This window comes from Vulpes lagopus, chromosome X, assembly GCF_018345385.1.
Source record: "Vulpes lagopus strain Blue_001 chromosome X, ASM1834538v1, whole genome shotgun sequence".
In the NCBI taxonomy this organism is placed as follows: Eukaryota; Metazoa; Chordata; class Mammalia; order Carnivora; family Canidae; genus Vulpes; species Vulpes lagopus.
Window position 1 is genome coordinate 92,716,866 of NC_054848.1, and position 72,089 is coordinate 92,788,954.

Here is a 72,089-nt window from a genome sequence, read left to right on the forward strand (position 1 = left end):
TATGGAATCTAAAAGACAAAACAAATGAACAAAGAAAAAGTAGACTTCAATACAGAGAACAAGCTGATGGCTGCCAGAGGGGAGGTGAGTGGGTCAATGGGCAAAATAAATGAAGGAGATTAAGAGGTACAGACTTCCAGTTATAAAATAAATAGGTCACAGGGATATAAGGTACAGCATAGGAAATATAGTCGTCAATAACATTGTAATAATGTATGGTGACAGGTAGGTGACCATACTTATCATGGTGAGCATTGAGTAAGGTATAAAATTGTCAAATCACTGTGTTGTACACATGAAACTGATATAACATTGTATGTACTTCAGTAATAAAAAAAATGATGGAATCATTACAAACTTCCCATTATAAAATAAATAGATCATGGGGATGTAATGTATAGCATAGTTACTATTGTTAATAATACCATATTGCATACTTGAAAGTTGCTAAGAGAGTAGATCTTAGGGGAAAGGAGAGAAAATGAGTGGAAAAAATCAGAGGGTGACAAAACCTGAGGGACTCCTAACTCTGGAAAACGAACAAGCAGTAGTGCTTGGTGGGCAGGGGGGATGGGGTGCCTGTGTGATGGGCACTGAGGGGGGCACTTGATGGGATGAGCACTGGGTGTTATACTATATGTTGGCAAATTGAACACCAATAAAAAATTATATATATATATGTATATATATATATATATATGTAGATCTTAAAAGTCTTTATCACAGGGCACCTGGGTGGCTCAGTCAGTTAAGTGTCCACCTCTTGATTTTGGCTCAGGTTATGATCTCAGGATCCTGGAATTTAGCTTTGTGTCAGGCTCCACACTCAGTGAGAGTCTGCTTGTCCTTCTCCCTCTGCTTTTCTCCCTGCTTGTGTGTTCTCTCTCTCTCTCTCTCTCTCTCTCTCTCTCCCTCTCTCTTATATAAATAAATAAATAAAATCTGTAAAAAAAAATCCTTATCACAAGAAAACATTTTTTTGTAACTGTATTGTAGTGACAGATGCTAACTAGACTTACTGTGGTGATCGTTTTGAATAAGCATAATATACAAATCATTATGTAGTACACCTGGAGCTAATATAATGCTATATATCAATTATAATATAATAAAAAAATGATAGAGTCATGAAGCTGATGGGACCTATAGATACCCTCTGACATAGTCCCTGCGTTCAGGCAGATAAATATTTGGACAAGTATTTACTCAAATAAGTAGTCCTCTTACATCTTCTTTCAAGACTGTTTTGATAATTTAGTCATGTTTTATCTCTACAGTCAAGGTGTTCTTCTTCATGTCCAACCATGAGTTTTCTCACAAGAAGAGTATTAATTGTGTCCTTTCATTTTCATAGACAAATGCATATATGTGTGTATTTTATGCCTCGACTTTAAAGTTTGAAGTTGCTGGGCTACCCATGCACCATGAGCTGCAGACACCTCAGCAATCTCTCAGGTTTCTATACTTTTGATTCCTGGTCATCATATTTTACCCCTATTTCCAGTCGTCTTCCTGCCCTTTGAACTTTTGAGGCATGTTTCAGACATGTATAAATCTTCAGACCAAAGATTGGGAGCCCTTATTAGGGCTTCTGGGCTTGTATGGTATGGGTGAGATCGTGAATATCATTGTCAACATTTACTGAGCACTGTTCCAGGACCTTTATGTTTATTTTCCCATTTACTCCTCACAGAAGCCGTATCTTATAGGTTCTGCTGTTACCCCATTTTATAGAAGGGGAAGTGGAGATTTGGAGAGGCCAAGGACCTTAATCAATTTCACACAGCCAGTAAGGGCTAGAACCAGAATTTGAACTTAGGTCTGATGCTTGAGTCTATGTTTTTAGCCATTATAGTTCTACTATCTCTCTAGAGAGCCTTGGATAGAAGGTATAGCTTATTTTATTTCAAAGGTAGAGACACATGGGAGACAGAATTAAATGTATCTTTCTGTTTACTTTACCAAAATGGGAAAAAGGTGATCCAGGAGTTTTTTGCGAGGTTACATACATTGTCAGATTTTCTTTTGATTTCTCTTTGGAATCAGTTTTCACTGGGCCTGGGTGGGGGGCAAGGACTTTTGACCAAAAGCTCCACAAGACCCTATGTAATTTGCAACCGTATATGAAAAACAGACTATATGGTGCTTAAGCATGGTAACATAGCTAAATAGAGTTCACATGGAGTGTCCCAGTTTCCTCCTAAAGGGATTTTTAAAGTGTGTCTGATAACCTTCCATAGATATGGCTCCAAAGACTTTACTTTTGTGTTAAGACGGGTCCTCTCATTGTTTGCATTTTGTCTAAATTCTTTTTTTTTTTTTCTCTTCTGACCCTCTATTAGTAAAGGTACTACTTTGCAGTCCCTGCCAGATTGTTTAATCCATAAACTGAAAAGCACTTTGAGATCAACATTCACAAAGATAAGCCATATGCTGGGCTATAAAAACACACCTTAACAAATTAAAATAATTAAATTACACAAAGTATACTATTTGACTACAATGAAATTAAACTACAAATCAATAACTGAAAGATTGATTGGCAGGAAAATCTCCAATCACTCAGAAAGTAAATAAGGTATTCCTAAATAATTCATAGGTCAAAGAGGAAATATCAGGAAGATTTAGAAAATATTTTGAACTGAATGAAATGAAAACACAAATAAAATTTGTAGCAGGTATCCAAAGCAGTGCTTAGATGGAAATTCAGAGCCCTAAATGCTTCAAATAGAAATAGAGAAAATATCTCAAATCAATAATCTAAGGTTTTGCCTTAACAAAGTTGAAAAAGAAGAGCAAATTAAACCCAAAGAAAGCAGAGAATAGAATAAGTGCACAAATTGATAAAATTGAAAACAGAAAATCAATAGAGAAAAATCAATACAACCATAAGCTGATTCTTTTAAGATTCATAAAATTCATTAACCTCTAGCATGACTGACAAAGAAGAGGAGAGCACAAATGACTAACATCAAGAACAAAAGAGGGGATATCACTACAGACTCCACAGACAATAAAAGGACAAAAAAAGCATACTATAAATAATTCTATATTCATAAATTCAACAATTTATTTTTTATAAGATTTTTTTTATAAGATTTTATTTTTAAGTAATCTCTACAACCAATGCTTGGCTCAAACTTAAAACCCTGAGATCAAGAGTTGCATGCTCTACTGGCTGAGCCACCCCATAAATTCAACAGTTTAGATGGTATGACCTAATTCCTCAAAAACCACAAACTACCAAAGTCACCCAAGAGAAAATACTTCTGTAATTATTAAATAAATTGAATCTGTAGTTAAAACTCTTTTGAAAAATAAAATCCAAGATTTGGATGGTTTCATCACTGGAGAATTCTACCAACCATTTAACAAAGAAATGACACCAATTCTATGTAATCTCTTCGAGAAAATAGAAGAGGGAACATTTTTCCAACACATTTTCTTTTCTTTTCTTTTTTTAGATTTTATTTATTTATTCTGAGAGACACAGAGAAAGAAGCAGAGGAGAAGCAGTCTCCCTGTGGAAAACCTGATATGGGACTTGATCCCCGGGGGATCATGCCCAAACTGAAGGCAGATACCCAACCCCTGAGCCACCCAGGGGCCCCTCCAACACATCTTTTGAGACCAACATTATCCTCATGTCCAAACCAGATATAGAGAGTGTGAGAAAAGAATACTGCAGACATTATAATATTCCCCATGAACATAGATGCAAAAATCCTCAACAAAATATTAGTAGATTTAATCTAGCAGTATAAAAATGATACAGCATGATCAAGTGGGGTTATTCCAGGAATGCAAGACTGATTCAATATTCAAAAATCAAATCAATTTAATCTACTATATCAATAGTCTAAAGGAGAGACTCTACATGAGGTTATCAAATGATTCTTTAAAAAAAAAAAAACCATCCAGTATCCATTCATGATAAAAATTCTCAGTGCACTAGGAATAGAGGGAACTTCCTCAATCTGATGAAAGGTATCTGAAAAAAAACCCCTTCAGCTAACATCACACTTAATGATAAAAGATCAACTGCATTCCTCCTAAGACTGGGAACAAAGCGTGGATTTCCACTCTCACCACTCCTATTCACCCCTGTGCTGTACTGGAAGTCCTAGCCAGCACAATAAGGAAAGAAAAAGATATAAAAGGCGTTCAGAGTAAAAAGGAGGCAATAGGGGCAGCCCGGGTGGCTCAGCAATTTGGTGCTGCCTTCAGCCCAGGGTGTGATCTTGGAGACCCAGGATCGAATCCCACGTCAGGCTCCCTGTGTGGAGCCTGCTTCTCCCTCTGCCTGTGTCTGTGCCTCTCTCTCTCAAATAAATAAATAAATAAATAAATAAATAAATAAATAAAATCTTTAAAAAAAAAAAAAAAAGGGAGGCAATAAAATTGTCCCTATTTGCAAACATGATTTTCTATGTAGAAAATCCCAGCAAATCTACAATAAAACTCCTAGGACTAGTAAGATACTTTAGCCAGGTCACAGGATACAAGTCACATAAAAATCAGTTTTATCTGTATATACTAGCATTGATAATTAGAAACCAAAAATTAAAAAATATACCATTTATAATAGCTCCAAAAATGAAATAATTATGTATAAATCTAATGAAACATGCATTGATCTATATTGTGAAATCTACAAACTGCCAATAAATTAAATCAAAGACCTAAGTAAATTAAGAAATATAACGTGATCATATATTAGAAAATTAACATGGTAAAGTTGTCAATTTTACCCAAACCAGTAATTTTGATTTCCAATCGAAATTCTAGAGGTAAGCTTGTATATGTACACAAGCTGGTTCTAAAATCATATAAAAAATTGGGATCCCTGGGTGGCGCAGCGGTTTGGCGCCTGCCTTTGGCCCAGGAGGCCCGGGTCCTGGAGACCCGGGATTAAATCCCACGTCGGGCTCCTGGTGCATGGAGCCTGCTTCTCCCTCTGCCTATCTCTCTCTGCCTCTCTCTCTGTGACTATCATAAAATTTAAAAAAAAAATTGGGATGCCTGGGTGGCTCAGCAGTTGAGCATCTTCCTTCAGCTCAGGGTGTGATCCTGGAGTTCTAGGATCAAGTCTCACATCGGGTTCCCTGCATGGAGTCTGCTTTTCCCTTTGTCTATGTTTCTGCCTCTCTCTCTCTGTGTTTCTTATGAATAAATAAAATCTTTAAAAAAACTATATAAAAGCAAAGAAAATAGAATAGCCAAATAATTTTGAAAATAAAGAATAAAGTTGGATAAATTACACTACCCAATTTTAAGACTTACTGCAGGTGTACCTTGGAGATGTGAATTTGCTTCCAGACCACTGCAATGAAGACATATCACAATAAAGTGAGTCAAATGAATTTTTTGGTTTCCCAGCACATATATAAAAGTTATGTTTACATTACACTCTAGTTAATTAAGTGTGCAATAGTATTATGTCTAAATAAACAATGCACATACTTTAATTAAAAAATACTTTATTGCTAAAAAGTTTTAACCATCATCTGAGCTGTCAGTGAGTTGTAATCACTGCTCACAGATCACAATAACAAATAGAATAATAACTAACAACTGTGAAGTATTGTGAGAATTACCAAAATGTGACACAGAGACATGAAGTGAGCAAATGCTGTTGGAAAAACAGCACTGATAGACTTGCTTGATGCAGGGTTGCTGCAAATCTTCAGTGTTTAAAAACAAACAAATGAAGAAAACCTGTGAAGCTCAATGAAGCAAAGCACAATAAAACAAGATATGCCTATATAAGGCAGTTCTTAGGAGTTTAATTATGATGTGTATGGGCATAGATTTCTTTGGATTCATATTGTTTGTGTTTTACTGAGCTTCTTGAATCTATAGGTTTATATATTTTGCCAGTTTTAGAAATTTTCATCCATTATTTCTTTAGATGTTTGTTCTGTACCATACTATACTATTGACTCTATAGTGAGCTCTAAAAACCTTTTTTCTTTTGTATTTTTTAGTTCCAAAATTTCTATTTTTTGAATATTTTCTATTTTTTCTTGAGTTTCTGCATAGTTCTATTCATTCCTTTTATTTATTTATTTATTTATTTTTGTTCTATTCATTTCAAAATTTTCCTTTTTTCATGCAAGTTGAGATTTTCTTAGTTCTTCATATGCTGAGTAATTTTGAATTCTATCATGCAAATTTTAAAAATTATGAGTGTCTGGGTCTTTTTGAAATCCGTGGTGAATGTTGCTTTTTTTGTTTTAGTAGGCAGTCTACACAGTTGGGTCTTGGGTTGCAAGTTTTGACCTGATTTCTGTGGATTTTGCTTTCAGTGTTAGTTCCATTTTAAAAGCCTTTGCAATGTTATTTATATCATTCCTGCCCAGTGGCCAGCATGAAATTGGGCAGTGGTCTACTCTGGAGTTCATCTTTGGGATACACATTTGGGTTTGATCCACATATGCACAGCTTAGTAGTGAGCACAGGAATTTATAATGAACAAATTTTGGGGCTAGGCCACTTTGCCAGGCTCTTCCTTCCTCCCATATTCCCTGTATTTTCTGTTTTTTGGAGACTTCCTTTTTGGTCCTTTGGCCAGTAAATTGGCCTTCATTGGTCCATTCAGCTGTGCATTTCCTGCAGCTGTGCTCACATGTGGGGCCAAGTGATAGGACAGAGCGAGGAATAAAAGTGCATTTTCTCCACTCTCTTGAGACCGCTGCTTCTCTGACCTTCCCTCAGTGTTTAGCTGCCCACTCTTGCCTTTCTTGTGGAATTGCCTGGAGTTTGGGGTATGAGAGAACAAAGGCAAGACAAAACAAGAGACTAGGAAAGATAAAAGAAAAAAGAGAAAGGTGATTTATTCCACTCTGGGTGTTAGGAGACTACTTTCCCTTGCCTTGAACCTGAACTAGAGTGCTTCTCCTAGCTGAGAGTCTCTAGCTGGGATCTTTGTTGAAAGCAGCTTTATACATTTGTGTTGAGATTGGAATTAAAGGGGTACCATATTCTCACCAGAGTGTGTATTCAATAGGGCTAGTAGCTGAGGTAGAAGAAAAGGAAAGTACTAGAGTAAGGCAGGTGTGCCTCCAGCACCCCCTCTAACTCTATTCACAAGCAGTTTCTCATTCTGAAAAGCAATGGCTCCAGCTGTGTGTCTACTAGTGGGTTCAAGGGCCACAGGCTAATGGATGTTGGTATATGTTTATTGAAAGGGGTGACTAGTATTCATCAGAGTTGATGGTAAATGAACATTTATTTTTACTTTCTTCCTTGCCTGTGAAATATCAGACATAATAAAATTCAGAAATAGTAGGCTCAAAATATGAGTAGGGGTGAATATCCCTTTTCTCTTAACTGAAAATTTTTATTTTGCAATTACCAACTTTCATTGCAGAAACAGTGTCATTATTGGCTATTCCTCCCTTCTATTTAAGGAAATACAGAGTATGGGGTAGAGAGAAGTCAATTATTTCAAGGTTAATTAATTGCTTCTGGACTTGGGTGCCTTTCACCTCCCTTCCCTCCAAGTAATTGCAGCAACCCCCTGTGTCGGTAATAGAGTGGACAAAGGCACCAGAAACCCCCATACTGAGGTAAACCTTGTAGCTGATTTGAAACCTTGGTACGGACACTTTCAGCCTATCAAGTGTTGGCTGCATATAGAATTCTAGACTCATTTGTCCAAGCTGAAAGGGCTCATAGGGATCCTCAGATCCATGGAGAACCTTAGATGGGGGCCTGATATCTTCCTTATACAATGGAGGAATTGGCCCATTGAAGATCATATGAAAGGCAGTGGCAGGTCTAAGCATAGAACACTTTCTTCTGACTTCCTGTCTGTTCTTTGCTCTTTCTGCTATACTTTCCAAAGACTTTTAGGAGAAGCCAAGTGCTATAAGAGTGTATGACCCCTGCCACCTACACCCAGTTTATAGCAGCAATGTCCACAATAGTCAAACTATGGAAAGAGCCAGATGTCCATTGACAGATGAATGGATAAAGAAGATGTGGGATGTATACACAATGGAATACTACTCAGGCATCAAAAACGAAATCTTACCATTTGTAATGATGTGGATAGAACTAGAGGGTATTATGCTACGCAAAATAAGTCAGTCAGAGAAAGACAATTATCATATGATCTCACTCATATGTGGAATTTAAGAAACAAAACAGGATCACAGGGGAAGAGAGGAAAAAATAAAACAAGATGAAATCAGAGAGGGAGACAAACCATGAAAGACTCTTAATCATAGGAAAGAAACTGAGGATCACTGGAGGGGGAGGTAGGGGCATGGGGTAACTGGGTGATGGGCATTAGGGAGGGAATGTGATGTAATGAGTACGGATGTTATATAAGACTGATGTGACACTTGGATGGCTCAGCAGCTGAGCGTCTGCCTTTGGCTGGAGTTGTGAAACTGGATCCAGGGATTGAGTCCCACATTGGGCTCCCTGTGAGGAGTCTGGTTCTCCCTCTGTCTATGTCTCTGCCTCTGTCTTTCATGAATAAATAAAATATTTTTTTAAAAATGGCAAATCACTGACCTCTACCTCTGAGACTAATAATATATGTTAATTGAATTTAAATTTTTTTAAAAAGGAAAAAAATTAAAAATAAATAAACATGTGAAATAAAGTTTTGAAAAAAGAAAAAAAAGAGTGTGTGACCCCTGAATTCTCCAAATTCACCCTCCATAGATAGTAGCTTAGGCTTCTCAGGATAGCAAACTTAGGACTTCACAACATTAAGAAGAGTCCCATCACTCTTCAGATGGGAAATATAAGAGAGAGTATCAAGCTGAAATGATTCTCATGACTCCTGGGTAAGATAGGAAATTGTTTTTCCCATTTGACCAAGGAGGAAACTGAGGCTCAGGTGTATTGAAGTTTAACTTACAGAGTAAAACTCAAAGTCTGAATTAGAACTTATGTTTCTTGACTCTTGTGTTTTATTCATAGATCTATTTTTGATTCTTGTGGTAAAGTTGGGTTTTATTGAAAGAACCAGATGCCACAGCTGGTCATAAGCAGGGTGTAAAAATAGTTTCATGGAACCTTCTACTGTATAGAATATTATTCCTAATTTGTTTAATAAAAAGTCAAGTGATCTTTATAAGCTTTTTTACTGACCTTTTAAATAATTTATTGGATCTGTGTACAGACAAAACTAAACAGTATGAACAGAGTGAGCCTGCCTAGTGTTGAAAGAGCATTGATGGGTTGTGATCCTAAGTGCATCAGTTAATCTCTGAGTCTTAGGCTTCCCTCTGCATGGTTTGGGAGCAGATGATCTTTAGGGTTTAGCTCAGCTCTGAAATTTGGTGCTTTTGTGATTTGTGCTGCCTTGGTATTTTCTTCTAAATTTATTTTTTAAGATTTTATTTATTTATTCATGAGAGACAGAGAGAGAGAGAGAGAGAGAGAGAGAAAGAAAGAAAGAAAGAAAGAAAGAAAGAAAGAAAGAGGCAGAGACACAGGCAGAGGAAGAAGCAGGCTCCATAAAGGGAGCCCAATTCAGGACTCGATCCCGGGTCTCCAGGATCAAGCCCTGGGCCAAAGGCAGGCGCTAAACTGCTGAGCCACCCTGGGATCCCCTCTTCTAAACTTTTAATTCTCCCTTGCTGCATCATCCTTCCCATACATCGTGTGTGTGTGTGTGTGTGTGTGTGTGTGTGTGTGTGTGTGTAATGAGGGATTAACTTAATGAAATTACTCTTCTGAGTTGCTTACCTATGTATATCACAATTTAACAGCAAAGTCTAAAAATTCTGAGGGACTCTTTTATTAAGAAGGCTATTTCCTGGAGGACAAATGTGGTGATAAGTGAACAAATATTAGACAGGCAGTAATTTGTGAACTATCTCCTCAAAACAAAGCAAAACAATATAGAACCCCCAGTGCTGCTCAGTATCCTAGCAATTCTGGATGGATAAGTAAGAATTGTCTTATATTCATTTATATTCATTTTTTCTTTCTATTTTTCTTCTCCTACCAATGGAGATAGGTCTCATAGTTTTTGCCTTGACATTCTCAGGATCTGAAAGTGTTGTATCTGAAAATATCAAGTATTTACAAAAACTAGCACCTTTAAGAAATCACCTGAAAGAGAGAATTCTGGCCTATTTACACATGGGGAGTAAAGTAATGGAGTGAGATCATGCATGGTAAGCGTGTGTGTGTGTGTGTGTGTGTGTGTGTGTGTGTGTGTGTAGCTTAAACATCTTTTTATTTTAGAATAGTTTTAGATTTACAGAAAAATTGCAGAAATAATACGAAGAGTTCCTATATACACAATGCTTAGTTTCCATTAACATCCTCCATTAGTGTGGAACATTGGTCACAATTTATTAACCAATACTGACATGCTACTATCACCAAAGTCCATACTTTATTCAGACATTCTTAGTTTTTACATGAGATCCTTTCTCTATTCCAGGATCCCATCCAGAATACCACATTACACTTAGTCATCATGTCTCCTTAGTCTCCTTATGGTTTGCAACTTTCTCAGACTTCCCTTATTTTTTTATTACTTTAGAGGGGAGGAAAAATAATTTTCTCTTAATCCTTCTAGGTTCTTGGCTGACACTCCCCACCCCACAATAAAAGACAGATTAATAGGAGAAAAATACACAGAGGTTTAATAACATGTATACCTCCTGTATACATGGAGATGCTCAGGAAAACTGAGTAACTTCCAGAAATGGCCCAAGCCACCACCTTAAATACCATATCCAGCTAAAGACAAAATATGTTGGTGGTCATGGAGGGGTGGACAAGGCCATTTATGGGAGGTTTTTAGGCAAAGCACAGTAAACAAGGGTATGGTTGTTATGCAGGTTTAAGTCCTTACCTTCTCCATTGACAAGAGTTTCTAGAGATTTAGTCCTCCTCCTCTTCTTGGTACAGAGAGGGAGACACCCTTACAGATGGAGATTTCCCTTCTATATGTGTTTGTACAAAAGGGTAATTCCTTCTGGTTTTCAGAGCATCTCCTATGTCTGCTGTTTCCTAAAAATAACCAGCTCAGGAGAATCCTTATGCCAAAGAGGCATATTTTGGGGGTGGCAACTTGACAGTTTTAAGGAGTAAAGTCCAATGTTTTGTAAAATACCCGTCGATTTGTAGTTTTTCTTTTTAATAGTTAATGTAGTTTTGGGAGATAGGGAATGTGGATGAAGTGGAATGTGGAATGAAGATGCCATCCTCACATGGCCTAGTTGATCTGCTTTTGTTCCAGGCACAAACTGTACTTTACTGCAAATGTGTGTGGTTAGCCATGATGGATGGTGTCTTAAGGAGGGGAATGCTGATCCTCTACCAGATAACAGTTATTTTATTTTATTTTTATTTTTTTTAAAGAATTTTTTTTTAATTTTATTTATTTATGATAGTCATACAGAGAGAAAGAGAGAGAGGCAGAGACACAGGCAGAGGGAGAAGCAGGCTCCATGCGCCGGGAGCCTGATGTGGGATTCGATCCCGGGTCTCCAGGATCACACCCTGGGCCAAAGGCAGGCGCCAAACCGCTGCGCCACTCAGGGATCCCAGATAACAGTTATTTTAGAGCAGTCTTCCCTACTAGAACAAAGCCAAGTCTAGTCTTTCTGATGGTGACTCTGTAGTAACCTCTGCAGGTATGATTCCATTATATGGAAATGCCATCTTAGAGCCCTTGATAAAGAATATTTGAAATAGTATGCTTGCCGGAAAGTTGTTGCAAAATACTGTACAAGTAGAATCTAGTATATAACTTGGGAGTTATCCATAACATTCTTCATCCTTTATCACCTGCTATATCTAATCCATAACCAAGTCCTATTAATTTTACCGACCCAAATATCTTTCTAAGTTATTCATTCCCACCACCTCCTCCATTACCATCCCAGTCTAAGCTGTTGTCAGCTCACATCTGGAATACTATAATTGTCTCCTAACTAAGTCTCCCTATATCCACTTTGTTCCTCTTCCAATATACTCTTCACATTATAGTCATTAATTTATTCATTCAATCAAAATATGTTTAGTAAGTATCCATTATATGCCAGGTACTATTCTACATGTTGGTGAACAAAGCCCCTGCCCTCATAGAGTTACATTCTATTGTGAGAGATGGGCAATAAGCAAATATTTAATACAATGTTAGGTAGGGATAATGCCATGAAGGAAAATTAAACAGGCAAGGGAATAGTGTCAGGGGGTGCTATTTTAGATGGAATTGGCAGAGAAGGCATTTCAGAGCAGATGTTGTTTGAGCACAGAGGCCTGAACAAGAGAGGGGGTGATACATGCAAGTGTCTGCAGAAAGAACATTCCAGGTAAAATGAATAGTAAGTTCAGTGGCTTTTGGGTGGGAACAAGGTTGTCATTTTTAGGAATAGCATGGAAGCCAATGTAGTTGGAGCAGAGGTGACAAAGGCAGAATAGCAGATGTATCAGGGAGCCAGAGCTTTGCTGATAATGGTGTAAGGACTTGAATTTCTCCCAAGTATAATTGAAAGCCTTTAGAAGATTTTAAGCAGGGGCACCTGGGTGGCTCAACGGTTGAGCAGCTAGCTGCCTTCAGCTCAGGGCATGGTCCCAGAGTACAGGGATTGAGTCCCACATTGGGGTCCCCTCGAGGAGTCTGCTTCTTCCTCTGCCTATGTCTCTGCCTCTCTCTGTGTGTCTCTCATGAACAAATAAATAAAATCTTTACAAAAAAAGATTTTAAGCAGAATTGTGGCATGACTGATTTTTCATAATTAATCATATGACATCCCCTCTCCTACTTAAAAGCTTTTAAAACCTTCCCATGTATTTTGGAATAAAGACCAAATTGCTTATTATGATCTACAAGGCCCAGTATAGTCTTACTCCATCTGAGTCTTCAGCCTCATATTGTATTATACCCTCAGGTCTTTGCACTTATCAACCTTTATCTTGCCACAGGGCCTTTGCACGTGCTATTTCGTTTGTCTGAAGTGCTCTTCCCATCTCTTTGTCTCCTTAGTGCCTATTCATCCCTCAGATCTCATTTTCACTGAGTAGGTAGAAATCCTCCTATTATATTTATAGAACTTTATCCATCTCTATCATAGCATTTTTTGTAAGTGCAATTTTGTATTTGCATAATTACTTAACCAACATAATTTTGCCATGCAAAATTGGAGGATTCATCATTATATACATGGCATCCAGAGTACTTGGTATCCTTACAGAAGTTACAAAATCAGGGCAGTCCCAGTGGCTCAGCGGTTTTGCGCTGCCTTCAGCCCAGGGCATGATCCTGGAGACCTGGGATCGAGTACTACGTTGGGCTCCCTGCATGGAGCCTGCTTCTCCCTCTGCCTGTGTGTATGTGTCTCATAAGTAAATAAAATCTTTTTTTTAAAGCTTAGATTTTTTTAAAAGATTTTATTTATTCATGAGAGACACACAGAGAGAGAGAGAGAGAGGCAGAGACAGAAGCAGGCTCCATGCAGGGAGCCTGACATGGGACTTGATCCCGGGACTCTAGGATCATGCCCTGGGCCGAAGGCAGCAGCGCTAAACCGCTGAGCCACCTGGGCTGCCCTAAAATCTTTAAAAGAAAAGAAGTTACAAAATCAGTATTTGTTGAATGAATGAATGTACTTCCCTGTGGTCTAACATGTGTATTTTATATGGTAGAGTGGGGGGCTTGAAAAAAAATCTATTATCTGTTATGCGTTTGAGACACCCAAGAGATGTGTGTATATCTTTTTTTTCTGTACCTGATGGCACTCTGTTGATTCACTAGATCAAGCAATTCTCTCTGGGCATCATAGTTTTCACAATTCTCTTGGCCCACTGGATACTGTTACTCTGTTGGTACAGTAGTATTAGTTCATATCATAGCTCTGTTTCATCAAGCACCATAGCATCTTCAGCACTGCTGGGCATAGGCATAGTGGGTCTCACTGCTGCTTTACTGAGTAGAGAAGTTCCCTGTTAATAGGTACCATTGCTCTGATAGTTCACCTTAAAGTACTGGAGTTGCCTATGATAAAGTTGAAGATGTGTGTATGTAGGAGGGGGGTTGTTATGAATCATGTTATTCTCTGTCAGAGGAGCCCCAAACAGTGTTGTGGGGACCACTGATGTTTTAATTTAGTGAAAAAACTCTTCCCTTTTCACTAGGACATACTTGTGCACATAAGAGACCATGCTACTCTCAAACATTATGTCACTCTGATGACCCAAGGTATGCTTACAAACCCAAATCTTCATTCCTGCATCTTTCTTCCCTTAGGATGAATTTTTCCCTCAGCATTTCTTAAAAGTAGGTTTCTGTTGAGCCATCCTATCCCATACTGCAGTGGACACACCAGACTTCTCATACCGGGGTCCCCCCCCCCAGGCACTACGCAGACACACTTTCTTCAGACCAGACTGCACTTACAAATTTGCAAAACATGCTCTCACATGCCTGAGCCTCAGACATAGAAAAGATGATGCAAGCTGAACTCCTTCCACATACAATTAGGAACAGAAAGTGAAGTAGAAAGAGCATGTGTGAACTCTGGAATTGGACAGATGGAGTTAGGTCCATCTCACAACTCCACACATTACTGGCTGAATGACCTGGTTTGTTGCTAACTTCTCTGAGCTTCAGTTGTTTGCTCATTCATGAAATGGTACAATGACGACTTCCTCGCTGGATCCTTATGATAAATAGATAAATGCAATATAAAGCTTTACCATGGGGTCTGACCTAATAAGGATAGCTAACCAAACAATTTCTGAGTTAGGAACTATCCTAAGTGCTATCCTAAGTATTACCTCATTTAAACATGTTCACAACAACCCTGTGAGGTAGACACTACTATCACCATTTTATGAATGAAGAAACAGGTACAGAGAGGTTAGGTGATTTGTGCAAAGTCCTTTACACAGCTAGAAGTGGCAGAGCTGACTGGGACGGGCTGGTCCAAAGGAGCTCTAAAATCTCTTTCTCTACCAAATTCTAGAGCTCGATACATTGAATTAAAACAAGGTCTTTGTATTACATAAATAGATGCATTCATTCACCACCCCACTCCCAGCAGCAGTCCTTCTATAAACCAGTATTAGGGTTAACACTAATGAGGAGATAATAGAATAAGAAGCTGCCTTTCTTTTATCTGAGAATAATTGAATATTTCTGGCATCTAAAGGCTCTGAGAAAAGTGACTCCTTAGGATTACCGATTTAAAAGAGGGCTTCATTGCAGCCCACCCTATCCCAGAGGTTTTCCCTGATGTTTATAGCCTCAAGGAGGAACAGGGCACTGGAAAGAAAATTCAAAGTGTCCTTCCCAGGTTATGTGAGAGCTATTGTGGCTTGCAAATATCTGTTTTGGGACAATTTGTTCACAGGTGTACCTGATTTTTTAGGAGGGGAGGAAGAATATTATTAATGTTAATAATGAAAATAAATGCTAAATAATAAATGGAATAGAAAATTAACAGAAGGCTAATCACATTGCAAAGAATGAAAACTATACTCCTATCAAAAAAGCTGAAATTGGGGCACCTGGGTGGCTCAGTCGGGTTAGGCGTCCGACTCTTGATTTCAGCTCGGGTCATGATCTCAGTGTTGTGAGATTGAGTCCCACATCAGACTCCACACTTGGTGTGGAGCCTGCTTAAGATTCTCTCTCTTCCCTCTCCTCTATCCCTACCCCACCCTCACTATCTTTAAAAAAAAAAAAAAGAGCGAAATCATGTGTATGCAAACATACACCCTAACTGCATATCACTACCCAAAACAAAGCAGGAAACTTTCAGGAAATACACAGGACAAAACCCTAAAAACCTTGAAGATTTGCCCCAGTGGTTCTCAAACTGTGGTGCATATTAGAATCACCTGCGGAGACTTAAAAATTCCTGATAGGGCAGCCCGGGTGGCTCAGTGGTTTAGCGCCTGCCTTCGGCCCAGGGCATGATCCTGGAGTCCTGGGATCGAGTCCCACATCGGGCTCCTGGCATGGAGCCTGCTTCTCCCTCTACCTGTGTCTCTGCCTCTCTCTCTGTGTGTCTCTCATGAATAAATTTAAAAAAATAAAAATTCCTGATAGAGTGCACCCTATTGTGATTAAATCTGAATATCTGGGAGTGGGAGCCAGCCCCTCACTTTTTTAAAGATCCCCTGGTGAGACAGAGAGAGAGAGAGAGAGAGAGAGAGCATGCACAAGCAGGGAAAGGAGCAGAGGCAGAAGGAGAAGCAGACTTCCTGCCAAGCAGGGAGCTGGACCTGAAGTGGGGCTTGATCCCAGGACCCTGGAATCATGACCTGAGCCAAAGGAAGTGCTTGACCGACTGAGCCACCCAGGTGCCCCCTGACTAGAGCTCTCAGCCACTCCCGTGGTCAGGTTAAAAGGGCATCCTCCATCATTTACCAGTTAGTACAAAAGACGACATTGCCACTAGGTAAGGAGGAAGGCACAAGCCATGGAAGCTGGCTTGTAAGCCGCTTCAGTTGGTTTCTCAGGAAGGTTTTCTAAACCACTCTTGGTCTCTGAGTGTTCTGATATTTACAGCTGTAGTCTTACAGCTTGTTTTACTGAAGCTCAATGGTTTGCTGAGTGACATTTTCCCTTCCTCCTGTGTATTCAGCATCCTCTGCAGCCTGTAATTTCACGTCCTGAGAGAGATAAGTACCAGAAGCATGTGAGCTTACACAAAATATATATGTTTTAGTCAACACCTCATTTGAGAAATATTCTTTGGGTTCAAAGGGAAACTCTGTGAAACTCAGTCTCACCAGTCTCTGAAAACTTGAGTCTGATATCTTTTAGGTGCTCTAGAATGGCTCATCGTGTTTCTGAGCTGATTCCGAGCATCTGTGTATTCTTAAACATTAACCAAAAATGAGGAATTCCTTTAGCGTAGCTTTTATCTTCAGACTGTGTCACTTCCTCAAGCTGTCTCTGCGTTTCTTCACAAACTGCCTCCTCAAAACCTGTTTTCCATTACCTTTTACTCTCTCTTGCCTCATATTTTGCATTGACGATTTTATAATTCTTATCAAATGGAGGTTGATAGAGACAAGCACTTTTTTAATATCATGATTTCTCTACAAAATTTGGCTTTCATTTGAGCAATCTCAAATTCAACATTTTGGAGGGCCTGCTAGAAGTACTGGCTGTATTCTAGGTGGGCTGTGTGTGTTCTTTCACCACATCTTTCTTTTTTTTTTAAGATTTTTTATTTATTTATTCATAGAGACACAGAGAGAGTGAGAGAGAGGCAGAGACACAGGCAGAGGGAGAAGCAGGCTCCACGCAGGGAGCCTGACGTGGGATTCGATCCAGGGTCTCCAGGATCACACCCTAGGCTGCAGGCGGCGCCAAACGGCGCCAAACCGCTGCGCCACAGGGGTTGCCCTTACCACATCTTTCTTGAGAACATTCGTGAACATGGAGATTTGCCTTTCCTGAACAGTTTTTTCTTCCTTCCAGTCCTCAAAAATGAGGTGGCCGGCCACTTTTGTTGCACCTTGTGATGCAAGAGCCATAGCCTCCCTGGCAGAAAAGAGCCTCCTGAGCAGAGCCTGAGGGCCCTTTGCTTTTCCCATCTCAGTGCCTTTTTCTTCCTCATCATTATGTTGAGGCTAAACAGGTCAAGTGTCCTCCATGCCCTAATTAAGACAGGAGGCTCAGGAAGGCAGAGATGGGGAAAGATGATGGCAGTCCCTCAGCACCATATTCTGCATTTCTGGTGTCATGTGGCCAGATCCCTCCTCTTGACCTTGCTGAGCTGCCTCCAAAGCGTGAGGGTTCATGTCTTCAACAGTCCCCGGACATCACCACCTTCCCCTACTGCGCCTGCCTCCTTCACAGCAGCTGCCTTTGGGTGGGCAAATGGAGCTGGTTTTGTGTCGCTTTCATCAGACATGTTGGGGGAACCCAGGTGCCTCCTCACTAGCTATGGCTGGGAAGCGAGGACACAGGTGAGAGCAAACGAGGTGGGTGGCTCCAGCAGTGCTACTGGGCTGAGGACCATGGGCTGTGGTCAGCATGATGGCCACTACTGCTGGAGAACCTTGCCTAGCAGATTCCCTGCCAGCCTCCAGCTGGTATTTAAATCTGGCCAAGGTCAGGGTAAGTTGAGGAAGAGCTCAGGAAAGGTCAACCTGCAAGGTCCCTCCAGCAAGTTTGTCCTGCTGGTCCTGGAGGCCTCTAGGTCTAAGCTCCTTTGCTGAGAAGGGGTGATTGACAGGCCGCCTCTTTCTCGCCCCACCCACCATATTGCCTCCAGTTTGCTTTGTGAGGAGGGGCTCATTGCTCCCCTCTCCAGGAAGAAAGGCTAGTTTATGGTCACCAATATGTCATATGCAAATGATTTACGATAGGTAGCTCTTTTAAAATGCAGTTTTATTTTTTTAAAGGTAAACTCTTCTCCCCATGTGGGCCGCAAACTCACAACCCCAGGATCAAGAGTTGCATGCTCTACCAGGTGAGCCAGCCAGGTGCCCCAAATAAGATAGGGGACTTTGGCAAACAGGGTAGGGGCAAATTCCACCAAGGGGAAGGAGTGTTTCCTCCCACTAACACAAACTCCAATCAAGCTGCTGCTGCTGCTGCTGCTTTTTTTCTTTTTCTTTTTTTTTTTAACCTTTTGGCTCCAGATCAAGAAGACAGCATGGTTTTGTGCAAAATGCCCTGGAGCTTAATGGTCAGATATTAATGAAAATGTTTTAGGTTGGAAGAGACCTTAGAAATCATGGAATCCAGTGGTTTTCCAAACTTGAGAGTGCAGAGGAATCACCGGAAGGGCTTATTAGACCACAGATTGCTGGGCCCCACTGCGGAGGTCAGGTTCCAGGGTCTGGGGTGATCTGAGAATTTGCGTTTCCAGCCAAGTTCCCATGGGAGGCTGCTGCTATTGGTCAAAGCGCTGCACTTTAAGAACAAGGGTTGTGTGGTTTTTTTTAAAGATTTTATTTATTTATTCATGAGAGAGAGGGAGAGGGAGAGAGAGAGAGAGAGAGAGAGAGAGAGAGAGAGAGAGAGAGGCAGAGACACAGGCAGAGAGAGAAGCAGGCTCCATGCCAGGAGCCAACGCGGGACTCCATCCGGGGTCTTCAGGATCGCGCCCTGGGCCAAAGGCAGGCGCTAAATCGCTAAGCCACCCAAGGATCCCCAAGAACAAGGGTTCTAATCCAACTTCCTCATTTCACAGATGAGTGAGTCAACTGAGGCAGAACCCAGCTGGGTTCCAATGTTGGTTTTAACATTTATCAGTTGGTATGACTTTGTGATCTCATTTAGCTTCCCTGTGCCTCAGTTTTCTCATCTACAAAGGAGTAACAACCTCTGTCCAGCCTATCTCATGTTGTCTAATGTACAGGGTGGTTGCTATTGGGTAGTTACTCAGGCATTCAGGAACAGCCTTCTAATTACTTAAACAGTTCCCCCTGTCTACTGCATCAGTTTACCCTTCCTTTCCTTTTTGTCAAAGACCTAGAGAGGGAGATGTTGTCAAATTGAGGGTAGGACATAAATCATTTATTATTTTTGTTGTAATTTTTTCGATTTTTGCTTGCCTCTTACCTTCATTAATAATTCTAAGTAGTTTTCTTTTTTATGTAGAAAAATTCCCAATATTTTCCTTTTCTATTTCTTCCATATTGTTTAAATTTACAAAATTCTTTACCATCTGATAAGACCAGTCAGATATATATATATATTTCTGGACTCACAATGGGGTTATGTCCCTATAAACCCATCAGAAAATAGTGTCAGTACCATACTTTGTAGGTTCGCCTAGCCTTCCTTAAATCATAAGTCAAACCATCATATGTTGTGAGCCGTCTGTACTTTCTTTTCATTTTTTGGTATGAACTTTTACTATCTATACCCTTATCTATCTAGAGTTATGTTGCCACATGATATGAAGTTCAGATCTGGGGTTTGTTTTGTTTTGTTTTTTTCTAAACAGCTAATCTCTGGCATCATTTGTTGAGTAATCTTTTTCCTCTTCCTTCATGTGGGCTTTGCAATTGGTAACACTTCTAGGATGGTAGAATAAATGGAGAGTTGAGTCGAAGCCCATTCTTCTTCAAGTGGAGACATGGAGGCCCAGAGTAACTAACTGGTTTCCCTAAGGTCCTGTTAGTAGATGGAGAAGCCACAACTAAAACCAGTATCTCTGATTTCTTTTTCTTTTTCTTTTTTTTTTAGTATCTCTGATTTCTTATCTGAATTTGCCATGAGTCTGTTTCTTGTTTATTCCAGCTCCAGGGACTTTTGACAACAGAAGTTTTACTAACCAGCCACAAAGTAAATGAGCATGACTTAAGATCTCTGAAAGGTACAGACCAACCTGCCTCACCCATGTCAGATAAATCAGTAAATATTTATTGCACAGGTATGTTCAATCACTTGTATGGGACATTGCTGGGGACAGAGAAGTAGGTCACGGTCTCTGGTGACAAGAGCTCAAGTCTCAATGGGATAAACACTGCATGTGAAATGTTTCCATCTTTACACTCTCATATATTGACTCACTCAACTGCAGCAGAGCAAGACAGGAAGACCTACAGTGTGTGAGCTTTTCTCAGGAAAGTTTTCCTAAAGAGGGGACTTGAACTCAAAAGATGGCAGCATCCTCTACCTTGGTAGGGCAGTAAAGGCAATAAATTGTCTCCACAAGGCCTGTGTTAAAATTTACAGAGACCTTAAGAAGATCCTTGGTTTGTAAAGCCTGACCCAAGGGGTGGCGATAGGAAAGAGATATTGCCTCTAGCCAGGAATCACCCAAAGGGCTATTGACAGGGGTTGAGGAGAGAAAAAAATGAGTATGTGATGGAAGTCCTTTGCTGAGGAAGGTTCTTAGTAGGACACCCCCATTTCCTATTGCATGCTATGACCAAAGCTGCTTCTACCTTTCCTTAGCAAAAACAACTACTCCTAGGTAGATTGTTTAATATATATATGCAAAAGAGGAAGAACTCATTTCTTCACCTACTTCTTGTCTCTATCCATCCTTTTTAAATTTTTTTACATTGAATATAATTATAGATCAAAGACGAAAAGTTTGGGACAAAGATGATAATTCATAACTGAAATATATATTGACAAGTTATAAATAACATAATTAAAATGAGAGGTGCCTGGCTGGCTCAGTCATTAGAGCATGCGACTCTTTTTTTTTGTAAACATTTTATTTATTTATTTATGACAGACACACAGAGAGAGGACAAGACATAGGCAGAGGGAGAAGCAGGCTCCCCATAGGGAGCCCGATGTGAGACTCAATCCCAGGACCCCGGGATCATGCCCTGAGCCAAAGGCAGACGCTCAACTGCTGAGCCACCCAGGCATCCCAAGCATGTGACTCTTGATCTCGAAGCGTTAAGTTCAAGCCCCACACTGAATGTAAGTTTACTTAAAAAATAAAATCTGAAAAAATTGTGGAAGAGAAGGAAGGGAAAAATAGAATAAGCTCATGGATTTATACGTTGGCATATGGGAGTCCAAGGATTTTTTAATAGACTTTATTTTTTAGAGCAGTTTAGGTTCACAGCAAAACTGAGCAGAAGGTGCAGAGATTTTTCATATACTCCCTACTCCCACATATATACAGTCTCCCTATCAACATCCCACACCAGAGTGGTACGTTTGTTTCAGTCAATTAACCTTCATTGACAGGTCATTATCACATAAAGTTCATAGTTTATGGTAGGCTTCACTTTTGGTGTAGTATCTTCTATAGATTTTGAGAAATGTCTGACATGTATCCACCATGATATATCATACAGAATAGGTTCAGTGCCTTAGTGCTTCACATACTCATCTTTTTCTCTCCTCAACTGCTGGCAACCACTGATGATTTTAGTCTCCATAGGTTTCTATTTTTTAGAATGTCATATAGTTTGGAATTTCACTTAGTGCTATGACTTAAGGTTCTTCCATGTCTTTTCATGACTTGGTAGCTCATTAATATTTTCCCCCATCTTTATTGAGATATAAGTGACATATAACATTGTATAAGTTTAAGGTACACAATGTGATGATTTGATATATATAATGAAATTATTACCATAATAAAGTTAGTTAATATCCATAGTTATCATTTTTGTTGTTGTTGTTATAGGAACATTTAAGATTTATTCTCTTAGCAACTCAGAAGGAAACAGAATAGTATTGTTAATAGCTGTAGTCACCATGTTGTACATTAGATCCCCAGAATCTGCTCAGCTTATCACTGGAAATTTGTACCCTTTGACGAGTATCTCTCCATTTCCCCCACAGCCCCTGGCAACTGCCATTCTCTTCTCCATTTCTGTGAGTTTGGCTTTTTTAGATTCTACATATAAATGATATTGTAAGGTATTTGTCTGACTTATTTCAGTCAGCATAATGGCCTCATGATCCATCCATATTGTCACAAAAGTTAGGATTTCCTCCTCTTTTATGGCTGAATAATATTCCATTTATATGTATATTATCCATTCATCCGTCCACAGACAGATTGTTTACATGTCTTGGCTACTGTGAGTAATGCTGCAATGAACATGGGAGTCCAGATATCTCTTTGACATCCTGATTTCATTTCCTTTGCCTATATATCCAGAAGCAGGATTTCTGGGTCATATGGCAGTTCTATTTTTAATTTTTTTAAGGAACCTCCATTGTTTTCCATGGTAGCTATGCCAATTTATAGTCTCACCAGCAGTGCATAGCATTCTCTTTTCTCCATATCCTTACCAACACTTATCTCTTGACTTTTTTTTCCCTTGACTTTTTAAATTTTTTTTTTTTTTTTATGATAGTCACAGAGAGAGAGAGAGAGGCAGAGACACAGGCAGAGGGAGAAGCAGGCTCCATGCACCGGGAGCCCAACGTGGGATTCGATCCCGGGTCTCCAGGATCGCGCCCTGGGCCAAAGGCAGGCGCCAAACCGCTGCGCCACCCAGGGATCCCCTCCCTTGACTTTTTAAAACAAAATCTCTTGACTTAAAAAAAAAAATCTCTTGACTTTTTGATAATAGCCACCTGAACAGGTGTGAGGAGATATCTCAATGTGGTTTTGAGTTGCATTTTCCTAATGATTAAAGATGTTGAGCACCTTTTTCTGTACCTATTGGAAAAATGTCTATTCTGGTCCTTTGCCCACTTTTTAATTGGATTATTTGTATTTTGGGGAATCAAGTTTTATGAGTTCCTTATATATTTTGGATATTAACCCTTATCAGGTATATGATTTGCAAATATTTTCTACCATTCCATAGGTTGACTTTTAATTTTGTTGATTATTTCTTTGGCTGTGCAGAAGCTTTTTTGCTTGATGTAGTCCCACTTGTCCACTTTTGCTTTTGTTGCCTGTGTTTTTGGCATCATATTAAAAATATCTTTGTCAAGACCCATGTCGAGGAGCTCAACATAGAGAAACTTTTCTTCTAGGAGTTCCACGGTTTCAGGTTTTACATTTAAGTCTTTAATTCCTTTAAGTTAATTTTTGTGAGGGGTATAAGGTAGGGGTCCAATTTCATTCTTCTGCATGTGGCTAACTAGTTTCCCCAACATCATTTATTAAAGAGATTATTTTTTTCCCCTTTGAGTATTCTTGGCTCCCTTGTCAAATATTAGTTGACCTGGGGTGCCTGGGTTGCTCAGTGGTTGAGTGTCTGCCTTTGGCTCAGGTTGTGATCCTGGGATCCTGGGATTGGGTCCCAAGTCAGGCTCCCCCCAGGGAGCCTGCTTTTCCCTCTGCCTGTGTCTCTGCCTCTCTGTGTTTCTCATGAATAAATAAAATCTTAAAAAATATTTGACCATATATACGTGGGCTTATTTCTGGGGCCTCAATTCTGTTCTATTGGTCTATGTGTCTGGTTTTATGCCTTCCTTCTGCTAACTTTGGGCTTAATTTGTTCTTTTTTTAGTTCCTTGAGGTGTAATGTAAGGATGTTTGAGATATTTCTTTTTTATTAATGTAGGCACTTATCACTGTAACTCTCCTCTTAAAATTGTTTTTTCTGCGTTGTATAAGTTGTAGTATGTTGTGTTTCTACTTTATTTGCTCAAAAAATTATTTCATTTTTCTTTGATTTCTTCTTTTATTCATTAAGTGGTCAGGAAGGCATTGTTAAATTTCCATGTATTTGTGAATTTTCCAATTGTTCTCTTATTATTGATTCTAGTTTTTGTCAGAAAAGATACTTGATATAATTTCAGTCTTGACTTTGTTAAGACTTGTTTGGTCTTTCTGGAATAACCATCACCATTAATGTTTATTTTTTTAAAAACCTGCTTAGGTCTTGACTGCCTACATATATGCCTTCACATCTTATTTTTATTTGAATTGTCCTCATGGCCTATGAGGTCTCTGCTTTCAGGGATGGGACATGATACTGGATGCACCATTGTAGACTTACCTACAAAATCTTGATCTTTGGACAGCATGCTTTAGAAGAGAGGAAAGCAAAAATGTTGCCTTGCAGTTACTAAGAGGTTGTCATTTTCCTTGACTAAATAAAGTATTTTTGATGGAAAAGTCCTGAAGCTTTGGCATCAGGATTATCTTTTAGGTCTTATGAGCTTAGTTAAATATTTTACTCTTTGGTTGCTACTCCAAGCTTTGTAAAACCGGTTCCCCAGTAGCCCACTTACCCATTGAAACACCTTACTCATATCCCTAGGGTCCCCCAGTGCTTCCCACTTGGGTAATAGCAACACATAGAGCAATGATACAGAGCTATCTGCACTTGCTCCATGTTAACCTGTTCCAGGTCTAGCAGCAGTGAGCACCTTCCTATGAAGCGTAATCTTTCTTGGACATTATTGTGTTCTGATAATTAATTAATCCACTAGTGTTTGGCCTCTTGCCTCAATGCCACGTTGATCCTTTCCATTGGCCCAGAAATGTACTGTGTGTCATACATATCCTATTGGTGAAGCACCTAAGACCTGATGAAATTCAATATTTTAAAGATGCCAAAAACTATACTTTCAATGAGGTAGACAGCAAGGTCAGCACCATGAAGGAAGTCTGGCCACTGGAGATCTGTCTTAGCCCCAGGCTCCAGCCTAAAGGTAGACAACTCCATGCAGCCAAGCTTCTAGTTCTTTCCCCTTAGTAGCCTTGGCTTCACAAGGCTTTAGGCAAAAGCAGAACTGAAATCCCAAAGCCATAGAACAATTAGCTTTCTGCTAACTGGAAGCTTTAAGTGATTAAATCAATATCTCCTTGCCCTTATTTGCAGAGGTACACACCTCAAAAGTTACTAGGCTGAAATTATGGAAACATCCCAAGTGTCCATTGACTAATGAATGGATAAAGAAAATGTGGTGTATATATATGTGTACACACACACACACACACAGGAATGTTATTCAGCCATGAAAAAGAATGAAATCTTGCCATTTGCAATGACATGGATGGAGCTAGAGAGTATTATACTTAGTAAAATCAGTCTGAGACAAATGCCATATGATTTCACTCATATGTGGAATTTAAGAAACAAAACAAATGAGCAAAGGGAAAAAGAGAGAGAGAGGCAAACTGATGGACTCTTAACTATAGAGAATGAACTGATGGGCACCAGAGGGAAGGTGGGTGGGAGATGGGTTAAATAGATGATGGGGATTAAGGAGTTCATTTGTTATGATGAGTGCTGGTATTATATGGAAGTGTTGAATCACTATACTGTGCATCTGAAATTAAAATTACACTGCATGTTAACTAGAATTTGAATAAAAACTTTTAAAAAACAAGTTACTAGGCTGGACAGCCCTCACCTCCTGACCAAACCCCTAGCCACAGAGAAGAGAGGAGACCAAAAGTGTGAATGGGAGAAAAATAGTCAGGATGAGAGGGATGGTCAGCTGTGAGGGGAAGGAGCTTGTAGCTAAGCTATTTTTGACTCCTTCCTTCCCATCCTGTCACACAGTTTTTTCCTTTTGTAGCGTTGCCTCCATTAAGAACTTCCAGGCAGAGGAGTAGAGATGGAGACATCTTTAAGAGTTAGTTGGTTAGGGGCACCTGGGTGGCTCAGTGGTTGAGCATCTGCCATTGGCTCAGGTGGTGATCCCGGGGTCCTCTGATTGAGTCCCATATCAGGCTCCCCGTGGGGAGCCTGCTTCTCCCTCTGCTTATGTCTCTGCCCCTCTCTCTCTGTCTCTCATGAATAAATAAATAAAATCCTTAAAAAATAAAGAGTCAGTTAATAGTCTGGCTCTCTGGGGCAGAAAGCACCCTAGAATTTTGCCTAGATTCACTGGAACTTAAATTTTCTTCTTTAAGTTGTTCCCTTTATTCTATACCCCAAACACCACCAAACATTGAGAGCTTCCTTTGGATGCCTGGACAGTATCTAGCTCATTTTCTTAGGAGACCCAGAAGTGTCTTCACACTTGCATTGTGTCTGCCTCTGTCACCTCGGGGCTACTTTGCTTAAACAGAAATGGAAGCCTAAACATAACTGTGCCTTTTAAGTTCTGAGTGGTTTGACTGAAAAAAAAAAATCAGTGGCTACTTGGTTGTGTTGGTGATGGTATACTGTGACATTATACAACCATATGCTGGATTTTGCATTTTCTCTATAAAACATCTATTATTCTGGGGCGCCTGGGTGGCTCAGTTGATTAAACATCTGCCTTCAGCTCAGGTTGTAATCTTAGGGTCCTGGGATAGAGTCCTGCATCAGGCTCTCTGCTCAGTGGGGAGGCTACTTCTCCCTCTCCTTCTCCTGCTACCCCTGCCTGTGCTCTCTCTGTGTCAAATAAATAAATAAAATCTTAAAAGCAAAAACATCTATTGTTCTTGATATTGTATCTTTGTCTTTTTGATAATGCTAGGTTTTTGATTGCATGGAATATATTTCCTTTTTATTCCAACAGTGAATAGTTTATTTAGGTAGATGCCCTTTCCCCGGGTGATCCTGGTAGATTAGCTGTTATACCTCCCTTCTCTCTTTTCTCAGTATGGACTTCTCTTAGGTTATTCTTACTCTGAGGGCTCTCCATTAATAATTTTTTCACACAGCTAACAGCTCTGTTTTTAAATGAAGAGGTTATTTTTTAATGCTCAGAGGCACATTCTTACAAGTATTCAGCTTCTTTGATCTTTGCTATATGAAAAACAAATACAACAGAACCTGTTTTGTAGTCTGGTCTGTCACATAGGGAGGGAAATCAAACAGGGTTTGACAACTGAGACCGGGGGGTTGTCAGAGGAGCAAAATAATCTTAAGAGATTGTGCAGGGCAGGGGTGCCTGGCTGGCTCAGTCAGAAGAGCATGCAAAGTTTGATCGTGGGGTTGTCAGTTCGAGCTCCATGTTGGGTATAGAGATTACTAAAAAAAAAAAAAAAAAAAAAAGTAAACTTTAGGGTCGCCTAAGTGGCTCAGCAGTTGAGCATCTACCTTCAGCTCAGGGCATGATCCTGGGGTCCAGGGATCGAGTCCCACATCGGGCTCCCCACTGGGAGCCTGCTTTTCCCTCTGCCTATGTCTCTGCCTCTGTCAGTGTCTCTCATGAATAAATAAATAAAATCTAAAAAAAAAAAGTAAACTTAAAAAAAAAGGATTATACAGGGCAGAAAGGGCCTCCACATAGGTGTGCCTAACCTAGCTGATGGCTTCCAGGTGGGGATTTGTATGGGGGAGAAAGTGGTTTTGAAGAGGAGGTTTTTATGTATATAAATACCCAGAGAGCAAAGAGATGAATGGAGAGAGAATGCAGATGGGGGTGAATAGAGGGGGCAAGATGGTAGTTGTACTCCAGCCTGGCCCAGGCTGACTAAATCCGAGTCCTATAACAAGATGGGCTGCTGGAACACACCATTATCAAAAGGAAAGGGCCCTGGGGATGCCTGGGTGGCTCAGTGGTTGAGCGTCTGCCTTTGGCTCAGGGCATGACCCGGGCGGGGCTTCTGGGATCGAGTCCTGCATCGGGCTCCCTGCATGGAGCCTGCTTCTCCCTCTGCCTGTATCTTGGCCTCTCTCTCTGTGTCTCTCATGAATAAATAAATAAAATCTTAAAAAAAAAAAAAAAAGGAAAGGGCCCCATTGTGTGCAGGTAGCAAAGTGTAACATGGAGTGAAGTAGGGAAAGGAGTGATAGATTCGCTATTTAGCCTGATTTGCCTGTAACATTTGTAAAACTTGGAGGGGTCAGAAGGAGAGTTTGGTTGAGGATCTACATACCCTATGTCTAAATATTTCAAATGTTTAAATCACCAAATACAGCATGTTTTATTGAATGGTTTATCTCCTTCCACGACAAGTGTATGTATGTTCATAATGACCTGAAAGGATTTAGAATTCTCAGACTCTTCTATGTCCTGCTCCGATGGCGTAGGAAGAGCTGCCCCCTCACCCCGTGTCCTAGACCAGCCCTGTTCCCTGTTTCAGGCACAAAACCCCCTCCCCCTTAGGCCTGGGAGCGCACCCCCCACACACACACAGTGCAGCCAGCCCTGCCGAGGACAGCACCAAGAGGAGCACGCAGACCCTGGCCACGGGCTTGGGACTATTCTGGGGCGCCACGTACCAGGAGCACAGGCTAGCAGGGGCACACCACTCCTTCCCCTGGGCTGGAATCCTGGTCCTGTAGGGAGGGGGTGGCTGGAAGAGGACCAAAGCGGGGCCTCTGTAGCATGGAGCTCAGGATGTGGGTCCCTCTCGCTTGGGTCTGAAAACACTAGTATAGTACAACGAGCACAGCATCAACACACACCAACCAGAACCAGTTTGAAGGCCCTCAAATCGCACTGTATGGAAAACTCTCTGTTGACCTGGCCTTTCAGTTTAGGTGATGATAACCAGGTGTCTGTGCCTCTGTGTCACCACATGGGTGGAGCCTTAAGGAGCACATAATACATTGTAAAACATCAACACTAGTGATAAAGAAAAAAAAAGGTGCTCGCTTCGGCAGCACATATACTAAAATTGGAACGATACAGAGAAGATTAGCATGGCCCCTGCGCAAGGATGACACGCAAATTCGTGAAGCGTTCCATATTTAAAAAAAAAAAAAGAAAAAAAAAGGATCGTCAAAGTGTTTGGTTTACTTCACTTTAAGAGGCCTGAGTGTGTCGGGATCCCTGGGTGGCGCAGCGGCTTAGCGCCTGCCTTTGGCCCAGGGCACGATCCTGGAGACCCGGAATCGAATCCCACGTCGGGCTCCCAGTGCATGGAGCCTGCTTCTCCTTCTGCCTATGTCTCTGCCTCTCTCTCTCTCTCTCTCTGTGACTATCATAAATAAATAAAACTTAAAAAAAAAAAAAAAAAGAGGCCTGAGTGTGGAGTATCTACTAACTGAAAAACTCAGTGCCTAAGGTTTGGGGGGAAAAAAGATCAAACGTTTTACAGTCCCAATCATTCAGAAGTCCACCGTCCTGGGGGGTGAGGGAAGAGGGGAGGAGGGATCCACACACATGTATAAATAATGCACAGATCCTCAAACAGGCATGTTCATAGCGAGACTATTCACCACAGCCAGATGGCGGAGACAAAGTAAGTGTCTACGAACAGAAGGATAAACAAATTGTGGTGCATACACACACTAAGATATTATTCAGTCATAAAAAGGAATGAAGTACGGATACCTGCTACAACATGGATGCATCTCAAAAACATGATGCCAAGTGAAAGAAGCCAGACTCAAAAGTTCACATTTGTATGATTTCACTTCTATGAAATGTCCAGAATAGGGAAACTTTTTTTTTTTAAAGATTTTACTTACTTGACAGTGAGAGAGAGCATGAGAGAGCACAAGCAGGGGGAGCAGCAGTGGGAGAGGGAGAAGCAGGCTCCCTGCTAAGTTGTGAGCCCGATGCAGGGCTCGATCCTAGGACCAGTCCTAGGACCCCGGGATCATGACCTGAGCTGAAGGCAGAGGCTTAACCTACTGAGCCACCCAGATGCCCTTCGAATAGGGAAATTCATAGAGTTGGAAAACAAACTGCTGGTTTCCAGGGGCTGGAAGAGGGGGAAATGGGGAGTGGCTGCTTAATGGGTACAGAGTTTGGGGCTGATGAAAACGTTTTGGAATTAAAGAGGTGGTGGTTGCACAACATTGTGATGTCAGTGAATCGCTCACTCTTAAATGGTTGTTTTTTTTAGAAGATTTTATTTATTTATTCATGAGAGACTCAGAGAGAGAGGCAGAGACATGGCAGAGGGAGAAGCAGGCTCCCTGTGGGGAGCCCAATGCGGGGACTCGATCCCAGGATTGGGGATCACGACCTGAGCTGAAGGCAGCCTCTCAACCACTGAGCCACCCAGGTGCCCTTAAGTGGTTGGTTTTAAGTGAATTTCACATCAATTCAACAATAATGCTAATGTGAGTGAGCATCTGAAATGTGCTAGCACAGAGTATGAGAGAAGACAGTGCCAGGGGGACCCCCAGGGGAGCCTTAACTAAATGCAGAAATGAGACCCTCTCTTCTCAAGCCCCTTCCCCTCTGGCCCTTCCTCTTCTCTGATCCACTGCTCAGGTACAACTGTACCTTCTTTCCCCCTTAGAGTCTAGAAATTAAGCCCATTCTCTCTCTTTCCTCTATTTTTTTTCATTTTTTTATCAGGAAATATTTCAGATCTACACAGAATTAGAATACCCTATCAACATCTACGTACCCACCACTCAGCTTAAGAAATGTAACATTACAAATATAGTTGAGCCACTGTGGAGTCTTCTCCAAGAGGATTCCCCTCCCTTCGCTTCCCCAAGAAGTAACCACCATCCTAAAGGAGTTATTTACCTTTTCCACGCATACTGTCACACATGCTACATGTGTAAGCGTCTCTCCTATGCGTGCTTTTTACTCCAGACATCTGTATCCACAATCAACACATGGTGATCATGTGGCACCAGCTTTTCCCCTTGCGCAGCTTTCTGCTGATCTGAGCCCCTTCTGTGTCTCAGCCCTTGGGCCTCTCCCCACCCCCACCCCAGCCCAGGCTTTGCCATCCTCTTCACTTTACCTGCGACCCCCAAGCTAGTAAATCAAGGCTGGTTCTACCGTTGGTGAGTCTTGGCTTCTTTCCCTGTGGCTCTTAACCAGTGCTTCTGAGACCCTTAGCTGCATCTGAATCCCCTGAAGGGCTGGTTAAAACACAGTGCTGGGCCTCCCCTCTGAGTTTCTGATTCAGTAAGTCTTGGGTAGAGCCTAAGAATTCCTGGGTGCTGCTGCTGCTGCTGCTGCTGTGGGAACTGAACTTCCAGAACCACTGCTCTAATCAGCATCTGGGCCCAGGTGCAGCCGCCCCATCTGGCCTCTGGGCTGGCTCAGCCATCCATGAGGTTTCCTTCAAAACCCTGCTCTAGAGCAGTGCTGTCTAACAGACATATAATGCAAGTCACATGTGTAATTTAAAATTTTCTAATGGCCACATTCAAAAGTAAGAAGAAACAGGAAAAATGAAATTTTTTTTAAGATTTTATTTATTTATTTTATTCATTCATTCATGAGAGTCAGAGAGTCAGAGACACAGGCAGAAGGAGAAGCAGGCTCCATGCAGGGAGCCCGATGTGGGACTCGATCCCAGGTCTCCAGGATCAGACCCCAGGCTGCAGGCGGCGCTAAACTGCTGCGCCACGGGGGCTGCCCAGCAAAATGAATTTGAATAGTATATTTTAACTCAATATACTATTGTTTTATTTTTTTAAAGATTTTATCTACTTATTCATAGAGACACACACAGAGAGAGAGGCAGAGACACAGGCAGAGGGAGAAGCAGGCTCCATGCAGAGAGCCTGACGTGGGACTCGACCCAGGGTCTCCAGGATCACACCCTGGGCTGCAGGTGGTGCTAAACCGCTGCGCCACCGGGGCTGCCCTATACTATTGTTTTAACATGTAATCAGTATAAAATCATCAGTGACTTAATGTAATATTTTATACTTAACAGCACACTTCAAATTAGACTAGCCATATTTCAGTAGCCACGTATGGCTAATCACTAACGTAGTAGACAGTGTAGCTCTAAAGGCTTGACCTACATCTCTCTCCTTACAAAAATTGTTTTACACTTAACATTTTAATTTATTTTGGACTGTAATAAAATCATTTAAAGTAGGCGCACCGCATGGTGGAGGGCGATACGTGTCAGTGAAGGTGAAGTGGATCAAAACACAGAGGAAAAAGATTTGAGTCAGGATAATTTATCTAAATAAAATCTGCTTATGTTCCATCTTATTAATTTAAAACAAATTTATTTTTAACCAGAACAAATGCTGTCAAATATACCAGTCACAAGTAAGAGAGGAGTCAGATTTCATCAGAGAGCACTTTTCATGCAGTTTGGAACGCCGAATTGGTGTTAATAAAATTCCCATGGGCTTCTAAAAAAAAGAAAAGAAAATCTTAAAAATAATGAACAGCAGGTTCTTGCTTCTTCATTTTCTTTCTATTTCTTCCAACTGCAGGGTGAAATGAGAGAAAATTAGCAGTTCCACAGCATTAACCAGCACCAGTGACTTTCTAAACCTATGAAAATAGCCCTATGTACATGCTGCATTTGTGTGCTGTATCTCAAGTTGAGTACCACACATTTTCCTCTTGTAACCTGTACCCTTGTGTATAGGGTGCTCGTGCAACCCATGGCTTCAATTTTGTGAGCCTACCAACCTTGTCTCCCTCTTGCCTAACACCATAAATGCTTCCCTCCACCCTTGAGAGGCCATTCGGAGATTTAAGGAAATCTCTTCACCTTAAAAGCCTATGCTCATTCCACAAATGCTACTCCCTTATTCTCCCAGACCCTCGGTTTCCATATCTACCATATGAAAAAGAAGCTGTGATAATGAAATACACAGCTGTGGAAATGCAAAAAAAAAAAAAAAAAAAGTTAATCATTTAAATAAATTCAAAGACAAGATACACCTCAAGACTTCGTTATCAATTCCGTGATAAGTAATCACCATACTATGACTAACTTGCTTTAGACTTTCACATAAAATACAAAAATCTACACCTGAATATCAGGTATTAATCATTAAATGTGGTCCTACTTTGAAATTCTCGACTTTTTGCTATTTGTATGTAATCACATTGGCAAAGGCATCGTCTCCTAGTTAGCACAAGGCAGTACATTTCCATGGCCAAGTAACGAATGTCCAATTAGTGCACAGCCCAGCCACTAGCGCTGCTGCTTCCAGTAACTGTTCTCTAAACAAATACTGGTCTCAGCTACGTTAGTAGTCTCGTTAGTAGCTCGTTAGTAGTCTCACAGGTAGAGGACAAAAGACCTCACGAGAACGAATGAGCAGCCATGGAAATATATTTCAGAATATACTGTGAAAAAAAAAAGAATATAATTTCTGTTACTAGATACATTAGTATTCTATTAATGTTCTGAGCAGCTAAAACTGAATTTTTAAACTGATCTTAAACTTCTTAATTTACTAGGAGAATTGAAAAAGAATAAGACTGTCAGTAACAGGTAAATGCCGGGAATGGTCTGGTGATGTGCAAAGCTATACCCATACCTGGATTTTCTGGCCCTGTTCTCTGTTGGGCCGGATCCCTTCTAGTTAGGTCCATCTTGTTTATTGTTAAATTTCTCTTTTTCTTCCCCCCTATCAGAGCCTTGGGCCTCTTTGTCAGAGTTTTCATACTGGTATTGAGTTGTCCCTTTGGTGAAGAATAATACAGACTTTGGAGCAGACATTCACAGGAAAAACCAACCCGATGCATAATGAATAGTGACATCCCATACTCTACCCGCAGGAGAAGCAGGAGGATAGAAGTAACTCTGAAACTAATAGCTGGGAAGCTTCCTACTCACTGATGCAGCCTCTCCATGGCCCTCACTGTTGTGCCGCTGGATCACTTACTTTCGCAGTGACAGTCTTTCCAGTCCACCTGCCACCCTGTGCTGCTATTTTTGGCCCCTTCGGAGAAGGGATTGGAATCATCAGGGTCTGCCCCATTCTCTAAGTTTTTGTCAGAAATGTTTTGCCCCCACGACACATTCTATGATGGGGACGAACTAAGACTTGACATTTTTAAAAGCCACGCACAAAAACGAGGTGTGCCATTGGCTGGCTCTTTCCCTCGAGGCCCCGCCCTCCGCCTGGCCCCGCCCTCTCCCCGGCCCCTCCCTCCGCCATTGGCTGGCTCCTTCCCTCGAGGCCCCGCCCCGCGTGGCCCGCCCCTCCCGCTCCCCAGCCCTGCCCTCCGCCTGGCCCCGCCCCCTCTCCCCGGGCCCCCCCCCCCTCCGCCATTGGCTGGCTCCTTCCCTCGAGGCCCCGCCCCGCGTGGCCCGCCCCTCCCTCTCCCCAGCCCTGCCCTCCGCTTGGCCCCGCCCCCTCTCACCGGCCCCGCCCTCCGCCTGGCCCCGCCCCTCTCCCCGGCCCGCCCTCCGCTTGGCCCCGCCCCGGCCCCACTTGGCCCCGCCCCTCCCTCCGCCTGGCCCCGCCCCTCCCTCTCCAGGCCCCGCCCTCCACCTGGCCCCGCCCCCGCCCCGCCCCCTCCCCTCTGAGCCAACGTTGACCTGAGTGCTTGCGCGCTGCCCCTGCGGCCCTCGGCTCTCTTGGCCGAGGCTGCCAGAGGGCCGCAGGTTTCGTTCTCCAAACCTTAGGTCGCTAGGGAAGGGGGCTCCGGTTCGCGCCCTGGGCTTGGGTTCGGGGGGGCCCCGACCGCCCCTCCTCCCGCAGGGCCGCCCGCAGCCGGGAGGAAGCGCGCCGGTCCCCCCTCACCATCGGCGGCCGCCGGCCCCATCTGCGGCTCCTCATCCGGCTCCTCCGCCGTCTCCCAGTCGGTCTCCTCCTCGGACGAGGCCTCGGACTCGTGGACCACGGCGGCCGCTGCAGGTGTTGGCAGCTCAGCCAGGGGCACGGGGTGCTGGCCCAGGCCGTCGCGTAGCTGAGGCTGGGGTGGCACCACCATGCCGCCGCCGCGGGGCCGCACGAGGATATGGTTGTTGCAGTTGATGCGGTGCAGCAGCGAGTGCACCAAGTCCAGGAACATGAAACGGAAACTGACCATGGGGAACTGATGGGCGTCCACCAGGATGTCCAGGCCGTCCGCCGGCGCCTCCTCCCCGTCCTCGTCCGCCGGCCCGAAGTCCGAGTCGTCCTCGGCCTCCTCGGCGTGGGCGCTGCCGCCCTCAGGGTCGATGGCCAGATTGAGACCCACGACCTCCATGCCGAGGCCTCCCGCGGACCCGGCGACCTCGGCCGCCTGCACCTGCTGGGGCCCGGAGCCGAGGACCACCCCGTTGTCGCCGCCGCCGCCGCCGCCGCCGCCGCCGCCGCTGCCGCCAGCGGCCACTGGGGCCCACGCCCCCACGGCGCCCACGGGGCTATCCTGCCCCCCTGGGGCCTGGCCTGGGTCTTCGGAGGCGGACATGGCACCGGGCAGCGCCTCGCTGGGGCGTCGGCCGGGCGGAGGCGACGCCAAGGGCGAAGACGGTGGCCGTCGGGTGGGCCGCCGCCGACCCGAGGCCCTGGGCAGCGGGGCCCGAAGTGGGGCGGGCCGGGCGGCCGAGGAGCTGCCCACCGAGGGGACGACAGTCTGTGGCAGAGCCCGGGGAGGTCCGCGACGGGAAAGGAAGGGAGCGGAGGTCAGGAGCGGCCCGCCCAGGCCTCCCCTCGGGGGACAGTGGACGCCGCCGCCAGGATTCTGTGAGGCTGCGGCGGGGGGCGGGGCCTGGCGCGTCAACAATGGGCGCGCGCTCACTTGTCGACAAGCGGGGACTGACGTGCTCAGCCGCCAATGAAGGGCCTAGGCCCTTGGCCTCCGGGGCTGCTCCCGGTCGCCATCTTGTGCTTCGAGGCCTTAGGGCCTCCACGGCTTTTGGGGCCACGCAACTACAGTCCTTTTATTTTTACAAGCGTCTGAGAAAGCGTAGCGATCCAGGTTGGAGACACCTTGGGCCACAAGCATTGCAAGGTGTTTCCCGATTTCCACCTGGTAATGGCTAATGCATGTAGGGACAGGGTCATTAAAATGGTGTATAGCTCAGACTTAAGCAGTAGTAAAAACCTCCGAAGGAGAGAGAGGTTGGACAATTTAACGTGGTTAAAGCTACTTGGAAAAGACTAGACAAAATTGACATGGATGCAGTCAGAACTGAGTGTTGAAGAAGTGGTTAGTGACAGGAGTTAGAAAGTATGTAATGAACCCTGACAAATTCACTTCGAGCCCTCAAAGAATGAACACGAGATACTGTTAAAGGACCAGGTCATCTCATAAGAGCTGATAAGCCTGACAGACTTTGGGGCAGCCCGGGTGGCTCGGCAGTTTACGGCTGCTGCCTTCAGCCCAGGGCCTAATCCTGGAGACCCGGGATCGAGTCCCACATCGGGCTCCCTGCATGGAGCCTGCTTCTCCCTCTGCCTCTCTCTCTCTCTCTCTCTGTCTCTCATGAATAAATAAATAAAATCTTAAAAAAAAAAAAAAAGAGCCTGATCGACTTTAAAAGGGCAGGCTTCATAGGATGTTTCTGAGGCAACAGTCCCTTTTTATTGATTTCAAAATCCACTTAATCAAGAACTCAAGTGTAAGTAATTCTGAAAACTATAGAGAAATTAGCTGCTGTTTTATATACTCATTTTGTTAAAAAAAAGTTTTATACTACCAAAAACGTCTTTTGAAAAAAAAAAGGAAATAATATTTGGACATTTAATACCAATAAATCCTATCAAGGTTAGGAGGGATTTTTTCCTTTTATCCACCCAAAGAAATTTCAATGTTTTTATTTTTCATCTGTCTCACCTCAATAATAAAGCATGGTGCTATCGTAAGTCATTGGTTTAAATCTGGAAGGCAGGGACGCCTGGGTGGCTCAGCGATTGAGCCTCTGCCTTTGGCTCAGGGTGTGATCCCAGAGCCCTGGGATCCAGTCCCAAATCGGGCTCCCCACCAGGAGCCTGCTTCTCCCACTGCCTGTGTCTCTCATGAATCAATAAACAAACTCTTTAAATCTGGAAGGCAACGTAGAAAATCTCTAATTTGTAATCTTCACTATAAAGAGAGCAAAACTGAGGTAGAATCCCAATCTCAGGTCTAGAGTTGGTTTTAACATTTAGCCACTGATGTGACCTTAGGAAAGTTACTTATCATTTCTATGCCTCAGTTTATCATTTGTGAAGTTAGGGTAATGATTACCTATCTTACAGTGTTGCTCTAAGAAGCAAATGTCCTTTTTCATACTATGATATTTTATATACATTAAGGTATTATTATATCAATAATCATCTTTCCATTCTTGAACTATTGGAGAGAAGCTATTGACTAGTCTTTCCGACCTTCAGAGAGAATCATTTAATTTGTTTTTGGAGGAATCCATTGTTCCCAGGTAATGGAATCACACACTTCCTCCCTGGCAGTTCATACCCTGACTTTAGTCAAGATTTAAGTGAAATAGGTAGATGGAATGAGATGGGATTATATTTAGGAGATTAGCCATTTGTTGAAAATATGTTCTTAGTTTTATTTTGTCTTCTAAGTTGGCTAATATTTCTAAATATGTAGGTTTTTCATTTTGATATTATAAAATCTGATACTATTTTCATGGTTTTAACATCATTATAATTTTGCAAATCTTTTCTCATCCAGAGATAAATTTTATATTTTCTTTTTTTTTTTGGAGGTCTTCTTAGTGTTTATATTTAACTCCTTAATCCATTTGGAATTAATACTGACACATAGTATAAGATTAAAATATCAGTTATTTTTCATTTTAAACAGCTCACCCACAGCACCATTTGTTGAGTGAATTACTCCTCTCTATAATGATGTGTGGCCATGTATCCTTTAGCACTTTCCATAAAGGTAGAAGAGATGCCAGAGAAAATGCATGTTCTTTTTTTTAAAGATTTTATTTATTTATTTATTTATTTATTTATTTATTTATTTAATCATGACAGACACGCAGAGAGAGGCAGAGAGATAGACAGAGGAGAAGCAGGCTCCTCCCAGGGAGCCCAATGCAGGACTCAATCTCTGAACCGGGATCATGTCCTGAGCTGAAGGCAGTGCTCAACCACTGAGCTACCCAGGCATCCCGAAAATGCGTATTTGTCCAAAATTTCAGAGCTGGAAAGGCCTTTAGATATTGAAGCTAACTCCATTCTTTTTTAAATGGAGAAACTTAGGCCTAGAGCAGCTAACTAGCTTCCCCAAGGTCGTGCAACTTAACGGAGGAGCCAGGACTAGAACTAGATCCCTGACCTTTAATCTGAAGTTGAAACAGGCCTACTTTTTATATATGCAGCTTCAGGAGAAACTTGACAGCAGAAGGTTAATTAACCAGGCCCAAAGTAAATGGCTGAGTTGAGGCTCTCTGAAAGTTCCAGACCAGCACTCCTGATCTCTAGTCAATCAGCAAGTATTTTCTAAACACCTACATATAATGTCTCATGCAAGACTGTGCCAAGGATGGAGAAGCAAGGGCCATCACCTCTGGTGGCATATCACAATCTAGCTGGGAGAAAGGGTTACAAGTTAAAAATGAAAAAAAAAAAAAAAAAAAAAAAAAGAAGCAGACCCTGACCTTCAGAGCTGGACTGGAACTCATACTAAGCCGTTTTATTTTCCTTTTGGACACAATGTCATAGAACACCAACATCAGACAAGATCACTCAGAGACCACGATGAAAGGAGACAAAACAAGACCACTTTGTAATTTTACTTAAGCAGAGACAAAAACGAGGTCACAAAATATTAAACATCCTCTCTTTTGGCTAAAATGAGTGTCTACCACTTCTTTACTAATTATAATTTTATCCTGATTCTAGTTTCCCCTCCCTGTAGATAAGATTTTTTGAAATACCAATTATAGAACTGTTCCTACTTTGTAATAGCATCTGATCTAGAGAAAACCCCTGTTTCCTTCAAAACTTTCTAAAATAATCCAGGACAAACCCAATTCTTTAAAAAAAAAAAGATTTTATTTATTTATTCATGACAGACACAGAGAGAGAGAGAGAGAGAGAGAGAGAGAGAGAGAGGCAGAGACACAGGCAGAGGGAGAAGCAGGATCCATGCAGGGAGTCTGATGTGGGACTTGATCCCGGGTCTCCAGGGTCACACCCCGGGCTGAAGGCCGCACCAAACCGCTGGGCCATCAGGTCTGCCCCAAACCCAATTCTTATGATAGGTTCTATACCTCTTACAGAGTCACCACATGGTTCACCCTGGGGTGTATTCTTCCTCACTGCAATACGTAATAAACCCAACTTATTCAATTACCAGTATGTTCCTTTGGTCTCAAGCTAGCGTTTATTGACAATGTAAAACATTTTCATCTTTTTTTAAGAGTTTATTTATTTATTCATGAGAGACGCACATAGAGGCAGAGACACAGGCAGAGGAGAGGCTCTTCGCAGGGAGCCCAGTGCAAGACTCAATCCCAGACCCCGGGATCACGCCCTGGGCCAAAGGCAGATGCTCAACTGCTGAGCTACGCAGGCATACCCATTTCCATCATTACACTGTAATATTTTGACTCAGCCAAGTGAGTCAGGAGGCCTCACGATTAGTGGGCTTTTCAGAGAAAAGGCTTCCCAGAGGAAAGATCTGGGTTCAAAACATGGGCATCAGTCCCTGAGGGAGAAGGGCAGAAAAGGTAGGACATGGTATCCACGTGGTTCTTGTTAAAATGCCCTCACAACCTTGCAGGGTCCTTGGCTGTAAGAAAAGCCTGAGCCATGGGGTACAGAAAGGAAGCAGATGTTGCTCCTGGCCAGAGGGCAGACCTAGATGACCTTCCATGTGATGAATGACCTGCCATGGGACCTGGGTGAGGAAGGTGCCAAACAGGACACTCCCATTTCCTACAACATGCTCTGACCAGGGCCACCCCCACTCTTCCTTAGTAGAAACAAAGCTCCCAGGTAGATGGCTTTTCGTATGAAAACAGCATATTCCTGCTTTCTTTACCTCCTTCCTGTCTCCATCCATTCCTTTTTCAAAACTTTCAACAGGATCAACACTAGTCATTTTAGAGGAGAATAGTATGTTACCAAAACCAAAAACAACACAAAATAAAAACTGTACAAAGTGTCTTCCTGGGTCATGAAAAGCTGGGTTGTCCACTTAAGCTACAGGACAAACACTCCGGACCCTAGTCATTCAATCCTTCACTGAATGAGTATTAAATACCTACTATCTACCTGGAATTATGTTAGGGGTTGGAAACTCACAGGTACCTGAAACCCATGGCTTGTCCTAGTTCATGGTCTAGAGGATTAGACAGATACTTGAATAATGATGACACAGGGTGTCAAGTGCTATCACAGGGATGGGCATGAAGTAGGAGCAAGAAAGAGAGAATGATTAGCTGGCAGGGGAGGAGAGATGAAGGAAGTAGGTTGGTGCCTGGAAAAGTGCCCAAGAGGAGGTGTTTCAGGTGGATCCTAAAACTAGGAGTTCAACTGGCACTACAGGTGGGTGGGAGGAGCTTAGTGAAGGTAAAGGAAACAGCACGAGCAGTATTAGACATGGCTACATATGTGGGTGTGTACCTATCCAGGGACTGAAATGGCTGGAGCATTGCAGAGTGGCAGATGGACCTTTAAAGCTAAGATGGGATGGCGGTGGGGAGGGGAGCTGGGGGGCTCAGTCAGCTGAGCCTCTGACTCTTGGTTTTCCAAGTCATGATATTCAGGTCATGGGATTAAGCCCCACACTGGGCTTCCAAGCTGAGACCATAGTCTGCTTGAGATTCTCCCTCTCCTTCTGCCTTTCCCCTGTTCACACACTCTCTCTCTAAAATTTTTTTTAAAGATTTATTTATTTATTCATGAGAGACACACAGAGAGAGGCAGAGACACAGACAGAGGGAGAAGCAGGTTACCTGCGAGGAGCTGAATGTGGGACTCAATCCCTGGACCCCGGGATCATGACCTGAGCCAAAGGCAGAAGCTCAACCACTGAGCCACCCAGGTGCCCCTCTATCTCTACATTAAAAAAAAAAATCTATTGGGGCCATGGATGCTTCAGTAAGGAGTTTCCCCTTCTTCCTGAAAAGTAGGTCTTCTGCTTCTCAATCACTGAGATGGTGGCAGAATTAGAATAATTTGTGATGCATTTAGGAACAAGTAGAGTCAAAAAAAAAAAAGGTCTGCTAAGGCCCTTAAAGCTTTTTCAGCAAGTTTTAGTGTCCACAGTTTTCCTCTTTATAAAAATAATACATATTCTTTTTATAGTAGATTTAAAAATAGATAAACCAAAACAAGAACGTGAAAATCATGCATATCTTGGGGCATCTGGGTGGCTCAGTTGGTTGAGTGTCTAACTCTTGGTTTCAGCTCAGGACATGATCTCATCAGGAGCATGAGATCAGCCCTGTACCAGGCTCCCCACTCAGTGTGGAATCTGCTTGGGATTTTCTTCCTTTCCCTCTCCCTCTCCCTCCCCCTCTGCCTTTCCCCCTTGCACACCCACTTGTGCACACTCTCTCTAAAAGAAATAAATAAAATCTTAAAGAAAAATCACACATATCTTGCTCATATAAATAATAGGATAATAAGACCATAGATAAATGACAAAGGACATGGATAGATAAATCATAGATAAATACAAATGATTTTAAACATATGGACAAATGACTTTTGAGCATATGGACATATGCTCAAAACTCAATCCAAATTAAAATTATATTGAGGTAATGATAATCACTAGCATTTATTAAGTGCTCATTATAGGTTGGGCACTATTTTAAGCACTGGCAGAGATTATCTTATTTACTCCTTGCAACAAACCTATGATGTGACTACTGTTATTATCCATCTTTTGCAAATTAGGAAACCAAAACATAACAGAGGCTTAGCCACTTTCCCAAGGATACACAAGTAGTAAGGTGCAGATCCTGAATTTAAAAAAATAAAAAAAATCCTTAAACTCCATACCTAAAAATAAGCACTCTGATATTTGGTATAGAGTTCAGTTTAATTTTTTCAGGTTGGTAAGAAACTATAATTCTTAACTCTCCTCTTTGACTAGAGATTTCCGCTCTCCTACCCTTACCCTACCCTTAAACAGGAAGTTGGCTGTTGATTGTAATTATTCTTTATCGTGTTTAGAAGGTTTCCTGTTCCTCTATTATTAACAGCTGTGTAGCTTAGCGTAAATTGTCTCTCTGGTCCTCAGTTTCATTTCTTGAAAGTAATAGTTACCATCCCACAGGATTTTTGTGAATGTTCAATGTGATAATAAACAATGAGCATTATCAGAATTAAGGGTTATTAGTGAAGTTTGCCAAGGTTTCCTCACTTTCTAAGCATGTAGTTATTTCAGAGGAAGCAGAATACTAATTTAGCCCTCTTGTTCACCTTCAACCAGTAAATGCTTGCTCTCTGGAGTGAAGAAATTACTAGAAATACATGTCTGCAGATCCCTTCCCCCTCCATTTTTTATAATCTCAGTCATTTTCTTTTTCTTTTTAAACAGCATGCTTGTTTATTTTTTCTTTTCTTTTTTTTTAAAGATTTTTATTTTTTATTCATGAGAGGCACAGAGAGAGAGAGGCAGAGACACAGGCAGAGGGAGAAGCAGGCTCCATGCAGGAAGCCTGACGTGGGACTTGATCCTGGGTCTCCAGGATCACTCCCTAAGCGAAACGGAGACGCTCAACTGCTGAGCCACCCAGGTGTCCCCACCTGAGTCATTTTCGTAGGAAGTTTCCTCCCAGGTTATCCCATTGCTGCCTCCTTCTTAGAATTCAAGTTTTGGTCAAGAGCATTCACTAGGAATCCCCCCTGATCCCTTAAGTAAAGCTGTCACCAGCTGCCACCCCAGACACTGTCATATCCCTACCCTGTTCTATTTTTTCATAGCTTAGTATTTTTCCCATTTAATTACTTTTTATCTTTGTTGTTATAATCCCTATCCCCATTACCCTCTATTGTACCCCCACCACAGAGGCAGGGCTGTTTTCTTCACTATGTTTGCCAAGCACCTAGGACAATGCCTGGAACATAGTAAATACTCAAACATTTATTAAATGACGCTAGTCCCCACTTGTCCACAGTTTCAGCTACCCATGGTCAACTGCAGCCCAAAAGCAGATGATCCTCCTTCTGGAATTGTCAGAAGGTCAATAGTAGCCTAATGCTATGTTGCAAGGCCTATGCCATTCTCCTCATTTCATTTCATCAGGTTATTATCTCTCATCATTACAAGAAGGATGAGTATAGGATGTTAAGATATTTTGAGAGAGAGAGAGACAACATTCACATAACTATTACAGTATTCTTATAATTGTTCTGTTTTATTATTAGCTGTATTTCTAATCTCTTACTTTGCCTAATTTATAAATTAAACTTTATCATAGATGTGTATACATAGGAAAACATCATATATGTAGGGGTTTGTACTATCTGTGTTTTCAGACATCCACTGGAGGCCTTGGAATGCTTCCTACACAGTTGAAGTACTATTGTATAAGCAACTTGCTTTCTCTCTTTTTTTTTTTAAGATTTTATTTATTCATGAAAGACACACAAAAAGAGGCAGAGACACAGGCAGACAGAGAAGCAGGCTCCATGCAGGAAGCCGGATATGGGACTCGATTCCGGAACCCCGGGATCATGCCCTGAGCAGAAGGCAGATGCTCAACCGCTGAGCCACCCAGGTGTCCCAGCAACTTGCTTTCTCTATATTGGATAATTATACAAAGTACAAATGTTACTGGGTTGTAGGATTACATTTATGAATTGGGTGAGCCCCCAATAGGTTAGCAAGATTAAAATTGGGCCTTGAATTTCTGTAAAGTTTTGGTAATTTCCCTAGATGCCAATATATCTCATATCACCAGAGGGTATAACTATCTTTATATTTCCTTTCCTAAGGAAAATGTCTTAATCGAACAGTTAAAAGCATATGTAAGATTGCAGGGGATTATACCAGTGTTAAAGTTTGTCTTGTGGTTACCTCACACTAAATTACAACTTTTGGAGGTCAGAGAGGTCACATGTAAGTCAACTTGCTGTCTCTTTACATTGTTTAAATTAAAGTCTTCCAAAATTTTCTTCCTCTGCCTTGTCACAGGGTTTGAAATTCCCCATCTGGGCATCTTTTTATAGGCCCTTTCAGAGACAAGTACATTGTGAGTTAAAATGGTATCACAACATATCTGCAAGTATCATTAACCAAACATTATTCAAGGCAGGGTCTGGAGGAAGTAGAATAGAATATCTGAGAGAAGGTAAGGAGTAGAGGAATGAAGAAAACATCTGGAGCATGGGGGTGCTCCCAGGTAAGGGAGGTCTGTATGGAGAATAACAGTGGGTAATCCTGATTTTAGGTGCCTGAAGATAGTGGTGAGGTTGGAGAGGACAGAGGTCACTGCCTGAGAATGAAGGACATTGGAAAAAGAGGCAAAGGAACTAGAGAAGTAAATGTCCCATTTTTACAGCTTTCCTTAAGGCTAACTTCTCTCTGGAGGTACTTAGTATTTTAAGACAGAAAATGAATAAGACCCTTTGAGGTTCCAACCAGGGGGAGTTTGCAATTTAGGGATGCTGACAGCAAGCAGATGGTGAAGAATGCTATCATAACATATGGGAGAGAAAGTTATTAATGCCATCCAGATAAGGTACCTAAGTAACCTCAGCTGAATGTAGAAACAGGACCTTCTCACCAAACTCATGGGCCACCTTCCTTTTTCTGATCAACTACCCTTTCACCTGCTTTCTCATCTAGATTCTAGAGATTAAGCCCATTTACTACTTAAAGTTGCACAGAAAACTATAGCAATACCAATATGAACTTTCTCGGGGCCCATGTAACCCCTCTTTAGCTTTAGAAATAAAGCAGTAGAAATGGAGTTGAAGCTCTGCATATCTTTTTTTGAGGTAGTAATTAGTATCATGAATTTGTTGTTTCATTCCTGTGCCCATTTTTACTTTGCCTTCGTTTATTGGAATGAAACATGTGTTGTTAAATACATACTTTTATCCCAAAGTAGGTAGTATTTTTTGCATAAAATTTTATGTAAGTGGCATCACAGTATTTGTATTCTTCTGCAACTAGCATTGTGCCTTACTCTTTTCTCCGCTACCACTACCTAATCATTACCCTAAGAGTGGTATGTGTTCAGGACCTAGTGAGCTCCAGTCTCCTCCCCAGCCCAGTCCTTGCTGACCTATTCAGTTTACCTGCAGCATTTTTGAGCCAGTGAACTTGGTTTTACCTCAGGTGAAGGTCACCTTCTCCAGTTGTCTTATGCCAAAATAAAGATCTCGGCTCGGCTCAGCTGAACCATGTGGTCTCCGGACAGTCCTAGATCATCACCTTGGGAGCCACATTTTGAAAACCATTGCTCTAGAGCATCTTTTTTCCCTTGATATTTTAGCCTCCCTTCAACAAAATAGTCTGACACAAACTTACCAAAAAGTGAAAGATAGCATTCTTAGTAGGTAGAGTGATTCAAAAATTGTTTTATTAACAATTTAAATGTACTTCATGATAAAGTATAAAATGAAAAGAAGACTTTATTAACACCTTAGTGATTAATCACCTGACTGTGACTAAGTTTCTTTTAATTTATTTATTCATAGAGACACACAGAGAGAGAGAGGCAGAGACACAGGCAGAGGGAGAAGCAGGCTCCATGCAGAGAGCCTGACGTGGGACTTGGTCCAAGTTCTCCGGGATCATGCCCTGGGCTGCAGGCGGCGCCAAGCCGCTGTGCCACCGGGGCTGCCCAGTTTCTTTTAATTTAACAGTCATATAAAAATCCTCAAACAAGGGGCACCTGGGTGGCTCAGTTGGTTAAGTATCTGATTCTTGATCTCAGCTTAGGTCTTGATCTCAGGATGGAGAGTTCAAGTGCCCAGTGTGGAGCTACTTAAAAAATTAAATATATCTCTTTAAAAAATAATCAAACAAGCTAATAGTTATTGAATATGGTCTGACTGGAACCCTTTACCACACCCATGGTCAGGTTAAAAGGGCATCATTTACTAGTTAGTACAAGAGACGACATTTCCACTATGTAAGGAGGAAGACACAAGCCATGGAAGCTGGCTTGTAAACCGCTTCAGTTGGTTTCTGAGGAAGGTTTTCTAAACCACTCTTGGTCTACATTAAGTATTCTGATGGTTTACAGCTGTCTTCTTATAGCTATGACAATAGTACTTCACAAGAGCCAAACTATGGAAGTACATAGGGTACAGTGAATTCTGTACCTGGCACAAAAGTGAGGAACAATTGAAATTCTAAGAAGAAAACGCTGGTTTTAAAACCTTTATAAAGCTTCTTATTTAACTACCCAGAAAAGTTTTGTTTTTTTTTTAATTTTTTAAAATTTATTTATTTATGATAGTTACAGAGAGAGAGAGAGGCAGAGACGCAGGCAGAGGGAGAAGCAGGCTCCATGCACCGGGAGCCCGATGTGGGATTCGATCCCGGGTCTCCAGGATTGCGCCCTGGACCAAAGGCAGGCGCCAAACCACTGTGCCACCCAGGGATCCCCCAGAAAAGTTTTTTAAATGAAGCTCTGAGCATTTCAGAGTACGTTTAGGCTATTCTGCAAAGATATATAGCCTACTCGGCTCGCTGCTACTTACACCCTGCAAAGTAAAGTTTGCTTTAGGGTACTCCTTCTACATCTGGTTACTCTTTCTCTTCCTCCTCTTCTTCTTCTCATCAGCTTCTTCCCCTTTGTCATACTCATTATCATTCCATGTGCATTGTCCTGCCAAGTATAACTTGGGACTGGATACTCATGGAAAAAGAAGCCCAGTTGAAGATCATCAAGAATGATAGCTGTACTAACCCTACTTAGCATTCCAAACTGGGCATTTCAGGGCTCCAAAAGTAATTGAAGAATGAGTCTTCGGAAGTTGTTTTGTTGTTTTGTCTCTCTAAAATACACACATACATACATACACATATACATAAAATCCTTAAAAAAAAGGATCAGAATCATTTGGATATGACCTCATTATTATGTTTTAGTCAACACTTCATTTGAGAAATATTCACTGGGCTCAAAGAAATTCTGTTCACAGAATTCACTCATAGACTCACCAGCATTGGAGAACTTGAGCAAAAATATTTTTCAGATGCTCTAAAATAGGATCATTGGTGGGGGGTACCTGGGTGGCTCAGTCAGTTAAGTGTCTGCCTTTGGCTCAGGTCATGATCATAGGGTCCTGGGATCAAGACCCATGTTGAACTCCCTGCTACTCAGAGAGTCTGCTTCTCCCTCTCCCTCTGCCCCTCCGACCCACTCATGTTCTCTCTCTCTTGCTCTGCTCTCTCTCTCAAATTAATTAATTAATTTAAAAAATAAAATAGGATCATTGGGTTTCTGAACTACGTTTCTGAGCAACTCTGCATTCTTCAAAACTTTCACACCAAAATAAAGAATTTTTTAGGGTAGACTTTACTTTCAGAAGTTTTCTCAAGTTTTGTGTTCTTTTTTATTTCCTTAACTTGTCTCCTCAATATCTGGTTTCCACTTATTTTCATATTCTGTAGGCTTATAATATGATTTGTATCTTTTATCAAACAGAGGTTGATAGGGACAGGCATATTTTCTCTCAGTACCATAAATTGCTTTATGATATTTAGATTTCATTTTTTGACTGTTCTGTCTTGAGTTTTCTGATGGTAATAAGTCACTGCTTAACAACATTAGGCAAATCATGAAAGAAGTTTACACATGCTCCAACAGAATCTATCACATTTTTCTTGGAAAGGTACCTTGGCTTGAGGAATCTCCTCCTCTTTACAGTTGATTTCTTCCTTCCAGACCTCAAAAATGAGGTGGCTGGCCACTTTTGTTGCACCTTGTAATGTGAGAGCCTGGAAGAAAAGAGCCTCCTGAGCAGAGCCTGAGGGCCCTTTGCTTTCCCATCTCAGTGCCTTTTTCTTCCTCATCATTATGTTGAGGCTAAACAGGTCAAGTGTCCTCCATGCCCTAATTAAGACAGGAGGCTCAGGAAGGCAGAGATGGGGAAAGAAGATGGCAGTCCCTCAGCACCATATTCTGCATTTCTGGTGTCATGTGGCCAGATCCCTCCTCTTGACCTTGCTGAACTGCCTCCAAAGCGTGAGGGTTCATGTCTTCAACAGTCCCCGGACATCACCACCTTCCCCTACTGCGCCTGCCTCCTTCACAGCAGCTGCCTTTGGGTGGGCAAATGGAGCTGGTTTTGTGTCGCTTTCATCAGACATGTTGGGGGAACCCAGGTGCCTCCTCACTAGCTATGGCTGGGAAGCGAGGACACAGGTGAGAGCAAACGAGGTGGGTGGCTCCAGCAGTGCTACTGGGCTGAGGACCATGGGCTGTGGTCAGCATGATGGCCACTACTGCTGGAGAACCTTGCCTAGCAGATTCCCTGCCAGCCTCCAGCTGGTATTTAAATCTGGCCAAGGTCAGGGTAAGTTGAGGAAGAGCTCAGGAAAGGTCAACCTGCAAGGTCCCTCCAGCAAGTTTGTCCTGCTGGTCCTGGAGGCCTCTAGGTCTAAGCTCCTTTGCTGAGAAGGGGTGATTGACAGGCCGCCTCTTTCTCGCCCCACCCACCATGTTTGCTTTGTGAGGAGGGGCTCATTGCTCCCCTCTCCAGGAAGAAAGGCTAGTTTATGGTCACCAATATGTCATATGCAAATGATTTAAGATAGGTAGCTCTTTTTATTTTATTTTTTTATTTTTTTTAAATTTTTTTTTTTAATTTTTTTATTTATGATAGTCGCACAGAGAGAGAGAGAGAGGCAGAGACACAGGCAGAGGGAGAAGCAGGCTCCATGCACCGGGAGCCTGACGTGGGATTCGATCCTGGGTCTCCAGGATCGCGCCCTGGGCCAAAGGCAGGCGCTAAACCGCTGCGCCACCCAGGGATCCCGGTAGCTCTTTTTAAATGCAGTTTTATTTTTTTTAAAGGTAAACTCTTCTCCCCATGTGGGACGCAAACTCACAACCTCAGGATCAAGAGTTGCATGCTCTACCAGGTGAGCCAGCCAGGTGCCCCAAATAAGATAGGGGACTTTGGCAAACAGGGTAGGGGCAAATTCCACCAAGGGGAAGGAGTGTTTCCTCCCACTAACACAAACTCCAATCAAGCTGCTGCTGCTGCTTCTTTCTTTTTCTTTTTCTTTTTTTTTAACCTTTTGGCTCCAGATCAAGAAGACAGCATAGTTTTGTGCAAAATGCCCTGGAGCTTAATGGTCAGATATTAATGAAAATGTTTTAGGTTGGAAGAGACCTTAGAAATCATGGAATCCAGTGGTTTTCCAAACTTGAGAGTGCAGAGGAATCACCAGAAGGGCTTATTAGACCACAGATTGCTGGGCCCCACTGCGGAGGTCAGGTTCCAGGGTCTGGGGTGATCTGAGAATTTGCGTTTCCAGCCAAGTTCCCATGGGAGGCTGCTGCTATTGGTCAAAGCGCTGCACTTTAAGAACAAGGGTTCTTTTTTTTTTAATAATAAATTTATTTTTTATTGGTGTTCAATTTGCCAACATACAGAATAACACCCAGTGCTCATCCCATCAGTGCCTCCCTCAGTGCCCATCACCCATTCACCCCCACCCCCCGCCCTCCTCCCCTTCCACCACCCCTAGTTCGTTTTCCAGAGTTAGGAGTCTTTATGTTCTGTCTCCCTTTCTGATGTTTCCCACACATTTCTTCTCCCTTCCCTTATATTCCCTTTCACTATTATTTATATTCCCCAAATGAATGAGAACATATAATGTTTGTCCTTCTCCAATTGACTTATTTCACTCAGCATAATACCCTCCAGTTCCATCCACGTTGAAGCAAATGGTGGGTATTTGTCATTTCTAATGGCTGAGTAATATTCCATTGTATACATAAACCACATCTTCTTTATCCATTCATCTTTCGATGAACACCGAGGCTCCTTCCACAGTTTGGCTATTGTGGACATTGCTACTAGAAACATCGGGGTGCAGGTGTCCTGGCATTTCATTGCATCTGTATCTTAGAACAAATTATTTTAAGATTTGTGTGGAATCAGAAAAGACCCCGGATAGCCAGGGGAATTTTAAAAAAGAAAACCATATCTGGGGGCATCACAATGCCAGATTTCAGGTTGTACTACAAAGCTGTGGTCATCAAGACAGTGTGGTACTGGCACAAAAACAGACACGTAGATCAATGGAACAGAATAGAGAACCCAGAAGTGGACCCTGAACTTTATGGTCAACTAATATTCGATAAAGGACGAAAGACTATGCATTGGGAGAAAGACAGTCTCTTCAATAAATGGTGCTGGGAAAATTGGACATCCACATGCAGAAGAATGAAACTAGACCACTCTCTTGCACCATACACAAAGATAAACTCAAAATGGATGAAAGATCTAAATGTGAGACAAGATTCCATCAAAATCCTAGAGGAGAACACAGGCAACACCCTTTTTGAACTCGGCCACAGTAACTTCTTGCAAGATACATCCACAAAGGCAAAAGAAACAAAAGCAAAAATGAACTATTGGGACTTCATCAAGATAAGAAGCTTTTGCACAGCAAAGGATACAGTCAACAAAACTAAAAGACAACCTACAGAATGGGAGAAGATATTTGCAAATGACCTATCAGATAAAGGGCTAGTATCCAAGATCTATAAAGAACTTATGAAACTCAGCAGCAAAGAAACACATAATCCAATAATGAAATGGGCAAAAGACATGAAGAGAAATCTCACAGAGGAAGACATAGACATGGCCAACACGCACATGAGAAAATGCTCTGCATCACTTGCCATCAGGGAAATACAAATCAAAACCACAATGAGATACCACCTCACACCAGTGAGAATGGGGAAAATTAACAAGGCAGGAAACCACAAATGTTGGAGAGGATGTGGAGAAAAGGGAATCCTCTTACCCTGTTGGTGGGAATGTGAACTGGTGCAGCCACTCTGGAAAACTGTGTGGAGGTTCCTCAAAGAGTTAAAAGAACAAGGGTTCTAATCCAACTTCCTCATTTCACAGATGAGTGAGTCAACTGAGGCAGAACCCAGTTGGGTTCCAATGTTGGTTTTAACATTTATCAGTTGGTATGACTTTGTGATCTCATTTAGCTTCTCTGTGCCTCAGTTTTTCATCTACAAAAGAGTAACAACCTCTGTCCTGCCTATCCCATGTTGTCTAATGTACAGGGTGGTTGCTATTGGGTAGTTAATCAGGCATTCAAGAACAGCCTTCTAATTCGGTTGTGTAGCATTCGTGTGGTTATTAGATCTATGAATTTAAACATTTCCCCCGCTAGCTACTAAGAGTTTACACCCTTCTTGCCCTTTTGTCAAAGACCTAGAGAAGCAGATGCTATTAGATGGGGGAGGGGGGCATAAACCATTAGTTCTTTTTGTTGTATTTTTCTCATTTTGCATTTGCCTCTTATGTTTGTTAATACTTCTAATTATATTGGTCTCTTTTTTTTATAGGAGGCTCCCAATATTTTCCTTTTCTATTTCTTACATTTTCTTTAAATTTATGAAATTCTTTACCATCTGATGACAAGACCATTGAAGCATATATTTTCTTCTCATTTTTGTGCTGTGATTTTTTACTATGTATACCCTTATCCACCTGGAGTTATTTTGGGACATGAAATGAAGGTTCTTTTTCCCTAAGCAGCTAACCTTCTGGCATCATTTGTTGAGTAATCCCTTTCCTCTCCCTTGACACGTGTCTGTGGATTATTAGTTTTTGGTAGGAATATAGCAAAGGTGGGGGAGAGATTTGTATACAAGTCCATTTTTAAAAATATATTTATTTGAGAGAGAGAGACTAGGGGGAGGGGTAGAGGGAGAAGAGAATCTCAAGCAGACTTCCTGCTGAGCACGGAACTGGATGCAGGGCTCCATCTCATAACCCATGAGATCAGGACCTGAGCAGAAAGCAAGAGTTGGACACTTAACCGAATGAGCCACCCAGGCGCCACCCCAAGCCCATTTTTTAAATTTTTGTTTTTTTAAAGTTTTATTTATTTGGGTTATCTCTATACCCAAAGTGGGCACAGACTCACAACCCTGAGATCAAGAGCTGCATGTTCTTCCAACTGAGCTAGCCAGATGCCTGAAGGCCATCTTTTTAAATGGGGAAATTGAGGCCAAGAGCAGCTAACTGGTTATCTTAAGGGTATGCTAGTTAATGGAGAAGCCATGACTAAAACCAAGATTACTGAGGTCTAATGTGAATTTGAGGTGGATCTGCTTCTTGTCTATCCAAATTTAATGGAGAAAATGGACTCATGTTTCTTTATTATTTTGTCATATGGAAATATAACTTGTATTATTTAATCTTCTATTATTTCAAGAGATGCTAACAGCTATATTTTTAATAAGAAATCTCCTGAATTTTAGTTTTTTTTTTTTAAGATTTTATTTATTTACTCATGAGAGACCCAGAGACAGAGAGAGAGAGACAGAGACACAGGCAGAGGGAAAAGCAGGCTCCATGCAGGGAGCCCGCTGTAGGACTCAATCCCGGGACTCCAGGATCACGCCCCAGGCCAAAGGCAGGTGCTAAACCTCTGAGCCACCCAGGGATCCCCCTGAATTTTAAATTACACAAACACAGTGTGCTCCCAGCCCACATGTGACCATGGGTTGTTAACTTTTGACCATTTTCAAAAAGTACTTTTAGCACTGGCATGGGATTTGTAGCCTGACTTCTGTTCTAGCTATCCCAAACATGGATCATCTAGCTAGTATCAAAAGAGAAGCATTCCCTTATTTTTTTTTCTTTCTCTTTCTTCTTCAGATAACCCAGCAGAGCAATTTGAATTACTGTTCTTGTAAGAGACCAGTTGAATTTGATTATCTGAATTAGTTAATGGCATTAATACCATTTCTGATAGTTCTCTGAATTTACTGACTTGAATTGTAATGTAGGGTTAAACTAATACATGACAGGTTACCCTTCATTATGGTTCCTGGAGTGATGAAAATTCAAGGCCCATAATTGATTTAGTGAGATGAAAGAGATTCAAGTGTGCTGGATTTTAAGGGAAATCAGGGTAGTAATTGCATACTAGTGACTCATCCTTTCATTTAACCTTATCTTAACTCAGAAACAGCCCCAGCAGAGCTTGCAATCTTCATCCTTACCTATATCACTTTTGTAAAAATATTTTGAATCCCTGACTTCTTGCCTGAATTACTCTTGGCCGACAAATGTGCTACTGATATTCAGACATTGGGCCATTGATGCACTGTTTAATTAGGGAAATGCTACCTGAGGGAGGACTAAGAGATTTTATAATGGGGAGGATAAAAAGATCACACATTTAAGCAGTGTGTGACTTTTGTTTTGGAAGATAAAGGTTACTGTAAAATCGTTTTCCTTGGTTATGCCTTTCAGAAATAGTACAGCATTTGATGATGAGGTGGAGAAGAAAACCTAATCTTCTCAACTCTATTCCTTCTTTAGTTCAAACTTTAGGAACCCTCGCCTTGATTATTGCAATATCCCTATAACTGGTCTCCCTGCTTCCATTCCATTTCAGTCTCTTAATACAGCAGTCAGAGTGATCCTGTTAATTCATAAATCTGGTCATGTACAAAACCCTCTTTCAAATACTCGCATATCAGGTTAGGTAAAACCCAAGTAATTCCAGTAGCCTCATAGAGCCCTCCATGATCTGGACCCTCATTACTTCTCTGATGTTATATCCCACTTGCCTCCCCATTACTGTTCCATTACTGTTCCAGCCACAGTGGCTGTGCCTCTGACGGGCATTTTCTTCCGCAGGACTTTTGCACTTGTTTCCTCAGCCTGCATTCCTTTCTCCAATGATCTGTATGTCCAATTCCCTCACCTTTTTTTCTTCTTCAAAGGTCTTCCTTTCTTCTGATTGTTTTATTTTAACTCGAAACCCTCCCTCAATACTCTTACTTACCTTTTCCTGCTTTATTTTTCTTACCACATCATATCACTTGCTACGCTACTCTATGTTTTACTTATTTGTTTACAGTTTATAAAGGTGTCTCTGGGTGAGGCAGGAGAGTCTTGGACCCACAGGTGAGATTCTCTTCATCAGATTAGGAAAGTTTTCTTTGAGGTTTATTGAACACTTTTTCTACATGTATTAAGATAATAGATTGTTCTTTTAATGTAGGAATTACATTGCTAGGGTTTTTAAAAATTTTCTCTCTTCAAAGAACTAACTTCTGGCTTTGTTGATGTTTATATTTGATTTCTATTTCATTGCTGCTCTTCTTATTTCTTTTCTTCGACATTCTTTGAACTTAATTTTGTGTCCTTTTCCTAATTTCTTGAGTTGGATATTAGATTTGCATTGATTTATCAGCATTTTATCTTTCTTAAGATTTGCACTTAAGGCAAAGGCCACCTTCATGGTGTGTCATCTATGCAGTCACACAGGTCCCATACTCAGAAGCCCCCCAGTGTGGATTATGATGTTGCCATCTTAAAATTTTTTATTTTATCTTTGTATTGTTTCTGCAATGAAATTTATGGGACAACGGAAATGCACATTAGTAGGGGAGATATGTGTAATATGCATGTCTGAAGTTCCTTGCTAATCTATTTGCAGATGGTGTTTGTGATGGTCCTTGTTCACAGGATTCCAGCATTGCAGGATACAAAGATGGGCATTGAAAATTCCTGCTGAAAGGTTAAAATTAAAATTTTTCTTTCTTAAAATTACACTTAAATAGCAAATAGAAAAGACCACAAGTTGAGAGAAAGAATATAGGTAAAAGCAGAAAGCTTTATATATTATCTTTAATGGGACTTCCCCTCACAGCCCAGTTATTTGAACAAAGGACCATGCCATTTTATTTTGCAATGGGCCTAGCAAATTATGTAGACAGCCCTGCTTAAATGTCTTTCCAAGCTTGGCATCCCAAAAGTTGGATCATATTTTCACTATAATTCTCTCAAAATATTTTTTAAAATTTCACTGTGATTTTTTTTCTCTTTTACCCATGGAATATTTAGAAATGAATTTCTTATCTTTCAAACGTGTGGGGAGTCTTTCTAGTAGTGTGTTATTATTATTATTCCTAGATTATCGTCAGTCTATTGAGATTTCAGTCCTTTAAAACTTGTTGCTTTGTAATGCATGTGGTCAATTTTAGTAAATGTTCTCTGAGCACTTGAAATGAATTTATTCTGCCAAATTGGGTGCAGTGTTTTATATATGTTAAGTCCAGTTTGTCAGTTGTATTCTTTATAATCTTCCATAACTTTATTGAGTTTTTTTTAAAAAGCTTTTATTTATTTATTCATGAGAGACACACAGAGAGAGGTAGAGACCTAGGCAGAGGGAGAAGCAGGCTCCCCATGGGGAGCCTGATGTGGGACTCAATCCCAGGGCCCTGGGATCATGACCTGAGCCAAAGGCAGACACTCAACCACTGAGCCACACAGGTACCCCACTTTATTGAGTTTTTGTCTGGTAAGTTGCTGAGAGAAATATGCTGAAAGCTCTCTGTACAATTGTGGAATTTTCTATTTTCCTTTTAGTCCTGTCAATTATTATTTTATAAATTTTGACATTTGTTGTGTTGTTTCCATTTTCATTTGTTTCAAGATATTTTTTAAATTTTTCTTTTGATTTCATCTTTGATTTATTGGTTTTCAGGATCTTATTTAATTTCCACACATTTGTGAATTTTCCAGTTTCCTCCTGTTATTGATTTCTAGTTTCATACCATTGTGGTTGGAAAAAAGTATCTTTCAATCTTTTTACATATGCTAAGACTTGTTTTGTGATCTAACATATGATCTATCATGGAAAATGTTCCATATGCACTTGAGAAGGAATATGTATTCTGTTACTGTTCACTAGAATGTTCTGTAAATGTCTGTCAGGTCCATTTAGTCTAAAGAATAGTTCACATCCAATGTTACCTTGTTAATTTTCTGTCTGGAGATCTATGCATTATTGAAAGGAAGGTGTTGAAGTTCCTTATTATCATTGTATTGTTGTCTATTACTCCCTTCAGATCTGTTAATATTTGTTACTATATTTAGGTTCTCTAATATTGGGTGCATATATAATTGTTATATCCTCTTGATGAATTATCCCATTTATCATTAAATAATGGCCTTGTCTATTATAACAGTTTTTTTAAAAAAGATTTTATTTATTTATTCATGAGGGACATAGAGAGGGAGAGAGAGAGAGAGAGAGGCAGAGACACAGGCAGAGGGAGAAGCAGGCTCCATGCAGGGAGTCTGACGAAGGACTGGATCCTGGGTCTCCAGGATCAGGCCCTGGGCTGAAGGTGGCGCTAAACCACTGAGCCACTGGGGCTGCCCACAGTTTTTTATTTTTATTTTTTTTAAAGTTTTTATTTAAGTAATCTCTACACCCAACATGGATCTTGTACTCATGACTCCAAGATCAAGAGTCACACACTCTTCTGACTGAGCTAGCCAGGTGCCTCTATGGCTTTTTATTTAAAGTCTATTTTGTTTGATATAAGAATAACACTTGGACAGCCCGGGTGAAGCTGAAATGAATCTCTTGTAGGTAGCAAATAGTTGGAGCTTGTTTTTATATACATTCTATGCCTTTGATTGGAAAATTTAATCCATTTACATTTAAAGTAATTAATGTTAGGTAAGGACTCTATTGCCATTTATGAATTGTTTTCTGGCTGTTTTTTAGTTTTTTTTGTTCCTTTTGTACTGTCTTCCTTTTGAACTGGTGATTTTCTACAGTGGTAAAGTTTGATTACTTTATCTCATGTTTATATACCTCTATATTTTCTTTCTACCCTTCTCTATAATATCTCATGATATTATAGCCGTATATTCTACTGTCATATTCATACATTGAATTTTGTCTTAAAGATTTTATTTTATTTATTCATGAGAGACACAGAGAGAGAGAGAGGCAGAGGGAGAAGCAGGCTCCATGCAGGGAGCCTGGTGTGGGACTCGATCCTGGGACTGCAGGATCATGTCCTGGGCCAAAGGTGGGCGCTAAACCACTGAGCCACCCAGGGATCCCCTACATTGAATTCTTAATTCCAGTTCTTATATTTTTCATTTTTAGAATTTCCAGTTGTTTATTTTATATAGTTTCCACCTATTTGCCAAAATTTTCAATGTTTTAATTTCCTTGAACATTTTAAGTAGAGTTACTTAAAATTTTATGTCTAAAACTGCATTTGTATGTATTTTTTATATATTTTATTTTCTCTCTGTATCTTCCTGTCTCTGTGATATGTTGTCTTGTCTTCTCATATTTTGCTATTTTGATTGCAGACCCAACATTGGAAGGTGGGGGTAGTAGAAATATTGTTAAGTTCAAGGTGATGTTTCTATATTTGTTTCAGGTAAGTGCCTAGTCTAGGAGCACTAACAATCTCTGGTCCATTTCTAGTTCATTCTTACTCTTAGAACATATCACTTTTTCTGGAAGGTTTACTGGGGTTCCTCTTCTTTGTAGGACCTGAACTCCCTGTTTTATTCTCCCAGCCTTGGGAGTCTTTTGAATACTCTGCTTATCCTCTTATCCTCTCAGATGACTGCTTCTTGAATTGAAGATATTTCTAGGGAAAATGTGGTTCCTAAACTGGGTTCCCTTTTTTAGGTTTTCTGTTGTCAAATCCTAACCTTCTAAGTTCTTGTTGTCTTGGGTAGTTCTTCAGTGCCTTAACAGATTGAAAAAAAGTTTACATAACTTTTCTCTTTATTCTCAATGGGTTAATACAAATTACCTAGTTGCTATTATTGAATGTAGAACTCACTTATGCTTTTATGATGCATTTTTGCTTTTCCTTGAACTTTCACCTTTATCATTCTTTACTTTTGTCATTCTTTTTTTCTGTGTTCACTTGCTTATTCACTTCAGGAAACATGCATTTTTGGATACCTACTATGTGCTATTTACTTTATTACATGTTGAGGACCAGGAGGACAAGATACCATCTCATTTAAAAAAAAAAAAGATATCATCTCAGGGCACCTGGCTGAATCAGTTGGTTGAACGTCTGATTCTTAGTTTCAGCTTAGCTCATGATCTCAAGGTCATGGGATCAAGCTCCACATTGGGCTCTGCTCTCAGTGCAAAATCTCCTTGAGATTCTCTCTGCCTCTCCCTCTGCCCCTCCCCCTGCTCATGCTCACACTCACTCTCAAATAAATAAATAAAATCTTTAAAAAAGATATCCTCTCATTTTATTAGATTACTATGGCCTCTTTGAAGAAGTGTCAATATCTACATTTACTATATGAGAAATCAAACATTGATAATTAAATGTCTTGTCCAAGGTTAAACAGCGTTTCTAGCAGAGCTTCAACTTGATCTTGGAATGACTAACTCTTTTTGAGAATTCTTTTTTTACTATGCTTCATCACTTGGTAGCCTTAAGACTTTAGGGCCAGAGAGACTTTGGCTTACTCTCACCCAGAAACTGAGATCCCACCATTCAAAAAAGAGGTAGGGGCACCTGTGTGGCTCAATCAGTTAAGCACCTGCCTTTGGCTCAGGTCATGATCCCAGGGTTCTGGGCTTGAACCCTGCATCAGACTCCTTGCTCAGTGAGGAACCTGCTTCTCCCTCTCCCCCATGCTCATGCTCTCTTGCTATCTCTCTCTCTCTCAAATAAATAAATTAATTAATTAATTAAAAGAAAAAATAGGGTGGTATGAAATAGTATAAAAGATTCCTCCAAATGCCCTACCCTTAATGTAGTCATCACAATTGATCCCTTTTGTATAGTGCTTAAAAATTTACCTTGTACTTTCACAAACTGTCTCCATTTTAAGGTTGGTATTGGGAGATAATACTTTTTTTTTCTTTTAGAGGGGAGGGGGCAGAGGGAGAGGGAGAGAGAATCTTAAGCAGGCTCCATGCATCCATTGTGGAGCCCCATACAGGGCTCAATCTCACAACCCTCAGATCATGACCTGAGCTGAAATCAAGAGTCAGATACTTAACTGACTGAATCACTCTGGCGCCGAGATAATACTTTGTGATAAAGGTTGTTTTGCATTGAACTTTTCTTTAAGACCTGATTTTGCCTAAGTTGGGTCAAAATTTGCATTATAGTAGAGTCCACAATTCTTGAGTGTTTGAAGTTAATGTAGAGGTCTAGGTCAAGTTATCTAATAAATGTAAATATACATACAAACACATAAGTCTGTCTTTTTAATTCTGAAAAGTCAGTAATGAAATCACTAACAGTAATTCTGATAAAATAGGAAGAAATATGGATTTTTGCCAAACATGACAATCCCAAAGTCTCCATCAAAAGATCAAACTTATAGCTGACATATCTTTTTATTTCTGCAAGTATGAACCCTATATAATTTGTAAGAGTAAATCACATAGAGCAGATAATATTTGGAATTTGAGTTTCCTGGCTCTTATTAGCTTTGGCAAAATAATGGAGTGATGTTGCCCTTTAAATTTTTTTTTTTTTTAACCAGGTCTTGCCTTTATCTATTCACCTTGAAAGAGAGTGCTCTTTAGACTAAGGAGAAGTCTTTGAGGCTAAGGGTTTTGGTCTGCACAGTTTGAATGTGGGTGAGGTTCCTGCTGTTGTATATTGAAAGATACTCTTTTGGGACTCCCATACTGTTAGGCAAATTTCAGGCCTGTGAGGAAAAAAGCAAAGCACAGGTTGCCAGAGGAAGGAGTGAAGCTCTTGCTGTCTTTTTCTTCTTCCTTTCTGGGGTGACCAGTAGTCATTCAACACTTGTACATATCTGAGAGTTTGGGTGATCTAGAAAGAGAAACATTTCCATAGGCCACTGTTTTCTGACATGGCTGTGGATTAGAATGAACTGGAGGTACTTGGGTTTTTTTTGTTTTGTTTTTATTTTAATTTATGATAGTCATACAGAGAGAGAGAGAGAGAGAGAGAGAGAGGCAGAGACACAGGCAGAGGGAGAAGCAGGCTCCATGCTCCGGGAGCCTGACGTGGGATTCGATCCAGGGTCTCCAGGATCGCGCCCTGGGCCAAAGGCAGGCGCCAAACCGCTGCGCCACCCAGAGATCCCAGTACTTGTTAAAAATACAGATTTCTAGTACAGAATCACTGGAGATAAGTCCTGAGAATCTATATTTTAACAAGTGGTACAGGTCAGCAAGGGAAACAGTTGACAAAACCAAAAGACAACTGACAGAAAGGGAGAAGATATTTGCAAATAACATATCAGATACAAGGCTAGTATCCAAAATCTATAAAGCACTTACTAAACTCAACACTCAAAGAATAAATAATCCAACCAAGAAATGGGTAGAAGACATAAACAGACATTTCACCAAAGAAGATATACACATGGCCAACCAACACATGAAAAAATACTCAACATCACTTGGCATCAGAGAAATACAATCGAAACCATGATGAGATATCACCTCACACCAGTCAGAATGGCTAAAATGAACAAGTCAGGAAATGACAGATGTTGGTGAGGATGCAGAAAAAGGGAAACCCTTGTACACCATTGGTGGGAATGCAAGCCACCTGGTGCAGCCATTCTGGAAAAGAGTACAGAGATTGCTCAAAAAGCTGAAAATACAGCTCCTACAACCTAGCAATTGCACTACTGGATATTTACCCCAAAGATACAAATACAGTGATCCGAAGGGGCACCTGCACCCCAATGTTTATAGCAGCAATGTCCACAATAGCCAAACTATGGAAAGAGCCCATATGTCCATAGACAGATGAATGGATAAAGAAGATGTGATACATATATAATGGAATATTACTCAGCTATCAAAAAGGACAAAATCTTGCCATTTGCAATGACACGGATGAAACTAGAGGATATTATGCTAAGTGAAATAAGTCAATCAGAGAAAGATAATTATCATATGATCTCACTCATATGTGGAATTTAAGAAAAAAAATAGGACCATAGGGGAAGAGAGGAAAAAATAAGACAAGATGCAATTGGAGAGGGAGACAAACCACAGGAGACTCGTAATCCTAGCAAGCAAACTGAAGAGTGCTGGAGGGTTGGGGAGGTGGGGTAGCTGGGTGATGCAAATTAGGAGGGCACATGATGTAATGAGCACTGGGTGTTATATGAAATTGATGAATCACTGACCTCTACTTCTAAGACCAATAATACATTTAACGTTAATTAACAATTTAAATAAAATTTTAAAAATTCAAAAACAAACAAAAAAAGCCAAACAAGTGGTGCAGGTCACTTTGATGCATAAAGAGTGTAAGAACTATTGGTTAGAATTTAAGATCATGGTCTTTAGAGTCAGGTGAATCTCAATTCAAATTCAAGCTTTGACACATATTAACTGTATTTATAATCCAATCCTTCTTATGTCATCATATTCTTTCACTTCCATACTATCTTGTGTGATAATCATCTCTCAATGCATATGCTTAATTAGGTAGGTGTCTAGTTTCTTCTTCCTAGTGTAGGGGAAAATATTTGTATTAGTGTAAAGGATGATATACCATAGCAAAAAAAAAAAAAACTTCATCAGCTTAAATAAGATAGAAGTTTATTTTTCATTTATGTGATAGTCCAGAGATGAGTGAATCAGGTCTGGCAGGGTGGCTTTACTTCACACAGTCATTCATGGAATTAGGTTTCTTCCATCTTGTTGCTTTGGTATCTTCTAGAACATACTCCTTGTTTTCATGGTTGAAACTGGTTCACCTCCAAGTTCATGTTCTTGATTTTAGGAAAGGGGAAAAAAACAGTACAGAGCAAGTAATTTCATTTTCTAAGAGATAATGTGGAAATTACACCCTTCACTTCTACTCTCATCCTATTGGCTCAACTAAGTCACATAGTCACAACTAAGGAAGCTGGGGAATATAGTCTCTATCAGGTCATTCAAGGGCCCAGATAAAACTTGGTGTTCCTGTTGTTAAAATAAGGAAAGGATAAATCCTAGGGGACAATTAGTGTCTGACACAGCCCCCAATTTAGGGGAAACCAAATGGCTTAGTGGTTAGTACTATGTGATTTAGAGGCAAAAACTTGTGTTAGAATATTGATTTTCCACTGTGTACCCTTGAGTAAGCCATTTGTAAACCTCTCTGAAAGTGTTCATCTGCATAATGTGGATAATAATAGTATCTTTTTAATAAGATTATTGATGGGATTTTATAAGATAATCCATGTAAACTCTTACATGGTATATCTGGTATATTGCCTGGTATACAGTAAGCACTCATTAAGTACTGGGCTACTATTGCTATTATTAGTATTTATATTAGTATTAGTATTTAGTATTATTGTAACAGACTCTTGGAGGGAGGGAAGAGTAGATCAAGGATGGCGTCATGAAGGAGACTGCATTTGAGCTGGTCTCTGAAAAATAGGATTTTTATAGATGGTAATAGAAGGAAAAGAGCAGGGCACCTGGATGGCTCAGTTAGTTAAGCATCTGCCTTCAGCTCAGGTCATGATCCCGGGGTTCTGGGATGGAGCCCTGTGTCAGGCTCCCTGCTCAACAGGAAGCCTGCTTCTCCCTCTCCCCACTTGTGTTTTCTCTCTTTTCTCTAATAAATAAAATCTTTAAAAAAAGAAGGGGAGGAGCATTCCAGAAAGAGGCAACAGTAGGAAATGATTTGACATCTACATGTGACAGGTATTAATAGTTTAGTGATTAAGGGCACAGGCTTTAGGTCATGCAGCAAAAGAGCCCAAAATATCAGCTATGTTATTTATTCCCTCTTTTAATGGTTCCAACTCATACCACATGGTACTTCCAACTCTGCTTCATCCCCTCACCACCTATGTTGGCCATTTATGCCACCCTCTGTTACTCTCTCTTAACTGTACAATTTGATAATGATTTATTCTTTGTAGAAGCAGAGAAAAATTCTTTCAGAGGCAGTTAGCACCACTTAACTCCACTTCCCTATATGTGCAATTATCTGGTTGGAAGTCGTCCTGTCTTTTTTCTTTCCTAATTCCCAGTTGTGAAATGGGTTCCAATTTTCTTGCCTACTTATGGTTGCTGTGAGGTTGGATTCGCTGTTCTGACCAATTATATCTTAGTATATATTATTATATTAGTATATAAGTATATAGGTATATATTATATATAGTATATATAGTATTATATAGTATATATACTATATATATTATATAGTATATAAGTATATACTTATATATTAGTGTATTTTTTTGATGTTAGTTTGTGATCCTAATTTATTTCCTCTATTAATTTGTCAATTATTCTTTTTTTGTCAATTATTCTTTTTAGATTTTCTAGTGGTTGTTCTAGGGTGTAGAAAATATATCTTTAATGAAAATGTACTTTAAAAATATTATGCCCTATTGTTTTCCAATGGCTGGGGGTTGAGGGAAATTGAAAGTGTTCCTCTGTTTTTTCTTTCCTCTTTAGGTGGGTCAAGATGGCTAGAGTGGGCTGGAGTTGGGTATTGTCCTTCCACAGGCCAGTTAATCTCTGATACTACCCCAACAGGTTAGGCTCTTAGTTTCCCCTGAGGACGGGCATTGTTAAGAACTGAGTTCTCTGGGTATTTCAAGATGGTTCTGTTTCTCCTGTCAGAAGTCCAAGCGAGTTTTTTTTCTGGTATTTACTGTGGGAACCTGGTTGAACTCTTGCAAGTAAGTCTCACAATATTGCTGGGACCCCTTTTTATGACTGAAGCCTCCTGGAGTTTTAGCTCACAGAATTGCCCACAATGAGCCTCCAGCGATTCCTCAATTATAGTTCAGGTTTTCCTATCCTGGCTGTGGTTCCCATGGTGGTTTCTGCTCTAGAGCAGAGTCTAGGGTAAACCATGACTCCGTATTTGCTTGTCTTTTGTATTGGGGGCTGAGATTTACTTTGTGTCCTTCCCTCTCTAGAGATCCAAGAAGAGTTGCTGATTTTTCAGTCTGTTCAGCTTTTTACTTGTTAGAATAGAGTGGTACCTCCCAAGCTTCGTACATGTGAAACCAAAACCCAGAAGTCTGAAATAGAATTTTTACAGAGGTGATCGAGTTAAAATGAGGGCATTAGGGTAGGACCTATTCCAATATGACTGCTGTCCTTATTTAGGTTTCTTTTCTTTTCTTTTTAAATATTTATTTATTTATTCATCAGAGACACACACAGAGAGAGGCAGAGACACAGGCAGAGGGAGAAGCACGCTCCTTGCAGAGAGCCTGATGTGGGACTGATCATGGAACTCCGGGATCACGCCCTGGGCCAAAGGCAGACACTCAACCCCTGAGCCACCCAGGCATCCCACCCCCACAGTTTTAAAAACATATAATACATCATTAGTTTCAGATGTAGTGTTTACTTTTTTTTTTCTTAACAAGAAACCTAAATAAAGGGACACGTGGGTGGCTCAGCAGTTGGGCATCTGCCTTTGGCTCGGGGCCTGATCCCAGGTCTGAGGATCGAGTCCCGCATCAGGCTCGTGTCTCTGCTTCTATCTCTGTGTCTCTTATAAATAAATAAATAAAAATCTTAAAAAGGGGGGAAGCGCCTGGGTGGCTGAGTGGTTGAGTGTCTGCCTTCACCTCAGGTTGTGATCCTAGGGTTCTGGGAGGCTCCAGGGAGCCTGCTTCTCTCTCTGCCTATGTCTCTGCTTCTCTCTGTGTGTCTCTCATGAATAAATAAAAATCTTTTTTTAAAAAATAAAATTTTAAAAATTTTTTAAAAAGGATCTTTACTTGACTTTTTCAATTTCCCATATCTCTACTGAAATTCCCTATCTATTCATGCTTGCTGTCTACCTTTTTCACTAGCTCCTTTCATATATATCATAATTCATTTGATATAATGTGCTCTTTAACATAACAAAATAATCAAAGTTCTTTTAAGTCCCTCCCTGGTAGTTCCAACATCTGAGCCATCTCTATTGATTGCTTTGCCTATTGACAATGACTTGTTTTTATGTCTGTATGTTTCATAATTTTTTATTGAATGCTTAGAAGAGGAGAGACTGAAGTAGATATTTATGTCTGGGAATGGACTTCCTCTTTTCTGGCAAGCCTTTAACGTATGTTTGAGTCAGTGTAGTCAGGAGTGAATTTGGATTTTTTTTCATGTTTATTTTTGCCTTCAAGACATCAGTCTTGAAATTCTTCTAGAAATGGGTGCTATTATCTTATACTTAGAGTCGTGGCTGGATTGCCAGATAGTTTTTCTCAGTGTTTAAGTCAGTCATCCCTGGATGCCTGCACAAAAGAGAGGGGTCTCTCTTCATGTTCTTTCCCCTCCCATGATGTTAAAATACTATTGCTTATTAATTTTGCAGTGCTAGGGATCCCTGGGTGGCGCAGTGGTTTGGCGCTTGCCTTTGGCCCGGGGCGCGATCCTGGAGACCAGGGATCGAATCCCACATCAGGCTCCCGGTGCATGGAGCCTGCTTCTCCCTCTGCCTATGTCTCTGCCTCTCTCTCTCTCTCTCTCTGTGACTATCATAAATAAATAAATAAAAATTAAAAAAAAAAAAATTTTGCAGTGCTAATTGTGAGAGTTTGAGAGCAATTCTCTGTTGTTCTAATATAGTCTAGTCTTAAGCAGACTCAGTTTACAGCTTTTGTAACAACTTGAATGCAAATCAACACACTCAGGTGAAAAAACTCAAGGTAAAATTCAAAGTCCTTATTCCACCTCTATCCCAGCAAATCCATCTCAGTATTCCCTACACTCGTATGAATTCTAATTATTTTTATTTTTAATGATTTTATTTTTAAGTAATCTCTACATACAACATGGGGCTCAAATTCACAACATGGAGATCAAGAGTTACATGCTCTACCAACTGAGCCAGCCAGGCACCCCTAAATTCTAATTATTTTGCCTCCTCATATCCTCCATCTCATAACAGCAGTAGTAGTTATGTTTTAGGAGTGTGTGTGTGTGTGTGTGTGTGTGTGTGTGTGTGTTTAAGATTTTATTTATTTGAGAGAGAATGTGTGCATGAGCTGGGGGAGGGGCAGAGGAAGAAGGAGAGAGAATCTCAAGCAGACTCCCCACTGAGCATGGAGCCCAGTGTGGGGCTGGAACCCAGGACTCAAATATCATGGCCTGAGAAGAAATCAAGAGTCAGATCTTTAACCAACTGAGCTACCCGGGTGCTCCTAGGAGTATGTTCTTGACTCAGGGAAGGTTTCAAAGCAGTAATTTTACTGGAGCTGGTAACTGAAAGATAGTCAACGTTTCCATAGGTAACGGGTACGTGGCTGGCTCAGCCAGTAAAGCATTTGCCTCTTGATCTCTGGATCATGAGTCCAAGCCCCATGTTGGGTGTAGAACTTACTTTAAAAAAAAAAAAAAGATTGCCATAGGCAGAAATGATTGGACAAGAAATTCCAGAAAAATCCATGACTAAGAATAAAAGATAGTCAACATTGGAAGAGGTATGGTTGCTCCTCTAGCAATATAATAATGTTTGAGTGTATCATTTAGGTACCCAGAGAATTCACTGATGCAGAAATGGAACTATGCTCAGACTTGGGGTGATATTTTTACCTCATGCTGGTGAAACAGACCATACTTGTTATCTAAGTGTAGTGTTTGGGAATATGAGCTTATTATATCATATCCTGTTTCCTCACATTTTCATCTGCCTGCATGTGGCCCAAAGGAATATCACCATATTCCAGAGAAGAATAATTCCAGAATACAAATAATAAGCCATTGTCCTATTTGTTTTGTTATAGTGTAAAATGTTGTACGTGGTTTTATCTGGACTAGAAACCAAAAACCAAGGAAAACTGTGTGTCAAACTTTGTGGAGAGACTAATTACTACAGTATCATATTGTGTCCCATTCTTTTCCATGCCACCTCCATCCATCTGCCTATCTATTCTGTTAGCAAAAACAGTCAAGGGTTGGAGGGGGATGAATACTAAAGTTAAAAGAAAACTCCTGTTCATTTCTTCTTAGCTGCTCAAAAAACCCCAAATCTTCAGAGGATGGAAAAAATCAGTTTCTAGCTTTCCTAGATTTACTTTGTTCATCTGAAGCAATTTATTTAAATAATCTTTCCTTCTGCTTCTGTAGTGTTTGATAATACCATCAGAAAAGATGCTAGGTTTTAAGAAAATAATATATTTTTAAAGATTTTATTTATTTATTCATGAGAGACACACACAGAGAGAGAGAGAGAGAGAGAGAGGAGAGAGAGGCAGAGACACAGGCAGAGAGAGAAGCAGGCTCCATGCAGGAAGCCCGATGCGGGACTCGATCCCGGGACTCAATCCCGGGACTCCAGGATCACACCCTGGGCTGAAGGCAGGCGCTAAACCTCTGAGCTACCCAGGGATCCCCAAGAGAATAATATTTTAGGTGTGCCTGGATGGCTCAATTGGTTATGCATCTGATTCTTGATTTCAGTTCAGGTCATCATTTCAGGGTCATGGGATTGAGCCCTGGTTAGGCTCCATACAGAAGATAAATCTGCTTAAGATTCTCTCTCTCCACCCACCTCTACCCCCCACCACCATAAGTGTGTGTGTCCATGCACAAACACACACACTATCTAAAATAAAAGAATATTTTAAATCCTCTAAGAAAAAGGCTTAAGAAAATAGATTATAGTGTAATAATTTCTTGTTTAAATCAAAATCAAACAACTTTATCACCTGACATTACTTTTTTTTTATGCTTTTAAATTAGTTGGTAGGTGAAGAGAGTAGGTTACCACACCTTTGGTATAAAGATATTGCTGGGGAGGTGTCCTCTTAATGTACACAATTCTTCCTCACTGATGCTGAAATGGAACTGTGATATGAGATTAGGGAAATTCCTGCAGCTTGTATATATTCCTGTAGCACATTATATATTTATGTCCAGATCTAGGTTTGTTTCAAACCTTTTTTGCTGCTCTCTCATTGGGTCTGCCAATTGAATGGGAAAGGGATTCAGCCTCCCATGTAAGGGCTTCTCCTCGGGGAATTAGATGGCATATTTCCATTTTTATGTAAGTAGGCTGATTTTCTGTTTCTCTAAGCCTCCATTTTGTGTGCTGAAGAAAAACAAAAGAAAGATACAGCTGATTAGGTCAATCCCCCCCAGGGTCTGGTACTGGGCCAAAGATACACTGTGTGTGATTGCTTTTGTTGATATTTGGTGTGATTATAGAAAATAACAATAGTAAGAATTCATTAGGTTTTAATGTTTAAGAGTTGCAAGTACCATACATTTCATTTTAAATCTTTCCAATAGCCCTATGAAGTAGCTGTTATTATTTCTGTTTTATAAAGATGAGGAAACTGAACCTCAGAGAGTTGAAATGACTTGCCCAAGGCACACAGTCAATGTTGGAGCTGGAATTTTAGCACAGGCTGACAAACAATAGGTTACATACTCTTAATCAGGAATTGGCAAATTTTTCTGTAAAGGACTAGGTAGTAAATGATTTTAGGCTTTGCAGGCCATATGGTCTCTGTTGCAACTACTCAACTCTGCTGTTGTAGCATAAAAGCAGCCATAAATAATATATAAATTAATGGATGTGGCTGTGTTCCAATAAATTTTTTTTTACAAAAACAGGTGGGGAGATGAAGCCTATGAACTATTATTTGTTGAACTCTGATCTTAACCACTATGAAATATTGCCACATTGTTAAGGATTAATGATTCATGAGTAACAGAGGTGTTTTCCTTGTTCTTCTATGGGAAATACACAATGCTCTTACTCTTACAGAATAAAAAGTCAAAAGGATACTTAATATTATATCCTTTTGTTTATAAAATATTTCCATATCTATATCTATATATACATCTATTTATATAAATGTATATATGTGGATTGCTGGTGTACATATACATAGACATACAGGTCACACAGGTATGTGTGCATATGTGTGCGTATATTTGGGATGTATACACACATGTATACACACATCTTACTATATTTTATATATATGTCAACATATTAAAATGTTAATTGTGGTTATCTCTGGAGCCAGGGAATGTTTTGAATTTTCTTCTATAAAATGGATGACCTGGGGCTCCTGGGTGGCTCAGTTGGCTAAAGGTCTGCCTTTGGCTCAGGTCATGTTCCCAGGGTCCTGGGATGGAGCCCCGCCTCAGGCTCCCAGCTCAGTGGAGGGCCTGCTTCTCCCTTTCCTTCTACCCGCTGCTTGTGATCTGTCTCTCTCACTATCTTTCTCTCTCTCAAATAAATAAATAAAGTACTTAAAAAATAGAAGGGAAGACTTTTCTAATTTTTCTGTAATGCATATTTATCACTAATTGGAATCAGAATAATTTATAAAAACAAATTTATCATTTTTTTTCTATGTGGAGGCACAGAAATGGGGAAAAGGCATGCATTGGGTGGAAGCTAGAACCAGGAGAGAGGCCACTGAGAAGCACACCAAGGTTTAACAGATCTGATGGTATGAGTTTTTGATTTTTTAGCTCCATATGTATTCTTACTGACTGATCTGTGAAGATGAATCTGGGCCTTTTAAGTGGTTTTCCTTTTCTAGTTACGATACTAAATTTTGTCAGCAGATTTTAAGGAGACATTAGAAGGAGAAAAACAATTTTGCATTCTGACTCTGCAGGGCAAGTGGCTTCCCCATTGTCCAGCTCCTTTAGTGTAGGTAGCTTCTCCAGTGCCTGGCTTTTCTGGTGCATGAGATCTAGCAGCTCCTTGCTGCCCAAGGCTTTCCTTGGTAACCTCCTCTTAGGTGATTTTATGGTAGAGTGCATCTGCTTAAACACCTCCCATGAACTCCCTTGAGAATGAGTTTCTGACAAGTTCTAAAGAGCAGATTTCTAGCAAGTTCTACTGGTGTGGCACCACAGCAACTTCTCTGACATCCAGTTAGCCATGGCTATGTCCTTTCCACCAATGTCAGCCCTATCAGAGGAAGGTTGTGGGACTGAGGTGGAACTCTTCCTTAGGCATTCAGTCTCAGCCTTAGGGATAGTGATCGATCCTTAAATATGCTACTTATGTATTTGGAATGGTCTTCTTCCTAGCCAATACCCTGTTACTCCAGTTTTCTGTTCTCATGAATAATTTTTTATATTAAACTTTCCCTGTTGAAATTACCATGTCATTTATTTATCCTGATTGGACCCAGACTGATACACCAGCATACTGAACCTGGCTGCTTCGGATATCTGGGGACCAAGGAGACAGACTCTTCTTAAGCAACCAAGAAGGGGCCAGCTAAAATTGGAAAGTGAATATTGACCTTTCTGACAGTTCCAGAAGGACTGAATCAGGAGCAGATTTATAATCCAAAGCCAAATGCTGTTGCTTTTATTTTCTGAGTTGGATGAAACTGTTCTCATTCTCTCTCAATTTCACATTGCCTAATTGATGGAGACTTTATATCTTCAACTTACTTTTGTGCATATGGTTAAATTATCTTTTTCGAGAATGAGTGTTATATAGTGGCAAGTATGGATTTGGAACAAGGCAGATCTGTTTGAATTCTGACTTTTTGGGATCCCTGGGTGGCGCAGCAGTTTGGCGCCTGCCTTTGGCCCAGGGCGCGATCCTGGAGACCCGGGATCGAATCCCACATCGGGCTCCCGGTGCATGGAGCCTGCTTCTCCCTCCGCCTGTGTCTCTGCCTCTCTCTCTCTCTGTGACTATCATAAATAAATAAAAAATTAAAAAAAAAAAAAAAAATTCTGACTTTTTCACTGACTAGTTATATGACTTTCTGTAAATAAATTAGTCTTTTTGAGTTGGTTCAGATTTCCCCTTTGTAAAATGGGGACAATGGTATTTACCTAACATGTTACTGAAGGTTTAAGAACAGTGAGTGCAAAGGTCATAATATGGTGCCTCATACATATTAGTGGCTAAATGGCAGCTACTAACTGTTCTTATTATTCCGTGTCTACAGAAAATCACTCTCCAAGCTGATGTAGAGGCAACAAGAGTTGTGATCTTGAGGTTGGACCCATACATTTAAGAGCAGGTGGTAGCATGACAGTATGAAAGACTTTTTCTCTCCCTAGCCCCCTTTCCTTTCAGGAAGACTCACATCTATAGGCTATAGGCTACAATGAAGAGTCAGGATGGAGTCCAGGAGCAGATGTTGGAAGCAGCACTGGTCCTATTAGGTCCTGATGAGCTCAGCATGCTTACGTGTGAGAGGGGCTGGGTTCTCACTTAAATAATAGTGACTCAAAATTAGATAATGATCATATGATGCCAATGTTATGATCCCTACTGCTGTCTCTGTAAGTAGGTTTATTCTTAATTCAGCTTCCCATGATGCCTAAGGAATAAGGAGAGGGCTTGTGTGATATGCGTACACAAGGATATATGTATGTGTTGTGTGGTGGTGAGTGTCTTTTAGCTGGGCTCCTGCTGTGATCGACTCCTCACAAAAATATAAAATGTGCATGTATCTTGGCTCCCTTTTCATGTCTCTATAAAGCAAGACAGATTCTAGTTCTTGCCTGAGATCGTGTCCTGGCTGAGCTTCTGGTGTGTCACATCTGCCTCTCTGAGTGTATCTGTTTGCCTCTGTGCTTGTCAGTGACATTCATCAGTAAAGGGAAATATCTTCTACAGTTGCAGGTCTGTTGATGAATTTGGCCAGGCTTGGCTAAGTAGGTTATGCTTGGTTCAGGCTGGTCTTCCACGGAAGTAGAGTAAGTGGTATTTTTGGATTAAGTTATTAAAGGCTTGGGACACCTGGGTGGCTAAACGGTTGAGCATCTGCCTTTGGCTCAGGGTGTGATCCCGGAGTTCTGGGATCAAGTCCCACATGGGGCTTCTTGCATGGAGTCTGCCTCTCTCTCTCTCTGTCTCTCATGAATAAATAAATAAAATCTTTAAAAAAAATTTTTTTAAAGTTATTAAGGACTTGTGTTAACATTTATTGACCACTTTATGCAAGATTCTGTACTAAATGTTAAGAAATTATCTCCTTCCAAACCTCAGAAGACTACGAAGTCGGTGCTATTAGCATCTAATCTTATAGATTAGAAAACTGAGACTTCTGTTAAGTGATTTATCCAAAGTTATGCAGCTGAAATGTGGCATTCATTCACTCAGTGAGTTTTGGGGGGGTTTTTTGAGTAATTTTTATGCCAAGAGAACTATTCCAAGTGATCGGGATATACCAGAAAATGAGAGCGACAAATATCCCTGACATCATGGAGCTTACATATCTAGTGGTAAAAACAAAAACTGAAATATATGTTACATAGTGATATGTGCTAAGGAGAAATATAAAGCAGAGAAGTGATTTAGGGAGTATGTATGTAAGATTGCAGTTTAGAGACACTGAGTTTATCACTGAGAAGGTGACATTCGAGCAGAGAGAGCTCTGAGAGAAGTAAGAGAGTGAGCCATGATAGTTTCTTCAGGGAAGAGCAT

The 72,089-nt window shown here is 41.0% G+C and overlaps 1 protein-coding gene and 1 non-coding gene across 2 annotated transcripts; one reads left to right on the plus strand and one right to left on the minus strand.

The window, feature by feature from the left end:
- Positions 1-28,826: 28,826 nt before the first annotated feature.
- Positions 28,827-28,933, plus strand: LOC121483758. Its single transcript, XR_005985848.1, has one exon. It is a non-coding gene; the product is annotated as a U6 spliceosomal RNA (small nuclear RNA).
- Positions 28,934-32,180: 3,247 nt separating this feature from the next.
- On the minus strand, positions 32,181-35,263 carry LOC121482639 (cancer/testis antigen 47A-like). The gene is made up of 3 exons (XM_041740477.1): positions 34,612-35,263; positions 33,400-33,544; positions 32,181-32,253 (listed from the first exon to the last, which is right to left on the minus strand). Exons 1-2 carry the CDS (start codon positions 35,261-35,263, stop codon positions 33,441-33,443), a joined length of 756 nt encoding a protein of 251 aa, XP_041596411.1. The 3' UTR covers positions 32,181-32,253; positions 33,400-33,440.
- Between the last annotated feature and the right edge of the window lie 36,826 nt (positions 35,264-72,089).

What these genes read in the sequence shown, in the direction of transcription:
- LOC121482639 (XM_041740477.1), bottom strand. Translation starts at nt 35,263, where the DNA reads ATGTCCGCCTCCGAAGACCCAGGCCAGGCCCCAGGGGGGCAGGATAGC. An exon ending in GGGGCCGGCGGCCGCCGATG is followed by an intron (nt 33,545 to 34,611) that starts GTGAGGGGGGAC and finishes TCTTCACCAAAG; the next exon opens with GGACAACTCAATACCAGTAT.